This window comes from Carettochelys insculpta, chromosome 1 (genome assembly GCF_033958435.1).
Source record: "Carettochelys insculpta isolate YL-2023 chromosome 1, ASM3395843v1, whole genome shotgun sequence".
In the NCBI taxonomy this organism is placed as follows: domain Eukaryota; kingdom Metazoa; phylum Chordata; order Testudines; family Carettochelyidae; genus Carettochelys; species Carettochelys insculpta.
In genome coordinates, this window is record NC_134137.1 from 247,602,646 (window position 1) to 247,663,593 (window position 60,948).

The window sequence follows — 60,948 nt, forward strand, 5'->3', positions numbered from 1 at the left end:
TGGGATGAGTGTGACATTTTCTGTACAAGCAGACCCAACACAGATTAATCACACTCCTCCATAAGCAAACATTCCTGCTTAGAAACAGATCTGTTTACATGGATAAACCAGAGATGGGACTAGAATTTGGGTCTCCAGGTATTCAGGTAAGTTGTGCCTACAATGAGTTGAAGTAACAGCCGCAATAGGCCAGACAGCCAAGGCTCTATGGGGTGGGGACCATTTTTTGCTCAGTGTTTATACAGTGCCTAGCATCAGTGCTAGAAATAGGGATGCTGTGGGAGCTGCCCCCCCTTTCTACCATATACAAGGTTAACATGTTGGTCCATTGGCTCTCAGAAACTGCCTTATGAAAATTGTTCCAATACCTTTGCCCAGTGCAACTGGATTCTGGCCCTAGCCTGGGGTTCCTTGGCACAGCTACAACGAAAGTGATGAGACACTGGACCATGAACATCTGTCACAGCACCTTGTTTAGATTTTATTTCATTACTGTTCAGAGGTGGCAATGGGCTAGTACAAGCTGGTACCATACACCAGTAAGAAATGGCCACCAGTACCAGTACACAGCCCACACTAAAGCGCTGCCATGGAAATGCTTGAACATCACTGCCACTTTTGCCCCATCCCCATCAGCAGCCCTGTCGGTAGGGTCTGGCGCCCCTTGAGGATTCCAGCTGACAGAGGGCTTCTAACGTGGCTTGCTCACACCCGTACAGACGGGACAACACTGTGTTAGAGCTGCATTTGGGTTGGTGCTCTAGACCCTACCACTTCATCCAGAGCTGTCTTTAATGCTAAAGCCGGCCTTCCTAATGCACCTGGAGTCGCTGTTTTTAAACAGGGGTCTCAAAATAGCAAAGGGGGCGGTGGATAAGGTTGGAGTCTGTCGTGTTGGAGACCTGGGTTCTGCGATGGCAGGGAACTTGCATAAGATCTCTGCTAGCTTACCCTAAAAACAGGGGAGTCTTCAGCAGCTCTTTTCTAACCATCCTCTAGCTTCTGGGTCATGGCCTCAGTCAAAACTAAGGGCAGTGAATTGCATGGAAATTTAAATAACTATGAGAATAGTTAGTTGAGATGTGATGTCCTAGTCCTCTCTTTCCCAGCACATGGAATTTTCCCTCTAGGCAGAGAGGTGGGGGACTGGGCCAGTCACTCGGTTTTCTTTTCTGGTTGTGTTTGCACCACCACAGATTTGTCATCCAATTTCTTTAACTCTCACTCCCACTCCATCCGTTCCTTTTCTGATCAACTCACAATGAAAATTCAAGTCAGGCTCAATATTTGTATTCTGTGTTTTGGTTTTAGTCATTTTCACTGAGATTTTTACAAAATAAAGGTTTAAAATTCCTATTAATCTAAACATTTCTAACACAACCTCAACCTGGGAGTTATGTATATATTTACCTTGGATTAAAATGAAAACAATTTTAAAAATTTTTTGGCAAATTGAAGAGTCAGAAAAAGTCAAATTAAGTCTAAACAAAATATTTCATTTTGATTTCAGGCACCTGCAGAGACACAAAGGACACCTAGAGGAGGCAGCAGCCTTTCCTTGTAAGCTTTAACCCCATTGTTACCATGCTGGGAAACAAGGATTCAATTCCTCCCTTCTCCATGTGAGAAGGAATTTGAACATAAATCTCCTGGCACAGGACTATGCAGTTATTCCAGGGTGGGGATTTCTCAGTCTCCTCTGTCGAAGCTTTTCCACTTTTTATAAATATATAGTGATTGTGGGAGCTTGGACTTGGAGCATTCACCTAGGATTTGGGAGACCAATTACCAGGCTGACTCTCCTTGTCCAGTGCCTTCATAAGAGCCACTAAAACAAATAATGTGTCAGTAGATGGTGATTAAGAATATTTGCACGACTTCCTAGGTTATGTATGATCAATAAAAGTTGTTTCACACAGCAAATTACTTCTTGCTATAATAGCTTTTTCTAAGATTCTCTTAAAAAGGCACCATTACTTACAAGACTTAATTACACTTACCTGGTGAGGCCAGAAAGCTAGCTCAGAGAGAGAGAGAGGCAACACTGGCTCAGGAACAGAGGACTACCCCAGGGCAGTTAGGAACAGCTGAGCTGGGCAAGCAGCCAAGGAGGGGCTGTTACAAACCAATTAGTACAGTGGTTCCCAAACTTTTTGGCATCACGCCCCCTTTTTGATTTTTGAGACACCCTCACACCCGTCCTGCCTCTTCTTTATCATCAGCCAACCCCCCTTTTAACAAAAAATTCAATTTGTACCCCTACTTAGCAAAAGGAAAAGAAAATGCATTTTGTGGTGTGAAATATGAAAATTAATTTTTTTCCAGCAGTGGTCTCCAATCTTCTTACAGCGAGGATCACTTTTTAAATGTCAGGGCAAGCCCCAAGACCTCACCCTTTCTTGAGGCCCCATCCTCTCCGTTCCCCTCCTCTCCATCATTTGCTGTCTTACTCTCACTGGGCTGAGATAGGAGGTATGGGCTCTGGGGTGGGAATGAGGGTGAAAGGTGCAAGCTCTGGCAGGGAATTTAGGTGCAGAAAGAGGTGAAGGGGCTGTTGGCTCAGGGAGGGCCTCCAGGCTGGAGAGTGTTGTGGTCAGGTGGAATGCTGGGGTGCTGAGCAAACCGCAGGCTGGTGGAGGTGAGGACTCAGGAGTTCAGGTCGGGGTGCATGAGGGGCTCAGGACAGGGAGTTTGGGAGTATGATGGGCTCGGGACACAGATGTGCAGTATGTGTGGGTTGTGCAATAGTGTGGCGGCAGAAGACTGGGGATGTGAGAGGCTCAGGACAGGGGTTCTGGTGTATGATAGGCTCAGGATTGAGGTGTGGAGCGGGGCAGGGGTGTTATGATGCTGTGGCCAGACAGAGGTATGGCCCTGATTGAGGGCTTGTTGGCCAGGCTTCATTTTTAAATAAATTATGTCCAACACAGCATTGTCAGCATTGTCTTTATTTATGGGAGGGGCAGGGAACATGTGACCCACAGAAAAATAAGTCGGGGACCACACAAGTGAGATGCCAAAATAAAACCCTCCAAGCCCACCCCAAGCCCCACTGATGTGGCCCCAGCTGAGACACCTCCCTCCCCTGACATCCCAACCCCATGAAGGGAGGGTAGGTAGGACTGAGGTTCAAGGCCTTAGGCCAGATTAATTCTTCTGGGGTTCTAGGGTGAGAGGAATTTGTGGGCCCCTCTACACTCTGAGGTTGGGCCAAAAATGAGGGATCCAGTGTGCAGGACAGGGCTACCGGTGAGTGGGATAGGGATGGGGTGCAGAATCTGGGTGGAACATAGGGTACAGGAGCAAGCTGGAAGTAGGCATCTGGCCAGGAGGTAAGGGGCAGGAGCAGGGTGATGGTGGGACCCTGGGCAGGGGGGCAGGGGACAGGTGGGGCCCTGGATAGGGGGCAGGAGGGGCCCAGGCTAGGGGAGGCAGGAGACTCATGGGTGTCTGGGTGAGGGAAGGGGAGAGCTTGGCTGGCACCTGGGGGTCCAACAGCGGCATGCCAGGTCTGAGGTCTCAGGAAGTGCGTATGCTGTTTCCCCTCCCCGAACAGCTGGCATGTTTCCTGAAAAGCCAGGTCTGGTGCCTGGCAGAGACTTCCTTCTGCCTGCTGCCTTCCTGCATGGGGGGTGGGGGTAGGAGCCCAAGGTCCTTGCCAGCTCCAGCTGTCCAGACAGCATGCAGCTGCTGTGGGAGAGCAAGGAGCAGGGTGCACACTGCTTGAGCAGCTGGAGCAGCCCTGAAACTGCAACTCCCCCTCCGCCCTCCACGCAAGAAGCAGCACGAAGTCACCGGCAGGCAACAGACCCAGCTTTTCAGGGAAAGTGTTGGCTGTTTGGGGAAGGGAAGCCGCGAGTGTGCTTCCTGAGATGCTGGCTCTGGCATGCAGCTGTGGGACTTCTCCCTAACTACCGCAGCACGAATCTGGCGCAACCTCCATTTTTGTAGGTGGTGATGCCAGCATGGGCTCTTTCTTGGGACAGGGAGGATTGAAGGTGGGGCTTGTTTGTAGCACACCACCCCTGGAATTTCTTCACGCCCCACCCCACACCCCCAGTTTGGGAACCAATGAATCAGAGCCAGCTGAGCTCACTTGAGGCTGCCCTAGGACTGGTTAAAAGGCCTCCCCTGCTGGATAACTAGAGAGAGAAGGGATGAGGAGGTTGGAGTGGTGAGCGCACAGGAGGTGAGAGCAGGAGTGAGTTAGCGAACAGAGAAAGAGCTTCGGAAGTGCCTGAAACAGCCAGAGGAGGTGAAGAGTCCCTACCAGGAAAGACTGGGGCTTCCCTGCCCACCAGGCAATTGTAGGGCAGGGTCTTTTCCCCCATCCCCTTCAGCCTAGGGGCATGGGAGTCGATTGCAGCCCACACCTGTAGGACCCGAGTTGCTGACGGGGCCCTGAAAAGGGAGGGGGTCTCGAGCCCAGAGTTGGGCTGACTCTGCCACACTAGATGGCCCTCTAAGAATCAAAATCATCAGCGACAGAATTAATACACGTGACCTAACTTTTTATAGTCTTAAAAGCTCAGTTTTCTCATGCAATATTAGCAACAAATCATGGTTTTACAAACTGTTGTGAAATGTGACACTCTACCGGGAAGAGGTTTTCATTATACTTTTTTAAACAATCTGGAAAGTAAATTAATACCACACATGCAAAAATGCCTTTTATCTACCCACAATACTGCAAGTTTTCCGAAGGGGTGGGGGGTGTTCAGACACACACCAGTTGGCCAAATCATTTAACATGAATCAACTTCTATCTTTTAGGTTAAGGAGCTGTCAGTAAAGCCAACTACAAACATTTCACTGGCAGCCCACTTTTGCTGAAATGTAGAATAGCCTTAAGCAACATGCTGTGCTCTAGATCCAATTTCTTTTGCCATGAATGAACAAACATTTCTAGACAATCTGTTATTTTACCGGCTGCAGTCAGAAAAGCCTCTTGCACCATCTGCTCTGTAGAAAGTACAAGATATGTGTTTTACATGGATTCTAAATTAGAGATAAGCCAGAGTCAAAATTCCTGCTGTGGAAAGTTTCAAAAGCCATTGCTGGCTTTTTAGCTTCACAGCAAAGCATTCTACACAAAGCCCTTCCATAACAATGTTTTATATCCTTCAGAAAGCTTTGTCATGACGCATTTGGTTGATGATCTTTTCAGGACTGAGGGAGCGTCGAGACAGAACTGCCAGCCTTCTCATCCCTCTAGCTAGTCCTCAAGTATTCAGATGTTACTGGGGCTATTCACATAGGTAAGTAAATAGGTTGATTCGTCAAGGCTGGTTTAAGGAACATTAGGTTGCTGCAGCATCAAGGAGGGAGTTTATGCGACCCACACACCTATATGTGCTTTACTGTCCCATGCAGTGACGCGTAGACCACTTCACATAGAAAGAATAAGTGACTTCTACAGCCTAAGCTGACAGCCAGCTGGCTTCTATCTCAAACTGTAGAGGGGCCTGCATGAGCGTTCAGAGGCCCCAGGTTCCAGTCTGCCTGTGGGTGGTTACAGTTACACTGCAGATGTCTGAGCGGTAAGTGTTCTCATAGTAAACTGGAGGCTACAATCACCACCATTAATATAACATTGATCAGAGAAGCTGACAAATACAGACCAAATATGCTTGAAAGCAGAGGTGTTGATGTTATTGAATAATGAAGTAAAAACCAAAGAGAATCCAGTAATTTGCTCATGTGATCTACAGGTGACCATTTCCATTCCCACTGTATGTCACATGGAAGACATGACAGATTTGCCATGCTGCAAATGTGACTATGAGGGACAGGAGGAGGGCTGCCCTTTTCTGAACACACCAGAATTCAGTAACCAGGGGGTTAAAGAGGTGTTGGCAGGGAGCCAGGAGAGCCAAAGATGGGGATAGAAGGAGAAAGGTGCTGAGACTTGAAATGAAAGAAATACTGCTTGCAGCTGCTTTGTGTGAGTTTTCACCCGGAAGCTGTGAGAACAAGATGAATGGAACCAGGGACAACTGCCATGGCTACAAAGAACACAGGGCATGGAAATGGACTAGACCTTGAAGCATGGATTTGCGAGTAGATAGGGAATGTCCATTTAGAAACAATCAGGTTTTTTTCTTTTTGTTGTTTGGTGAAACAAAGTCAATGTGCTGCCCTCCCACTTTGTGCCCCCCCAACACCAAATACACTATACTTCAAGCTGTATCCCAGGATTGGAATTTCCACGTGTTTTTAAATTGTTCTTTTCTCAATTGCTTTAATGCACCTAGCAACCAAGCATGCTTTCTCAAGTGTATCTTTTTATGTTGTTAATAAAATCACCTTCTTAAGCAATGATTTGATTCTTTTATCCTGAAAGGTAATAGGAGGTCCGTGCATACATGCCTAAGACTGAGAGGGCAGTTCTCAGAGACTGCAGTTTTTCTCTCTCTTTTTAAGCTCTCTTGTGGTAAAAGTTCCCAAGTGCTTTCTCCCTGGGTTCAAGAAGAAAAGAGGTTTTCTCGCTTGGTTGGTGACAGCTATCTCCCAAGGTCATGGAACCCGTGATCTTGGGATGCTTTTAAGCAGAAGCTTATAAAGGCAGGGTATTTTAAAGTCTCTTCAGGCTCCCACCTTCTGTGCTCAGAGTGCCAGTGTGGGAAACAGCCCTGATAGTGACAGAGAAAATTTAGTCTTGATAACCTCGAAGTCCTCTAAAATATTTTCAAAGTTCTGTGGCCTGGTCTAGGGCATAATTGTTTGAGCAACAGTTGGGCAGTCATGTGAGATAGCCAAAACCAGAAATAAATTTGCATCCATCGGCGTGCATTGGCACATAAGTTATGGTGAAGACCCAGAACAGGACTTGTGTACATTTTCTATCAAAATATGGAATTTGGGTGGAAAATAAGGTTTCTAACTTATTAAAGTTTTCACAAAAAAGCAAGGAAAAAGTTTTTGTCTAAGAAATAAACACCCACAATCAGAAATATATTTTTCCCTGAAATGTCACTGCAGTGCCTCACAGATGTTGCAGTTCAGTTGCCTCATGCTCCCATTCTTCTCTATGGACCAGGCTCTCAGGCCAGACTTCATTTACCAGAATGGCCTGCAACTATTTGATTTTACATTATGTATCTCATCACGAAGAGGGAGATCATGCTGCATCTTGAGAATTGCAGTGTAACCAAGTATCTCAGTCTACAGAGCAGAATGGGACCATGAGGCACTATTTCAGAATCAAAATACTCTTTTAATTTTTCACCAAAAACTCCAAATTTTCCACTGAGGAAAAAAATCATTTTCTGGTGTACTTTATTCAATACTAATTTCATCATTTATTTATAATATTTCAGTGACTATACATCTTTTCCGCCGGAGTGGGTAAGATTCTGAGTGTTTAAATCTGAGAAACATGCGCTAGAAATATCTCTGGATGAAACCCTTAATGACCTTCCATTTTGCTTAGCTACTGAAGTAGTGGGGCTCAAGGCACCTTTGTTTCAATGGGGTGAGAGAAAACCCAAGTTTGGGAGACTGCAGTCACTGGGCTATGAAAAAAACCACAAATAAAGGAATCAACAAAACAGGTGCTCTGGTGTTTTTGAGAACAAAGTTCAAAGGGATTGGGGGGAAGGAAGATATTTATCTTCAGTTTCAGATTCAGCACCCTGCTGGCTGTGGAAGACTTCCCTGGGTTTTAACCTTCAGTGATACTCCTAAATTATTATTCACTCTAATCTCCAGTCTAGCCTCTACGTCTGCAGCCCCCTGCCAACAACCTGTGACTCCATGTGAAACCCACCAGCCTCTGCATTAGTAGAGGGAATGATGTAGCAAGGCCTTTCTTCTGTTTTATTTTCAGCAGCCTCCCCACTAATATCAGCTATTTCTAATTTGGAAATAAATGCCTTGAAAAATAAGGCACACGAAAACAGAATAGCCCTTAGTCTTCAGAAGTCTGACAGAAGAAAAAGCAAAGAAGTTGTATCTTCTGAATTCAGGGGCAGGGGAAACTTTAATTAATTGACTTTTTGGGTTTAAAACTTACCTGGCTAAGAGGTGGCAGTAGGTAACTATGAGGACAAACCATCCCTTTGAGCACTAAAAAAGGAAGGGAAAAAAACATACCCCCGGAAGGGAAAGAGGTGTTTATATTCAGCAGTCAAATATATACTGGCCATTTTAGGACGATAGCTACTTGTTGCTCCCAAACTTAAAAGGGCCCACTCCTTGGAAAGCATGCCAAGAGAGGTTCCTATTACAAAATAGACTGAGGAGTTCAAAAGTGATTAAAATCACATTGGAAGTAGCTCTTAGGGAAAAGGATTGTATTTCTGTCAGGAATACGGACTTCCTGAGTTCAACAGAGCCTACGGTATTTTATTATGTCTGTTTGTTTTTCTTTTAATTCTATAATAAACCTAGATGCTTTTGCACACTCCCTGCTTCCTGTGCTTCACGCTTACGATCAGTGCCTCACAGTAACTCTACCCTTCCATCAGCCCCTCTTTCCACAGGCCCCCTCCCAGCCTGCCGAGATCAAAGAATTTTGAGGCCCCATGAACAATCGAAATTGGGCCCGTGCACACTTGGCTTGTCCCTGCACTATGGGAACCAAAGTTCCTGCTCCCAAAGGCTGGGAGGCCCTCTCAGGCATTGGCGAGCGCGCCTGCCCTGCCGTCACCTGCAGACTGCTGTCCAGTGGCTCTGGTCTGGCTCCCTGCTCCTGCCTGTGGGCTCTTGCCATAGGAGGCAGGCGGGGCCCTTCTCCATCTCTCGCTCCTGGCGATGTTTCGCCCCTTCTCTGGCCCACAGGGCTCTGATGATAAGGTTTTGTGGGGCTCTCTGTGAGAGCAAGTTGGGGTCCCTCCCAGCTCCTTCACTCATGCCCCCACCCCTTTTGCCCCTGTCCTGTGGCCCTGCCCTTCCCACCCACAGTACACCACATTTCACCTACCCCACCGCGCAGCCCCGCAACCCCCTTTCTGTCCATGCCACTGTGGCCACAAATCTGCAGGAGCTCTGCCCCTACACTCACCATGGCCTTGGGGCCACAGCAGGAAGCTAGAGCTCCCCCAGCCCTGAGGCCACTTGATCTTCTCCAGTACCGGGGGTCACAGCTGGTGTCTGAGTACCAGGACGTCCTCCACCATTCAGTGCTTCTGCCAAGGAAGAGGGCCAAGGTGCAGGGACTTCTCCTGACCCACCCCAACCCGCCCAGCACTCCTGCCAGACAATGGGGTCACAATGCAGGGGCTTGCCACACCCCCTCTGCATGCCCAGTACTCCTGCAGCACAGCTGGGTCACGGCACAGGAGTGCCGGGCTGGCTGTGGCCCTTGGACACAGGCCCCATTGCTCCCGTGGCTAATCTGCTGCTGCCACAAGATGGGGCTGTTGGGTAAGTGCTCTGAGTGCACGTTCAGTACTTGTCAATGTTCCTGTCCTCAGAGAGTCTCCTCCCAGTTCTGCTCTTCTTCTCCACTCTCTGCCAGGCAGTGTGTCTGCCTGAGGGACAGTACAGTCTAAAGGAGTAAGTGAGGGGGTGCGACTGGGGATCAAGTTAGTGCTGCTCACCTCTTTGCTGGTGTGCTTTGCTCTTTGCTGCTCACCACGTAGTTACTCGCAAGTCGCTTCTCTGCCTCAGCAAACTCATCTTTAAAATGAGGGCAACAGAATAAGCAGATGACACCTTGCATGGGGTCAACTGTTGTTTAGTGTTCACCCCACCAACATCATCTTGGCTCACCTGTTGAATATTTCATAGAACAGGGTGATTTTTTTGGCATCTGACGAAGCGGGGCTTTGCCCACCAAAGCTTATGCTCCAAAATATCTGTTAGTCTATAAGGTGCCACAGGACTTGTAATTTTTTTCATCTTCTAAAAATATTTGACACGCTTAGAGGAATTGGCTCCAGAAATACCTACCAGTCTTCATCCCATTGTGTAACAAAAACAAAACAGACTGGATTTCAAGGAGCACACCCAATTCTCCCATCAGGAAAGCCTTAAATTCTAAGAGTTAAAACATTACAGGAGAGTTTCAGTTGTATATTTAATTATATGGTAAGGCAAATGAATACCCCAACATAGAGATGCTATGGCATACTTAAAATGTAATGAGGTATTTGCCAGTTAATACTGTACAGAACAAGCAGGCTTGTTTTCCTTTTATTGACTGATTACCAGAAAAAAAGGAATAAGTGTGTCACTGGTTGAGGCCAGGCATAAATAATGTCTTAGAATAATTAATAATTCTCCTTTCCCAAGTTCCATGCTGATAGAATATGTGTTCTAGCATTGTCACTTTATATTTACTAATCAGCCCATGACAAATCCATGCCTTTGTCCCGTATATGAGTAGTGTACTTGTACGTATTTCTATAGCGAGGCTGTCCGATGGATTACTAGGATTGTAGAGAATGCTTTACAAATCAGCACTAGGCTTTTTATAATAGGACACATGCTTATCAAAGTGTTCCAAAACACCAGGCACATTATCCATTAGCTCAAAGTGTGAAAGACACATCAGAGGTTTGAGCGTTGGCCTGCTAAACCCAGGTTGTGAGTTCAATCCTTGAGGAGGCCATTTAGGGACTGGAGCAAATAGACATCAGGGATGCTGCTTGGTCCTGCCAAGAGGGCAGGGCACTGGACTAGATGACCTCCCAAGGACCCTTCCAGTTCTAGGAGATATGTATGTAAAATATTCATTTTCAGCCTACATATTAAGGCTACTGATTCAACCACATTCCTTGTCATCCTTTGGAAAACATACAGCCAAAACAGAAATAAGAGGATTACTTTTCACAAAAGAGCACGTAAGAACTTGCGTTGGAATGGAGAGAACAGTCCACCCTCCTGTTCAGGAGCAGTAAGTGAGCCAGCATCATAGGTGCTGGAACTGAGTTGTTGGGGGAGGGGTGTGCAGTAGCACATCCTGACTCGGAGTGGTCTCTATTATATACACGTTTCAAGTTAGTGTCAGTGGCTCTCAGCACATCCACCATAACAATTGTTCCAGCACTAGTGTCCAGCATAGATCAATCCACTGACCTCTAAAGAGCTTTCTTTATTATTTACAACAGCTGACTGCAAATTTTAAATGCTACAGAATGGAATCTAAATGTTTGCCTTCCCTCCTCCCCCACCTCCCTTTCCATTACGTTAGTTATTAGAACTTTTCCTTTGTGGGGAAAAAAAATTGTAAAATGTTCCAAAATCAGGACCAGCTCTAATTTTCAAGACGGATGGCACCTTTCATCCTTTCATTCATTTCAGTTGTGCTTTCTGGAGTTTAGAGGGAAGGACTATGAGCCGGCGTAATCTTTGTGTGATATGGCCTAGTGCCTAGTCAGGAGCTGGACTGAGATCACCTGATAATAACTTCCAGTCACTGGTGACATGGGCTGGATTCTAACCAATGTCCTCCTGGCAAAAGGTTGTGCCTTCATCACGTACATGATATGCCTTTGTGGTAGGGTTATCATATTTGACCTTTCAAAAGAGAGGACGCCCCTGAAAGGGAGTGTATCTGTATCTGCCAACTCACCTTGTATTAAACTCACACATTACGAGGACTTCTTCCCTTCCTTTGATGCTCATAATTATCCCAGACAGGACAATTAACATCCCCCCACTTCTCACCCACTTCCTTCAGTCCTATTTGATTTGTCAGTTTTTACTGCTTTTTTTTTTTTTTTGGTCCTCTGTACTTATCAATGTCAGTCTTTATTGGAAATGAAATTGATCTGAACAAGTGGGTCTGTCCCACAAAAGCTCATCACCGAACAAATTATTTTGTTAACCTTCAAAGTGCTACATTTCTGTTCTTTCACCTTGTATTAATGTACTAGATATACTACAACACATTAATACAACCTGAGCTGGTTGATACTGATACACTTCCACTCAGGGGTGTCCTCTTTTTTTATATGGTAACCCTACAGACACTGTGATGAACATTCTATTTCGGTATCCTTAGTAATATGTTCTAAATGCCATGTAATGTCACAGGAAAAGTACCACAGGATAAAGCACACCAACTTTTCAGATCTTCCCCATCAGATGCTTGTGGCCCACCAGGAGACTATAAAAAAATGTGTAGAGAGATTCATACATGAAATAGCTAAAAGAATGTATGTCAGATTTAAATCTTTTGGAATGGCTGATTTATTTAATTTTTGTTGTTGCAGCAGTATGCTCTTTTTTGTAACTTGGCACCAGACTTTGGATTTTCCTTTGCAAAATGTAGCTCAGTAGTTATCAAGGCAAATGGTATTATTATGTTCATAGCAGTTTGTGGAGCTCTCTCCTTCAGTAGTTTTGCATAATTATAATTTTTCAAAGCCGGAACTGGAAGATTTATCAATAACGGCATCTAAAGATCTCTTTTAGACTACACAATCCAGAAGTAGACACAACAGTTCTTAAATGTCAGCACTCAGACTTGGAGTGCCTTGGTTTCCCATATTAATGCTCAGACTGGGAAATCTGATTGAGGATCAGATGTCAGAGTCTCTGACATGGGAAATTAAATTGGTTAAAAGGGACGCCAAAATAAAATCACAACTCACTTTTTCCCATATCAAAAGCTTTTACACATCACACAAATATACATGAAATACAAATATAAAATAACTTTACAGTCAAGAGAAGCTGAAAAAAGCCTCCAAGAGCCTAGGGCTTAAACACAAGGGTGGCAGTTGAAAGAGGTGTGTGTGGCTTTTGCAGCCGCAGCTATATGAGGATGGGTGTTGAGGTGGTGCACCGCCTTAGCGGCAGCTGGTGGAAATATAGGCTAGTGTAAGTTATGCCGCATATTCCCAACATATGTAGCTTGCATGCAGCACAGGAGGAAACTCAGAAATGGCAGCTACAAAAAGGTTTCAATATAAATTCCCCTCAGTCCAGTTATGGATGTAAGGAATGTGCCAGCAGGAGCTCAATACTGCTGAAGGATCTGGGGAATGTGTCCTTCAGAGATCACTTGCATGAAAATGCAAAGGTGTGCATATTTAATGCCTTGTAAACAAAGCCTGATGGGAGCAGATGAAGCAATGAAATTTTGTCTCTTGTAAACGTGTTGTTATAAAGTCACAGTTTATGCTATCATCCAGTGTAAGAATTGTGGAGTCTCACCAATGCTTAAAGTTTTGTGGGCGTACAGGGCTGTCATCATTACTATGTAAGATACAGATTGCAGAGGGCTCCCTCCCTCAAAGCATTTTGAGGAGACAAAGAGGGGAGGGATAGTGGTTGAACCAGCTAGCTGGAAGCTTTTTGGCTATACACCTGTAAGACTGATTTGACTAGTTCTCTCTCCCCCACCCCCCACTGTTCAAAGGTAGACCTAAGAATAAGTCTATAGTTTTCTGTGAGAATCTACATTGGTGGATACTGAGATGCTGTGGCTAGGCCCAGAGCTGAATGCGACTATGAGCTGAAATCACTGGTAGCTGAAGCTATGGAGAGCTAGAATCACAGGGTTTGGGTACAGCAAAACGCACAAGACAGCAGCAGATGGCCAGCAGGCACAACCGGCAGATGTCCGGTAAGAGAAGCAGCAGGCGGCCGGCAGGAGCGACTGGTGGATGGCCAGCGAGGCAGCTGGCAGGGGCAAGCGGAATGCCAGACAGGCACAAAGGTGGCATTGCCTTAGGTTCAATGAGGGAATGCATCAGGGTGATATGTCAGGGTCTGCATGGACTGGACAGAGCTGTAAGGGGGAATTTGAAGTGGGGTATGGAGAAAGTTTGGGTGTGTGGATTGGCTGTTTACAGTATTGGACTGGTGAGCCTGAGCGGCAAAGTACACTGCTCAATCCATTTGAACTGGGACAGTTACTTGAGGATTGACGATGAACTCTGGGTGTGGTATTTTCCCAAGCTAATGTCATGTGACTTTCTGCCTCTTTCATGAAAAGTTTCTTTTCTATACTCAGACTCTGTGCTTGCAACTGGGGAAGCATTGCTTCTCTGAGGCACCCAGGGGTGTGTGAATTTCCCAGGCTAGTGGGTGGGAGCTTGAGCCAGTTCTAAGTGAGAGGGATAAAAAGGAACCCCTGGATGTCGAATCCGGCCCTGCTTGCTGCTGACTTCTTCTGGCAGAAGGATTACACAAGGATAGAATGAGCAATACTGCTAACCCAACCCTGCCACGCAGCCTTTGTAAGGGGAAAGGTGGAGTCATACTACTCTCTCCCCTTGCACTTTGGTAGTACAGAAACTAGCATTCAGCCCAGCCATGTGTCGGCACACAAGTGTTGAAGGGAGAAAAGGGCTGCAGCAATCCACAATCTGGTGCTGCATTAAAGGGAAAATAAAGGGGCTCTTCTGCACTCTTGTAAAGCAATCTTTCCTTTTTGTAGGAGGTGTAGAGGCCTGGGGTTACTTTTGTAGGAGGCATAGAACAGCCTACATAAGCTTCGGTCTGTCCAATGAACATGTGTTTTAAGAGGCAAGCAAGCAAGCAGATTTTTTGAAACATGTCAAGCTTTGCCCCATTTCATCCAACTAGTCACTTTTTAAAGTTCATGTTCTCATCATCCTGCCTGAAAACATTGTACAGGACTTATTAGCCTAGGCACCTTGAGTTCCTCCAGGGGCTCCAATTCCATCCCAGTGCTGCAGCCACCTCAGAGCAGGTCCAGACGGGAAGATTGAAAAACATCCAGCTCCCTCTCTCATAAAAGGGATAAGGGTTGCAGCCAGGGGCTGGAATAAGTACATCAATTAGTCTTTGCAGCATTTGGAACCTTATAGGTGTCAGGCTGAGACACCCCGCTCATAAGCAGGAGTGGATGAACCTGAGACCTTAGGGGCTAAAGCCATGTGCTTTACCACAAGAGCTAAAAACCAACTGCCTCTCAGCCAAGGCTGTAGAGCAGAGACTCTAGATTGTCTTGTCAGTGGTCTCAGTGCTTCTAGGGTTACATAGAGATCAAAGGGTAGATTCTGCAGCAAAATTCATAGCCAGGGAACAGTGCAATACAGTGAACCCTGATCTCACACACACACACGCGCGTACACACACATATATACAAATTTGTATTATAGATAGCGCGCACACACACACATATACAAATTTGTATTATAGATAGCACAAGTTAAATAACTGCAGCTTTGCAGGCATATACACTTTTCAAAGCATATTAATGCAACAAGTATCACACACAGGTGAGTGCATGTGCAAAGTTGCAAAACATACAGCTAGGGATTAAAAACTAAACCCATAAAATCCTAGCAAGAAAATCTAGTTCTTGGGTCCACTCTTCACATTTCTCTGGTCTTGTATTTAGAATACAGGCAGTAGAGAACCTTCAGTGTTGTCTTCATATCTCTATTCACAATATCTGTGGATACACAGTAAGAAACAAGCCATCTGGGAAAGATTAGAAATCCTTCAGATAGAGAGACTGCAAATGTCAAAGCTGTGAAGGTAATCTTTCACTTTCCTCAAATTATGATCTAACTAAATCAAAAACCAAAACAGGAAATGAAAAGTTGTCAGATTTTGTTGATTTCTTAAATTAGTTCGGAGGAAACCACTTAACTACATTGGAATAAGGTTCAATAATATACAATAAGAAATAAGTCTTCACTGGCAGACAGCAGAGTAGATAATTTAATAAGGCTTAATAGCTGTATTTTTGTGATTCTACAATAATGTGCATAGTAGCAGGCACTGCCTTGATGCTTCATGTCCCTGCTTTGTAGTGTTTGCATTTTGTTCTGTGGTTGTACTTCCTGCTCTTTTGGAGGCTTCCATTTTCCACTGTTAACTTCCATATTCTGAATGTGCATGAGGTGCTGCTAAGCTGCCTCAATTTCTTTTCAACAAAGATCTTTGCTAGTTAATATCAATTTGTATTCAAACCACTACTTCTTCCAACCAGTGAGACCAGTAAAGGGCTTGATGCTCCTCTTCAGGTAATGTAAGTGTATGACTTTGTATTGAACATCGACCAGTGGTACACTAGGCCAGATCTTCAGCTGATATAACCAGTATAGTTCCATCAAATACCAACATTCATCAGCCAAGGATCTGTCCTATGTAGCTGTACATAAATGACACACTTATATCTCCCACATTCATCAACAGTAAATATTATTTAAGGCAGTCTTGCAGATTTGGAGAAATGGATGTCTAATGCATTTAACCCACTCATAGAAAAGGTCTACTCAGAGGCTTTAACAGTTTTGGCTTTCCCAGATTAACTAGAAAGGTTAGTTAAACTCCAAGGCTATGCCTACACTACAGCAACCTGTTGACAGAAGTTACTGTTGGAAGAGATCTTCTGGCAAAACTCCTGTTGACAGATCATGTCCACATGTAAAAGTGGGTTGAAAAAGTGATCCACTCCATTGAAAGAGAGTGGCCAGACTTCCTGGCTACTCTCTTGACAGAATGGCCAAGTGGAAGCTCTGCAAACAGGGCTGTTCAGTGAATCAAAAGCCCTGTCTATCAACAGAGGGGCCCCCAGATCATCTACATGGCTTTTTTGTTGACAGAAAGTGTTGAAAAAAAGGCATTATTCCTCACTGCAGAGAGGCAGAATGCTGTTGGCAGAAGTGCCAAGTTTTGTCAACAGATTGTTGATAAAATGCATTTTGTGTATAGATGCTCCACAAATTTTGTCAACAAAACTCTCTAGTGCAGACACAGCTCAAGTTCCATATGTAGAGCAAAAAGAATCCAATTTTACTTTGCTTCCTCACAAATCACTCACTCTGGCATTAATGACAGCAACCCACGAATAGAGCTGGTTGCAAAAACAAAAAAAAACAAACCAAAAAAAACCATCCAAAACAAAATGTTAATCAAAAAGATAACCAAACATTTTCATAATTCCCACAACTTCCATTTTTGATTGTCTCTACCCAACAACTTAGGTATAGATAGATGACCCTTCCATATGTTCATATGTACACAAATCCCCCCCAAAATTGTTCATGAGTGGGCTACCCACGTGGAAAAAGGGGCTTTTTTTAAAGAACTAGAACAGCTTTCTGTGGGACATGGTAAATTGCCCATGAGTTAACATCTTTATTTAAAACTTGAGGTCTCTCTAAAAGATACGTTCTAATTCAGCAACAGGTTGTTGATTCAGGAAAAGACTGGGTGAAATTATATGGTCTGTTATTCAGGAGCTTGGACTAAATGATCAAAATGAAGCCTTCTGGCTCTAAAGACGTACTAATCTATTCACCTTCCGATTTTGGCAAGCCAACACACTTATTTCTAAGTGGAAATTTCAACAACTACTGAAATATTTTAGATAGTTTTATTTTTGCTTTAAGCAGTATTAATTTATCAAATAGTGGGTATTATAAAAATAGAACATTTTTAAAGTGTAGACTAGATTGCTACAATATGGGATATATACAGGAGCCGCATAACAAAGGAAGTGTTATGTGATGTGTGGGTGTTTCGTTGGAAAAGATTCTCCAGCTCAGTGGTTTTTAAACTACGTTCCACGGAACCCAGGTGTTCTGTGAACAACTCACAGGTGTGCCCTGAGCATTTGGAAAAATAATTCAAAATACACTCATCCCTCATTAAACGAGTACTTTATTTACAAGTACTCGCTTAAAAGAGGGACACATTTACCTACCTTAGTACACTCTACAAGTGAACTCCCCCCACTAATATGAGCCTTACCCTCCTCCCCACAGCTCCAACCCCCCTAGTCTGACACCCCCTGCCAGCCCCGCAGCCCCAGCCTGCTGCAGCCTGACCTCCTGCTGGCCCTGTACCCTGACCACCACCCCCCGCAGTCCCAAACCACAGCAGCCTGATACCCCTGCCGGCCCTGCAGCCAGACCCCACCACCACTTGACCCCCCGCCAGCCCTAAACAGCAGCAGCCAGACCCCCTTCCTGGCCCCGCAACCTGAGCCCCCCGGACGGCCCTGCAGCCTGACACCGCTGCCAACTGTAACCCCTGCGGCCACACACGCCCCGCACCTGTACCTCCCACATCCCCACGGCCAGACCCCCCTCCCTCCACCTGCAACCCCTGCGGCCAGACGCCCCCGCGCCCCGCCACCTGTAACCCCCATGGCCCCATGGCCTGACCCCCACCGGCTCCGCGGCCCCCAAACTGTGGCAGCCAGACCCCCTTACCAGCCCACAGCCAGACCCCCCGCCATCTGACCCCCCCCCCCACGACCCTGCAGCCTGACCCCCACCGCCGGCTGCAAACTGCAGCAGCCTGAACCCCCACCCCCAACCCACCACCAGATTTTAACCCTCCCTCCTGCTCACAGCCCTAAACTACCCACAGCCTTTAAGCCTCCCCAACCCAAGGTTCACTCACCTTTCAAAAGCCGCACTACCTGCTGCCACTCCTTCCCTGAGTTAGGAGTCCTAGGAACTAATCAGAGGCTTTTACATGTAATTTAAAAGGAATTCTTACGAGTTTCTGCCTACGAGCAGAAAGTTGGGAACCAACTGTGCTGGTATAGCAAGGGATGAAAGTATATTAAAATCAGATACAATGTTATTTCTTCACTGCTATACCACCTAATTAAATTACTTCATTTTGTTTTTGCTGAAAATGTTGCTGTTTGGGTTTTTTGGCAGAAGGGTTGTGGTATTGGCTTTTTTGGTCTATTATATTACTGTTTGGTATTCTATGGTCTCAAAAGGTTTAAGAAACACCAGTCTGTCTGATTGTCTTAGCTTTTCATGAACCAGAGCAAATATCATTCTCTTCCAGAACAAACAGTATATTGTGACTCACCTTCAGCATTGACAGGAAAATCTAGAACACCTCCATCTGTCAGCAAAGCCACTGCAAGATTAACATTGTGAAGCTGTTGATCAGAAGAGGAGATCAGTGAAACAGAAAGTAAATGCTGGCCAAATACAGATAGTGCATGCTTTATTTCTTTGGTAGTTGACGTGGGAGTTAGCACTGCTGCACCAACATATTTTTCTTTAATCATTAATATCTTTAATTCTGGTGGAAAGCATATAATCACTTCTGCCAGTTACCAAACTAGAAAAATAGAAAGCAAATTTACTTTTAAAATTACATGAGGGACTCAGAAAGATCAATTGACTTAAAAGTTTTCTGAAAACCTTATATTGATGGGATCCCAAAAGCTAAAAGGTTGATAAAGACACAGGGAAATTTTTAACATCAAGTTACATTTATGGAAAGCATTCTATTTTTCCTTTAAAATCCCAAAAGATTTGCTATGTTCTAAACAGCTGTAACCATGAACGTTGGAATAGTGTTTCAACATACAAAGATTGACATACATACTTATTATTGATGATATGCTCATGGCTCTGGCACATGAGATACAAATACCAAGCAGTCCCATAGCGCCTTAAAGACTAATATATTTATCTTAGCTTTCATGGGTAAGTCCCACCTCCTCAGATAGGAATGAAGCATTTTTTCCCATCGGGAAAATAACATTGCAGATGCATGCATTCACCCCAAAATGACAACAGAAATGTTCTTTTATTATTATTATTTATTTAAAATCTACATCTCATTCCCCTCTTGATTTTAACAATCTAACGGCAGGTGGTATATTTAGATACTGTCAAGAGACTGTTCCTTCAATGACATATGAACAAAAACTAAACAAAAACGTAAATTGCTTCCTTGGCCATTCTACTTGCTACTGATCAGTTTATTCTTCAGGGGGTACCAGGTACATTGCAGCTGTATTTTATTTTGCGCTAAATTGATACTTTAATGTTCCACAGGGTTTTATAATTTACAGACAACAGTGGCTGAGTTTGAAACTAAGTTCAGATTCTTTTCCAAATCCATGGCAGAGGAGGAAAATGAAAGGATTGTAGAGAGCTACAAACTGTTTACCCAGGGATAGATAAAATGATTGTTTAATGAAGTCATCAAGTGAGAAGAGTCATATTTTCCTCTCAGCAAGTTTGTGAGACTTCCACATAAAAGTTGAATGCCGAGCTTTGATATAAATTTTAAAGACACAGTACTGGCATTTATGGCAGATAGGCAAACTGGTTTAGATAAAGGGAACACATTCATCTTTCTACACCTCCAGATAGAACCAAAAGCACTAGAATGCTGTTCAGCATTTCCAGCTTTATAGGAATAAGGAAATATGTGAAGTCTTGGATAAAAGTCTGTTGTAGTAGTTACAGACTCTTCAGTTCTTTTGCCCTGTGCCACTAGATTGTCTTTGTCCCATCTCTTCCTTCTCAACACCTGCCATATAGGCAGGCTGATTTCCTAGAGCAAAGACATGAGACAATGCTCAGACTGGATAGGCTTCTGAGGTCGACAAGCAAGGATACATTGGTGATAATGCCTATTGGAACCAGTGACACTGCATTGCAGGACATTTTGCAGATAACTTCAGGGAAGCTGGAAGTGTTAAAAAAAAAAAAAAAGGCAAAAAAAAAATCCTTCCTCTCCCACAAGTGAAAGAAGACAGAAGGCAGAAGACTGTGGGAGTAAATTTCTGGGTTGGTAAGTGACTCAGGATTTGGGTTTTGTCAAGCATCAATCCACTTTCTGTGGTGAGAGGTGTTATGAAGTTTACATGGCCTCAGAGACAGACTGGCCAGAGTAAGCAGGAGGGAGCTAAACTACTAAGGTAAAAAGAGAAAAGATATGAGAGCTCAGCACAAAACTGAGATGTTGAACACAAAATTAATTGAGGAACCAAAGGACATGAAGAGAAGAAATTACTGAATTGCCTACTATCAGAGGGGTAGTCTGTATCTTCAAAAACAATGAGAGTCCTGTGGCACCTTATAGACTAACAGATATTTTGGAGCATAAGCTTCGGTAGGCAAAGACCTGCTCCTTCAGATGCATGAGTGGGGGTTCCAGAGGAAGGTCTAAATTACAGGTTCATGAAAAGGAGGGATTCCCAGTCAAGAGTAGGGCCAGAGCTGACAAGGTAAATTCAGTAACCGAGGATGTGGTCCATCAGCAGCAGCTAATGTGGAGGTGTGAACATCAAGAGAGGAGAAACTGCTTTTGTAATTGGCCAGCTCCCAGTCTCTGTTCAATCCTTTATTGATGGTGTCAAATTTGCAAATTAATTGCAGCTCTGCAGTTTCTCTTTGGAGTCTGTTTTTGAAGTTTTTTGTTGCAGGATGGCTACTTTTAAATCTGTTACTGAGTGTCCAGGGAGACTGAAGTGTTCTCCTACAGGTTTTTGTATATTACCATTCCTGATGCCTGATTTGTGTCCATTTATTCTTTATGTAGAGATTGTCCAATTTGGCCAACATATATGGCAAACGTGCATTGCTGGCACATATTATATTAGTAGATGTGCAGGTGAATAAGCCCCTGATGGTGTGGTTGATGTGATTAGGTCCTGTGATGGTGTTGCTGGTGTAGATATGTGAACAGAGTTGCACCAAGGTTTGTTGCAGGGATTGTTTTCAGGTTTGCTGTGGTGTGGTCTATAGTTGCTGGTGAGACTTTGTTTCAGGTTGGCAGGCTGTCTGTAGCTGAGGTCTGTCCTGCCTTCCAAGGTCTATGAGAGTGAGGAGTCATTGTTCAGGGTGGATTGTAGATCACTGATGATGGGCTGGAGACGTTTTAACTGGGTGCTGTATGTGATAGTCAGTGGTGTTCTTTTGTTTTCCTTGTTGGGCCTATCTTGTAGCAGGTGGTTTCTGGGTACCCAACTGGCTCTGTCAATATGTTTCCTCACTTCCTTAGGTGGGTATTGTAGTTTTAGAAAAGCTTGGTAAAGGTCTTGTAGGTGTTTGTCTCTACCTGAGGGATTGGGGCAAATGCAATTGCATCTTAGTGCTTGGCTATATACAATGGGCCATGTGGTGTCCCCTGGGTGGAAGTTGCATGCATGTAGGTAAGAATAGTGGTCTGGGGGTTTCTGGTATAGGGTGGTGTTTATGTGACCATCACTTAGTGCTGTCCAGAAAGTGGATCTCTTGTGTGGACTGGTCTAGGCTGAGGTTGATGGTGGGGTGGAAACTGTTGAAATCACCATGTAACTCAAGTGCCTCCTTTCCATGGGTCCAGAAGATGACGATGTCATCAGCGTAGCACAAGTAGAGGAGGGATGCTAGGGAACAAGAGCTGAGGAACCCACAATCACGCATATGATGAAGCAGGTCTTTGCCCATGAAAGCTTATGCTCCAAAATATCTGTTAGTCTATAAGGTACCACAGGACTCTTGTTTCTGAATTGCCTAGACAACTCAGGAACCTGAGTAAGGGACAAAAGGAATTAGATTTGCTCTTTTTTTAGCATAATCTTGACCTAGTTAGTATTAATGAAACACAGTAAAATGATTCTCGTATTTGGAATGTTCAAATCAATGTCGTAATCTGTTTAGGATGGATCAAAAAGGGAAAAGGGGAGAGGGAATAGCACTTTATGTCAAAAATGGCATAGTTTGGGCTTTTTTTTTTCCAATTTATGACTTAGAAGAAAATGATCTGCTTATGGATCCATGTCCTAACTGATAAAACACAGATGGGGGACGAGCTGGTGTCTGCTACACAGCACCATATCACAGTCAGGAACAGGATAACCACCTCTTTTGCACCTATCTGTAATGTGTAAGAAAATAAGCTGCATGATCAAGAGGGACTTCAATCTGCATGACATATGCTGGAGATCTCATGCTGACAATGCTAAAACATCCCTGGAATTTCTAAACACTACAGATGACATTTTCCTAGCACAAAAAGTGTTGCAGCCTACACAGAAGAATTCTTTATTAGACTTTTTCCTAACAGATAAAGAGGAACTGATCACAGAACTAAAATTAATGGCAACTTAGGTACATATAGTCATGACTTGCAAGTATAATAAAGTTCAGGCTATTAATATATAAACCTGGTTCTTCAATGGGGCCAACTTTACAAAACTGAAAATAATTTTGAGCCAAATCAGCCAGAATGAAGAACGTAATCAGGATAATTGTGAATGATAATTAGGAATCATTTAAGAAAATCTTATTAGATGCCCCAAAACCCACAATCCCACAACCGAGGAACAAGCCTGTGTTGGTTAAAAAAATTAGCTGGTTTAGAAAGGAAGTATAGGCAGCAATAAAAAGTGTGTGTGTGTAAGTGTATGGGAATTGTAGAAAAATGATAAGAGAAGCAATGGGACACAGGAAAGTCTATAAGCAGCAGAGATAAAGACAATAAGAAGAAATTTTAAACATGTTAGAACCAAACGAATCCTGACAATGGTATTGGTCTATTGATAGATGGAATTGGTAGAATTATCAATAACAATGCAGAAAAGGCACAAGTGTCAATAACTATTTCTATAATGTCTTTGGGGAGTGACAGATGAAGTGGTTTCTTCATATGGTGAAGATAACACTCTTTCTAGTTTCAATGAAGGATGTTAAATATAAGCAACTAGCATCAGACCTTTTAAATTCAGAGATCTACATAACTTCCATCCAAAGATTTAAAAGAGATGGATGAATAGCTTTCTGGACCATTAATGTTGATTTTCAGTATGTCTTGGAGCACTGGGGAAGTTTTCAGAAACCTAGAAGAAAGTTAACCTTGTGCAAATTTTTAAAAAGGGTAAACAGAATGTCCTGGTAATAGGCCTGACGGCCACATCTCAGTCAATATAATGGAATGAGCAGCTTATACAGGTCCCAGTTAATAAAGAATTAAAGAGGGTAATGTAATGGGAAAGGATATTTATGGAAAATGCATTACATCAAACTAACCTAATATCTTTTTAGTTGAGTTTATGAGTTTAATTGTTAATGGCAATGGTGTTGACATAATACATGTAGACTTCTCTAAGGCATTGGACGTGGTACTATGTTACATTTTATTTAAAAAAAAACTTGAATGATCTAAAATTAGCATGGCACACTTCAAATGGATTTTAAAACTGACTAACCAATAGTTCTGAAAATGTTACTGTAAATGGGGAATCACTGATGTATGACATCAAAGGGAGAACGGTGAAGAGGGAGATCAGAGACTACACCATCCACTGATGCCATGGGATAACAACTCCATCAGCTGATGGCCTGCTGAGGAAAGCTCTGAAAGGCAAAGGCATTGAGCAAGTTTCTGCCACAACCACATTCGATGTGATTTGAGTTTGCAGACAATATTCTAAACTGCCTGATACAGGTTTTGCTATATTTTCCTGGGTTTTTCGCCCTCACTAGCATCCTCTCCAATTCTCTCTGCCCAAGGTACACAAACTGCATCTATTGGCTTTGAACTATGTTTTTAGCTGGAGTGAATGAAGATAGACAATAATGATCCTGAAGATACAGCTGATTTGCATCACTTTCATGACAAGAATTTCATGTTCTAAATCTCAGAATTGTGAAGGGAAGGTTACATTGTCATGTTCTATTGTACCAATTAATGTCTAAAATGTGGGGAAGTTAGAGAACACAAGGGATTTGGAGGAAGTGTTTTAAATTCAAGTAGTCTGTCTACTGTAGCTCAAAGACTTTTTCATATCACTTAGGCTATCAGACAGAAAAAAAAAGCTTAAGTAAACAATACGTTGACCAAAAAATCAGTAATATGTCCAGTACCTGAGATTAAACGCTGCTAAGATGAAAATTCTTGAGATACAGAATATCACAGCACAGTCCTTCATCCTCTCAGTGGATTCCTCTCTGAGGGTAGTGTCCAATGGATAGAGAGTAGGATGGAGAGGCTACGTCTATACTAGGAAGTTCTTTCGAAAGATTTCTGAAAAGAAGGGAGCTCTTTCGAAAGATCCCATAGGGCGTCTACACACCAAAAGCATTTTTTTGAAAGTAAATTGAAAGAATGCAGAGCTCTTTTCAAAAGTGCTCTTCCACTCCTGTTTCAGGGCACTCCACAGGGCCCTTCTTTTGAAAGAGCACTCCTCATCGCACCTGATTTTTTGATACTTGGCCCATTCTTTCAAAAGGGCAGGGGCTGTGTGGATGCTCTCTTTTGAAAGACCAGATCACTCTTTTGATCCACTTTTTAATGTGTGGACACAGTCTTTTGAAAGAAGTTCTTTCACAAGAGATATTCTGGAAGGGCTTCTTTTGAAAGATCTCTGTGGGGTAGACATAGCCAGAGCAGCCTTATTTCAAATTAAGCCATTCAGTGGAGACGTCTACATGTGAAGCCTACATCGAAGTAGCCTATTTCGATGTGGCGACATCGAAATAGGCTATTTCGATGAATAACGTCTACACGTCCTCCAGGGCTGGCAATGTCGATGTTCAACATCGACGTTGCGCAGCACCACATCGAAATAGGCGCAGCGAGGGAACATCTACACGCCACAGTAGCACACATCGAAATAAGGGTGCCAGGCACAGCTGCAGACAGGGTCACAGGGCGGACTCAACAGCAAGCCACTCCCTTAAAGGGCCCCTCCCAGACACACTTGCACTAAACAGCACAAGATCCACAGAGCCGACAACGAGTTGCAGACCCTGTGCATGCAGCATGAATCCCCCGCTGCAGCAGCAGCAGCCAGAAGCCCTGGGCTAAAGGCTGCTGCACACGGTGACCATAGAGCCCCGCACGGGCTGGAGAGACAGCGTCTGTCAACCCCCCAGCTGATGGCTGCCATGGAGGACCCCACAATTTCGACGTTGCGGGACGCGGATCGTCTACACGGTCCCTACTTCGACGTTGAACGTCGAAGTAGGGCGCTATTCCGATCCCCTCATGAGGTTAGCGACTTCGACGTCTCGCCGCCTAACGTCGAAGTTAACTTCGAAATAGCGCCCGACGCGTGTAGCCGCGACGGGTGCTATTTTGAAGTTAGTGCCGCTACTTCGAAGTAGCGTGCACGTGTAGACACAACCAGTAAGAGCTATTCCAGATTTTGAAATAACACTGCTACACACAAAATGTATTTCAAAATAGCACTTAGCTGTTTCAAAATACATTGTCTACACACATGGAGCCTATTTTAAAATAGAGCCATTGGACACACTATGGCTGACTTCGAAATAGGCTCTGTTCCCTGCCTTAACAGTACCTTTGTTGAAATAGGTGCTATTCCTCTTGGAATGAAGTTTACCAATTTCTACATAAGCAAGCCACTATTTCAAAATTATTTTGAAATAATGGTTGCATTGTGTAGACACTAGGATTATTTTAAAATACCTTTGCTCTGTAGACCTAGCCAGAGTCAGTAGTTCTAGATTCTACTTCCAACTCTGCCACTGTCTGCAATTTGCCTCTGGAAAATAGATATATCTACATTCCTAACAAGGAAGTAGTTTAGATATCAACTAATAGAGCTGGCCAACAGAATGGGAATCCTTTTCTACAAAACTTTTTGAACATAACAAAACCATCTTTGTTTTGTTCAAACTTCTTTAAGAGTTTTATTGATATTTTTTCTTCTGGAATGATTTGTAATTAAAAGGTTTTGTTTCCAATCTAATGGAATCAGAACAAAAAAACAGAGTGGGGGAAAGAAAGGTGATTGAAGATGAAGATGTTTCATTTTGATTCAGTTCAAGTTCATCTTTTCCCAAATCTAATGAGGAGAGTTTTAAAAGAGGGTCAGTATTTGACAGACTGTGTACAAGAAGGCTCTCAACTTCGCTCACAAAGGTTCAACTGACTTGATGTTAGCAATAGCAGGAAACTTTTAAAAATGTCACCTAGTCTACATGAGGCCTCAAAGATATATCCATCAGATTATGGTTGAGGTACAGTCATAGAACAATGTGCGGAGCCTCTGTGGTCCCTCTCACTGCTGTGTCCTCTGTGCGGCTAAATGGAAAAAGCTATTTCTACGGCTGTTGATTTAATGTTGCATTCACATTAACACCCACACAACAAACATGTTTATTTAAAGCACTTGGAATTCAGTGCATTTGTCTTGTTAATAAATGCAAATAATGACTGCTTTCATTCTGCAGGATCATGGTAGATTTCAATACAGCCTTTGGCACAGGAACCTGCTTTCTAAAAATACGATAATAACATGCTTAGAGCACTCTTGTGTATTGTCAGAAGCTGCTATCCTGCAAATGCATGTTCATATGATTAATTTTGCCCATTGTCAGTAGTCTCAGTAATTTCACTGGGGCTATTTATGTACATAAAGCACATGTAAGGTGTGTGCAGGATCAGGGCTTAAGTAAATAAAAATAACCTACCATTTCCATAGCAGAGCTTGGGTTCAGGAAGAACTCCCTTAAATTCAGGAAATACCCCTCAAGTTGTCCAATTAACAAAAGCAAGAAAACTCCATCTGCAAACTATAAGAAGAATCCCGTTAGTATTATTTATTAAACTGGCTTTTACCAAAGCTGTAAAAAAAAAGATACAGGGTTTTACTCAGAGAGATAAATGTTGTTTTATGAAAAAAGGGAGTTGAGAACATATATACACTATTAGTTATACAAGCTAGTGACTGATTTCCTTGACTTCAATTTATACACAGAATATCATTTCTTGCTATATAAATTGCTTGCTCATAAATTCTTATTAGGAAGGATAGTCTCGGGGGGTAGCTGCATTGGTCTGCAGCTTCACAAACAACAAGCAGTCCTGTAGCACCTTAAAGACTAACAAATTTATATTGCTGTATTGGCTAATAAATTTATATACACAGCATCCCCCTCCCTGCTATATAAACCTGGGATTCTAAGTGTGTGCTCCAATCCTCTGAAGAAGAGGGCCCCATCCATGAAAGTTCATGACCTAGTTAATGTTAGACTTTGAGGTGCTACAGGACTACTTGTTATTAGGAGGAATGTAACACAGTGGGGAGGATGGCAGTAAAATGACCTTTCTGAAATTTCCTCTCATGTTTGAAGAGATTTCAAACAAAAATAAATGTCTCTCTACATAAAAGGAAATTCTGTCTCGGGCTCCTAATAGGAATCCCTCCAGAAGCTCCATTCTCTGTGGTTGATACCGCAGTCTCCAGCCACAAAGTGCAAGCCACTGGAATTAGTATTCTGTGAAAGGTTTTTTAATGGTTGTAGTGAAGTTCTGGTTGTAGACTAGATTCCTCTCACTCTTGCCTGTGCAAGCCAAGAAGGAATCTAGCACAAGGAACTTCCCCACCCCCATCTGCTTCCACTAGTTCACCCTGCTCAGAGGCAGGGGAGAATTAAAATCCCTGAAATCTCACAAGCACAAGAAGAGTTTCCCTCTCACTCCTGTGCCCCAAAAGGTGCCAGTTGCGCTGAAGGGAGGTAGGAGGAGATAGAGCAGCAGTTCCACACTCCGGTGAGGAGGAGAGCAGGTCGCACCCTTCCTCATGGATGCTGCAGCATGAACTCTTCCCTTTGCATTGTGAGGGCTTGTGTCTGATGGGGCCCAAATACTCTTGGAATTTTCCCTGTGGTGATGGCTCCACATTGTTCCCTAAACAGGCCTATGCTTCCGGAACAACCATGCCCTGTAAATAAGGCTATTGTGCAGTCACACAGAGATTGCAGAAGTCCCAAAATCTATGATTTCCAAGAAGACCTCTATGACTTTGGCCTTAGGGGTCCTGCCACTTCCACGGCAGCAGGGAACTGTGGGGTACTGCCCTGAGGCAGCAGGCTCCCAAGCTCTGAACCACCCTGGCAAGGGGTACCTGCAGGTCCCAGCTGCTGCAAGCAGCAGGGGTCTCCCATGGCTCCTATCCTCTGTGTGCAATAGGGAGGCCCCCCACAGATCTGCAGCTGCTGTGGGAGACAAGGGATCCCCTCAGTTCAGCTGTCACAGTGGAGCTGGGAGGAGGCTCCCACAGCCCCTCACTGCTCCAAGAGGGTGATGTTCCCTGCAGTCTCTTGCTGCCCAAGCATGGCAGGGGGACCTCCGCAGCTCCCCACCACAGTGGCAGCAGAGGGATGCCCTCCACTCACAACCACTGGGGGAAGGGGACCCTGTAGGTCTAAGGTAGTGGGATCCCTGGAACACCCAGCCACCCACAGCTGCCCAGCTTGTTTCCACTCTATCAGGGATGTTTTTAGTAATAGTCACAGACAGGTCATTGGCTTCTGCACATTTTTTTTAAATTGCCTGCGATCTGTCTGTGACTTTTACTTAAAAAAAAAATCAATGATGAACTCTTACCCAGAAATTATGACCTAGATTTTCAAAGGCGCCCAGTGATTTTGGGGGCCTTCCTTCAGGTACTTCAAAAGGTGCTGATTATCAGAGGGCTGCTGGTCAGCACTTTGTGAAAACAGGGCCTCTTGGCCATGACCTAAGTTGGGCAGCCAAAAATCACTAGTCACTATGGACACTTCAGGCCTATACACATAATTTTCAAAGATAATGTGCACTTCCTTTTCCAGCCTAAGTCAATGGAAGATGTAGGGGTACAAGGACCTCTGAAAATCAGGACTTATACAGCCAGGGGACAGTGTTCCATACATAGCCCTTATCTTCAGTTACTTATCAGTTGGCATTAAAAATCCTCCCAACTTGACACGTTATCTTCCTGGACCCAGGCTAAGAATGCATTTGTGTATTTGTCATGTTGAAAGAAGAAAGGAAGGAATTTTGGAGGTGATCGTAACATAACCAACAGACACTTCAACACACAGCTCAAGTGTCCTACCTGAGACTCAGCATCTGTCACATTTAATCCTAATTTTCCAACATGCTTGTTGACAAATTGCAGAAGTGCCTAAAGAATGGAGGGGAAATGGAATTTGTAGAGACTTCATTAATTGTATGTTATAATGCAACTACCAATGCCTGTTTAAAAGTTACCTTTTTCACATCATCCAGTTTGTCTGGTGCATGAGTGAATAATTCATCAAAGGCATCTGTTTCTATGGGAAAATATTCAATATATGCTCATTAGGATTAGCTGGAGTAACTACCAGACCAGTCGTTAAAATCAATTGAAACAGCAGGGGGACCCTTCACTAGCTAAACCCAGGAAAAGTCAAGTTAAGGGAGATCTCTGCTCCCCAATATGCCCTCCCCTGCTTCAATTAAGAGAGAAGGTGGAATTGTTCTTTGCCTGACTTTAATGCCTGTGTCAGAAAAAATAATTTGTTTTTATCAGCTGCCTCAGTTTTCACAGGCCTGGGTCCTCACTGTTTGTGCTGTCACTAGCATGAGCCCTTAGCAAGCTGAAGTTCCATGGGTTTTATAATTCGTTTCTTTTCATTCGCATGCCATAACCCTGAACTGCTGCAAAAAATCAAATCAGCAGCAAATAAGGGGTACACATGATCATTCTTCAGTACCTGAAATTTCCATTGACATCAGTGGGAATGTTGCATAAAAACATACTGTGGGGAATGGTCCTAAATTCAATGATAGAAATATTTGCCCATAATTCTAAATCCATAGATTTTAAAGGTCAGAAGGCACCATTAGAATCATCTACTGTAATCTGACCTCAGCTGGGTCTACACTAGAGAGTTTGGCAACAGAAGGGGCCTCCTGTTGACATAACTCAGGAAGCATCTACACACGTAAAGCATTCTGTCGAAAGAGACCCGACAGAACTCTGCATTCGTCTCAACGGTGTTATCCCTAGAAAATTTGAGGAATAACGCTTCTGTTGACAGAGTTCTGTCTACAGAAGTGCAGTGTAGACACTTCTGTCAACAGGGAAGTTTTCCAGTTCACCGGGTAGCCCTGTTTACAGAGCTTCTGGTCACCTGCTCTCTGTTGACAGAGCAGATTGGTCTGTCGATCTGCTTTTGCACGTAGATGCACTCTGTTGACAAACATGACTGTTGACAGATGCTTCTATTGTAGACATCGCCCTCCTGTATAACACTGACCATAGAACCTCACCTAATAATTTCTAGTATAAGAACAAGGGCTTGAAAATTGGAATGCAATCTGGACCTTTGCAATGAAAAATGGAAATTAAATTTTTGTCAAGTCCCACCCCAGTTTTCTGATCAGCAGTAATGAGAGCTGCATATGTCTCCCCACATTGCCTCATGAACGAAACTGCTTTTGCCTAAGACGAACAGTGTTCTCCAATGCCACTAAAATCCAGGGTGTTATGTCAGTGTAACTAACAGGAGACTTTGACTACTATATGAAGTGGCACATGAATTCAGCTTTGTTTAGGAGAGAGAATACTCATCAAAATTAGCCGCTATCCTACAGAAAGTCCCCAGTGTTGAAAGAGCATCAGTAGGTGTCATCCTCCCTATTGTTGATTTGGTATTGTTAGGACACAAAGACCACATCAAATCAATAGCAGGATTGTGTGTATATCCTACACCACTGTCACATACCAGACAGCCTTCTTCTAGAGCTAAGCTGTGCATTTTTCTTCCTTTTCTTAAGCAAGATCTATTTTAAAAAATGAAGACTGGAGAGTGAATTAAGGTTTCTTCCTTTGATTAAACTGTGCTTTTTCTGCATTGCCTCAGTTTATAAATGAAGACCACTTAACAGAGTATTTGATTAAAAAATAAATGTGTTCAATTAAAATGCTTTGTCTTTGCACTCATAATAGGTCACATGAATTGCACATGAGCATTATAACAACCTCATTTATTCGTCAAGGATGAAATTTACTCCTTTGCAAATAGCCAGGCTCAAACAAGCCTTGGAAGTCCTCAAAATGGATCAGACATAGTATGCAGGTCCTTTGTTGGGCCTCCACACAGTAAATTTCCAATTAAATGTTTTGCTTCCCTCAATAGTTCTGATGGTACATTCTTCTTTGGATTCATGAGGCTGGTAAAGTTAGTCATCAAGTGATAAGATTTCAAAACATTATTTCGAAAATTAAAGAAAGGAGAATTGAATGCAACTGGCAGCAAGTCAGAAGCTTAGTTCTGCAGCTATTACAGACATGAATAGTTCTAGTGAAGTAAATGGGATTCATCTCACTTCACCGTTCCATCATTTTGCTTCCCTAGATTTTATTTCTCACTGTCATTGTGGATTTAGGTTCTCTTGTAGGGTCAGCAAGTGAAATTCTAATCTCTTTCCACTATTACACCATTCTACCCAATGTTCCCTCTAATCTTTTTCATCCATGTGTGTAATATTTTTCTATGTTTGCTGAGGATCATGTGAATGCATACCACAAGTAGAAACAAAAAAACCTAGTTACAGATGGTCTGCTGATAAGCTGAATGGCATTTGAATTTCCCCTAACTACTGCTTACAGAGAACTCTGATTGTAACTCCACTAGCTCTCTTGGGATTACCACAATTTACCATGTCACTGAGATCAGAATCGGATACATACAACTTCTGAAAACAGTATGCAGTAAAGAAACACTAAATTTGGCCTTCCAAGTACTTACGTGACTGGTCTTCTAAATTTTCTCTAAAGATGAAAAACAAGAGCAAAAGAAGAAAATTAGCAAAACCATGCAACAGAACTAATCCAATTTCTAAGCAAAGCATATCTATGCCATAAGGATTCCTACGAAGCCGGAGACAGAATACATAATGTCACTAATCATTAACCAGAGGTAGTGCTCCAACAGATAGCTTTACAGTTCACTGTATTTATGTGCTTTTGGAAGAATATAAAGTTTTAACTGGCACACAAACTAATACATATTTATTTTATAAGCACAGTCTGTAACACGCCCCTCCAACAAGCTGCTCATAATACTAACATTTAAAGTTGTATTAATATTTAAAATATAATAGGCAATGATTGAACCCTAGCAGGGAAGAACTACTGCCATTCATGGAACAACCTCCATGTTTTCATTGTGTCCCATGAAATAATTTTAGATAATCTCACAAACTGAGCAAGATCAGGTTGTTTTTTCTTTAGCACCAAACTAAGGAAAATATTGCTGAACCATGAAAATGAATTATACAATAGCTGTAAGTTAGTACATTAAACCCTTGGGATACATGTGTCTCATGTTGTGCGTGTCTCAGCTTAATGTGACTGCTACCCCGACAAGGAGTGGGAAACCACTCCTGTCAGGAGCAACAGCCTGACTCTTACCAGCCCTGGCAGGAGATGTTTCCTCATCCTTGGAGTGGCGGAAAGCTGGGAACCATGTGGCAACCTGGCTCCCAGCTCCCCTCCACTTGCAGAGCTGGGAAACTGACCAGGGCAGCAGCCCTGGTCAGTTTCCTGGCTCCAAAGAGTAGAGGGAAGCTGGGAGCCAGGCTGCCCCTGGTTCCTGGGTTCCCCCATAGAATCTAGAACAACAGAGCTGGAAGAGACCTAAAAAAGCCATTGAGTCCAGCCCCCTGCACTAGACAGGACCAAACCCATCAGATCAGCCCAGCCAGGGCTTTGTCAAGGTGAGACTTAAACACCTCCAGGGATGGAGACTCCACTACTTCCCTGGGTAGACCATTCCAATGCTTCACCACCCTCCTAGTGAAAAAGTTTTTCCTAATGTTCTACCTGGACCTTCCCAACTGCAACTTGAGACCATTGCTCCATGTTCTGCCATCCGTGACCACTGTGAACAGCCTCTCTCCAGCCTCTTTGCAACCTCCCTTCAGTAAGTTGAAGGCTGTTATCAGGTCCCCCCTCAGTCTTCTCTTCTGCAGACTAAACAGTCCCAGTTCCCTCAACCTTTCTTCATAGGTCATAAGCTCCAGCCCCTTAATTATTTTGGTTGCCCTCCGCTGGATCCTCTCCAGTGTATCCACATCCTTCCTATAACTGGGGGCCCAGAACTGGACACAGTACTCCAGATGCGGCCTCACCAAAGCTGAATAAAGAGGAATGATCACTTCTCTGGAAGTGCTGGCAATGCTCCTCTTGATGCAGCCTAATATGCCATTAGCCTTCTTGGCTACAACGGCACACTGTTGACTCACGTCCAGGTTCTCGTCCACCACAACTCCCAGGTCTTTTTCTGCAGAACTACTACCGAGCCAGTCAGACCCCAGCCTGTAACAATGCTTGGGATTCTTCTGGCCCAAGTGCAGAACTCTGCACTTGTCTTTATTGAACCTCATCAGATTTCCTGCAGCCCAGTCTTCCAATTTGTCTAAGTCACTCTGGACCCTATCCCTACCCTCCAGCGTACCTACCTCTCCCCCTAGCTTAGTGTCATCCACAAACTTCCTGAGGGTGCAATACAACCCCTCATCCAGGTCATTGATAAATATGTTGAACATAACAGGAACCAGAACCGAACCTTGGGGCACTCCACTAGAAACCGACCACCATCCCACCATCAAGCCATTGATCACTACTCGCTGGGCCCAACCTTCTAGCCAGCTTGCTATCCATCTTACCGTCCATTTATCCAATCCACATTCCTTTAACTTGCCGACAAGAATATTGTGGGAGACCGTATCAAAAGCTTTGCTAAAGTTAAGATAAATCACATCCATTGTTTTTCCCCTATCCACAGAGCCAGTTATCTCATTGTAGAAACTAATCAGATTGGTCAGGCATGACTTGCCCTTCATGAATCCGTGCTGACTATTCTTGATCACTCTCCCCTCCTCCAAGTGCCTCAAAATGACCTCCTTGAGGAGCCCTCCATGATTTTTCCAGGGACTGATGTAAGACTGACCAGCTTATAGTTCCCTGGATCATCCTTCTTCCCTTTTTTAAAGATGGGCACTACATTTGCCTTTTTTCAATCATCCGGGATCAATCCTGATCTCCATGACTTTTCAAAGATAATGGCCAAGGGCTCATCAACGACATACACCAACTCCCTCAGAACCCTCGGATGAATTAGGTCCAGGCCCATCGATTTATGTACGTTTAGCTTTTTTAGATAGCTCCTAACCTGTTCTTTCCCCACCAAAGGCTGTCCACCTTCATCCCACAGTGCATTCTAATATGCTTCTAGAAACTTCTCTTGTTATCCACATTCCTCACGAGTTACAATTCCAGTTTTGCTTCACCTTCCTGATAACTGCCCTACATTCTCGAGCTATACCTTTATATCCCTCCCTAGATATCTGGACAAGTTTCCACTTTTTGTAAGCTCCCTTTTTGTGCCTAAGTTTTCCACAGATTTCCCCAGTAAGCCAGTCTGGTCTCCTACCATATTTACTTCTCTTGCTGCGCATCAGGATGGTTTCTTTCTGTGTGTTCAATAGGGCTTCCTTAAAATACTGCCAGTTTTCCTGGACTCCTTTTCCCTTCATGGTAGCATGCCAGGGGATTCTGCCCATCAGGTTCCTGAAGGAGTCAAAGTCTGCTTTTCTGAAGTCCAAGGTGTGTAATTTACTGATCTCTTTCCTTCCTTTGGTCAGGATCCTGAAGTCTACCATCTCATGATCACTGCTTCCCAGGTTGTCATCCACCTCTACCTTCCCCATTAGTTCCTTCCTGTTTGTAAGCAGCAGGTTGAGCCGCGCACGACCTCTGGTTGGGTCCTTCAGCACTTGTACCAAGAAGTGATCCCCAACATTCTCCAGAAATTTCCTGGACCGCTTGTGTACCGCCATATTGGTCTCCCAACAGATGTCAGGGTAATTAAAGTCCCCCATGATAACAAGATCCCGCGATCCAGAAACTTCTCTCATTTGTCCAAAAAAAAGCCTCATCTACCTCATCATCCTGATTTGGCGGCCTGTAGCAGACACCCACCACCACATCTCCAGTGCTGCCTACACCACTAAGCTTGACGCATAGATTCTCAACAGGTTTTTCTCCCTCTATGTACTGGAGTTCCAAGCAATCATAGCGCTCTCTTACATACAGTGCAACTCCTCCTCCTTTTCTCCCTTGCCTGTTCTTCCTGAACAGTTTATACCCTTTCATGACAGCGCTGCCCTGGTCAGTTTCCTGGCTCTGCAAGGGGAGGGGAGCCTGGAATCAGGCTGCTGCCTGGTTTCTAGCTCCCTACTGCTTGTGGGACCCAGGAAACTGACCATCAGCACTGACCACACTGGGTCCTGCGAGCGGCTGGGAGATGGAAACCAGGGTGCCCTCTGGTTCCTAGATCCCTGCTGTTCTGGGAGACAGGAAACTGACCAGCGCTGGTGGGCTGGTCAGTTTCCCAGCTCCTGCAAGCCCTGGGGAGACAGAAACCCAGCTGCAGCGTGGCTCCCATCTCTTCTCAACTTCCACAAAAAATTTGAGTTACATTGGTGTTGCAGGAATGCAACCCGCACGTAACTCAAGGGCTTACTGTAAAAAGTAAACTGGTTTTGATTTAATACATTTGCATTTTTAACTGCAGGTTGTATAACCTAACATGCTTGGATTACTAACGATGTCATTAGTCAACCCTTGCTAAGACCAATGAAAACCCAACAAGGGCTCTGAAAGATGAATAAATACCTCTACTACATTAAACAATTCTGCATTAGTATGTTTACTAATCCCCACAAATATTTAACTTACTGAACAGATTGTAACTAGACCGCAACCAGATGATGTATAATTGTACTTTTTGGTCATAAAAAAATCAATATTTTTTTTGATCAGGTCAATTTGAACTGTCTATATGATTACCCCCTCATTGGTTCATTCACTGTAGGATGGTATGTTAAGTTTACATCTTCCTCTTATGCAAGAAGGTGGCACCGAAGGGGCTGACCCTCAGTAAGGACAAACAACACTTGAATAATCTTGTCCTAGCAAGTATCAGAGGGGTAGCCGTGTTAGTCTGGATCTTGTCCTAGCAAGACAGTGAAGACTACTGGCCAGAGATTAATGATTTACTAATGGCTTTTAGCCATGATATCAAATACAGAGGCTGTTGAAGACCACAGCTGGTTGATTGCTGATGTATTGAAATCAAAATGTTTTGATGAAAATTTTAACAGGCAGATTTCTAAGATCCACTATGGAATTTTATGTGTGAGACACACTAGTCCACCTCAGAATGGCTGATGGTTAAAGCACTTCCCTAGGCTTCTAGTGACCCAAGTTAAAATCCCCACTCCGAGCGTTATACACATGAGCTCCTCTAACCCCTGGATGACTGACTATTAATGGGGTGGTGCATCTTTTTTCTATTCTTCTTGTGTTCAAGCATAAAGTATTTTGAAAGGCTGCTCTTTTGATCCAATGCAGAACAAAAACAAAGTTTGAAACCAGCAAGTTTTTAAAAATAGAATAGAATGGTTGCTTCCCAACTACCCCTAGCTGCAGCCTATAGAGGTCTAGAGATTCGAATAACTCCAGGGGGAAGAACAGGAGGAGATAATGTGAGATAGTGCGAGAAATGGCCTTGAAAAGGAGGTTTACTTTAGCAAAGGAGGTCAGAACTAGACGACCAGAGGAAAGGCTGACAAGAAAGGACAAGACTGAAAGGAAGATAAAGGTGTTAGTGTATCCTGAACTCCCTGGAACACACTGAACAATACCCAAAGAGCTCTCAGGAAGCATGAGGAAATTGAGGGAAGGTTTTGGGTTCACATATTTGCTGTCTGAGATCTGAAGGTCTTTCATACTTTGTCAATGAGTAAAGAGCGTCTGGTTTAGAATTTCTTCTGCAGAATGTGTGTCCCCTTGTGTTAACTCTAAAAACGTCCCCAGAAAATGAAACCGTAAACCAGGATACCATCATAGGTGGGATTCTTGAAAGCATGTGTTTAAGTTAGTAGAAAAAACAAGCCAGAACCTTGGGAAGCTAGGCCATGGAATCCCACATCCCAGAAGGGGTACAAGATAAGGGGCCTGTACCGTAAGAGTGTGCCAGAAACAAAGGATGAAGGAATGAACCCAAGAGACTGGGAAGCATGTGTGAACCAAAGGTCACAAACAGGACAGCAGCCTGGTAGCTGACCACAAAGGAAACCTTAACCAGGATAGTAATATTTGATTGCTATGAATATGTTTTTAAATAGGCACAGCCACACTATTTTTTAAAAATCAATGAAGTGATTGTTTCAATCCTCCTTTGCTATACAATTTATAAAACAAAATGTTTCTTCTTTTACCTGCTTTCTGTGATACATTCCACTGCATTTTCTGACCTTAATCCTTTTGAGGTACGCTGTTAAACAAAAGGCAAATATAAAACAATGTTGTTTAACTGCAAGGGATACACATGGAAATCTGTAGTAGTACACACAACTTGTATTAAGAGTTTGCTGCTGTAACTTTTAAGTTTAAAATATTCAAAATGTTTAAGTGACTTAGGACACTAAACACAACATGCAAAAATGACTTTATGGACCTGGAAGCCAAAGTCCTATTGATTTTCATTGAGATTTGGGCTCCTAAATCACTTAGGCTTTTATGAAATGGTAACCCTACAATTCTGAATCCTACACTGACAGTTATATCTGAAGGTGACAAAGAAGAATCATTAAGGATTTAGTCATGTACGGCTCTGCACAATTTGGCCCTGATCCACCAAAGGTACAACTTATGCTTAAAAGTAACTCTGTGTAGTTCTGTTGACAACAGAGCAACATATGCATTGATGGATCTGGCCAGATTGCTCAGTTTCTTGAATGGTCAAGACCTGGCTCTGCCTGTCAGAGGTTAGATGTACAAAAAGGCTTTTAAAATCAACTCCTGGATTTACAGCAGATAGCAAGCCTGAGGCATATGCATCACTTCTAGTCCCATGTGGATCCCTCCAGAGATTTAAAGAGGATGTAGGCCTACTGTGGTGTCCTGTATGTGAGTGAAATTCACCCACAGTTAAAAATCTGATGCAGGGTTGCCAATTTTCACAATTATATCACAAGTTGTGGGATATGTGATGCTTTTTCTTAAAGCCCCAGATCTTAGACTCATGTACCTATGTGATAATCTCAGTTTCCATTTAATTAAATGAATGAAATTTTAAAAAGTAACTTCCTGCCTTCATGGCTGTTCATAGATTGAAAATGAGACCCATGTGCACCCTAAAGTCACCAAAAATCATAAAGTAAATAAAAGCCCCAAATTAAAAAAAAAAGAATATCTCATGAGCTTTAGGCCAATTTCACGATTTTGGAGAATGGACAAATACATTTTGAACCATTAGGGGGAATAATCAGTTATAATTTTCCATCCAACAAGAGCAACTCTCTGCTTTATCTAAATGCTTTTTATTTTGCATTAAGTGGAAACAGCAAAAGCCTATCAGAAAAGTCTCCATTAGAAAACATAGTATTTGTAGCCCCTGCAGACTGGCGTTTCTGATCTGAACACAAAATGGCTGCTTATTCCTGCAAACAACAGATTTCTAGAAATTCAAAGGAGGCATTACATGGAAAACAAAAGCATAACAATTACATAGTGATCTACAACACACTTTTCTTCCACCATATTTTTTTTAATATCTTGTGAGACATCACTGTGACCCACAGCAGCAAAGGGGGAAAAAAGCCAAAATTACCTCAATGATCACTACTTCCACATTAATATTTGAAGGAACAGGCAGGTCAGGTTGGAAGTGCTTTGCTATTGCAATCAGAAGATACAATGTGCTCAGTAAGTCCTTCTGGAAGATAGCTGTTTCATGTAAGGAAAGCAAATGATAAATAGTGCAAATTGATAACAGCCTAATAGTAATACTTTGTATTCTCATTGTGCCAGGGCTTTTCTCAGACCACCCATCTGGAGAGCATACACCCCACACCATGAATTCCTCAATGCTTTGTCCTCTCTCTCCTCCCCCCGCACCCAGTTGTCTACAAGTTACATCGCTGTGTTTGCCCACGTTATCCATTCTGGCGAGCACTGGGTTATAAAAATCACTTGAATGCCAGGATAATGAAATGTCATTATTCTTTTTGTACGAGTAAAGAGCAGTCGAACTTGTTCTTAGCCTGTTCTGATTGAGGACATCCCCTGCAATTGAAATGCATTGGCTAAGCAGGGGGTTCAGCTGCCAGATCCTGGTGGAGAGAGAGTGTGGGGACCAGTGTTTTGCTTGATGGTTTGCCAAAGAATCAGCCTTTATTTGACCTGCTCCTCTACATTGTTTAAAGACAGATCTGATCAGGCTCCACAGATAGATTTTTGTTCTGACCCCTAGAGCTGGACTCATGGATAGCCAAGTCTAAGCGCTTAGAGGCAGCTCAGCTTGCACCAGCAGCAAGGTCCCCTCACTAACAGCTGAAATCAATGTGAGTTGTAACCTCAAAAAGTGCAGCAGCAGGTGACAGCACAGGGCCACTGGCAACAAAGTGATGGAGTGAACAGTGGCATAACAAACAACAGTAGCCAGAGTGAGTGGTGAGTAGCTGGAAAAACACACAGGGTGCCTTCCTCACCTTGCCCTCTTCCAGAAAACGAATTCTTGTGAAAACACTTCTGAACTTTGAGTCTCCACTGACCAAGGACAACAGTGCATGGGGTGTTGTGGAGGGAAAAGATGGGGGCGTGTCAAAGGAAAATTTCTTTGTTGGAATGTGTTTTAGTGACTTTGCTCCAGAATCCTACATTTGTGATTGGGCAGCTTTATATAAATGCATTTTTTCCTAGCAGGGCCAAGGTTGGTAAAAGTCCTTACTTGCCAAGGTTGTTCTCTCACATTGTTATTACCTTGGGGAGTTTCTGTACTAAACATTTTTATTATAACTAATTTTCTCATAAGAACAGCCACACTGGGTCAGATCAATGGTCCAGCTAGCTCAACATCCTGTGTTCTAACAATGGCCAATACCCAGTGCCCCAGAGGGAAAGAGAATGAACAGGACAGGCAAGGATTAAGAGATCCATCTCCTGACATCCAGTCCCAGCTTCTGGCACATAGACACAAGGGACATTCAGAGTATGGTGTTGCGTTCCTGCCCCTACTGGCTAATAGCTATGGATGGACCTCTCCTCCAGGAATTGACCTAGTTCTTTTGTTAAAACCCACTTATAGTTTTGGCAGTCGCAGCATCCCCTGATAAAGAGTTTCACAGGCTGAGATTTGCTTTTGATTTTTTTAAATCTGCCTCTTATTAATTAGACTGGATGTTCCCTACTTCCTGGGATATGTGAAGGATTATACAACATTTCCTTATTCGTTTTCCTCATAGTGGTCAAAATTTTATAGCCATCTATCACATGCCTACTCAGCTGTCTCTTCTCCAAGCTGAAAAGTCATTTTCATCCGGCCTCTTGCTTTATTCCCCTAATCATTTTAGCGGCCCTTCTTTGTACCTTTTCCAATTCCAATAGATTTTGCAGGAGGATGAGATGACCAGACTGCGAACAATATTCTAGATATGAGCACACCATGACGCTACATAGCAACTTTACGATACTTTCCATGTCATCTATCCCTTTCCTAATGGTTCTTGACATCCTATTAGCTTTTTTTTTTGACCACCACTGCCCACTAAGTGATATTTAAAAAAAAAAAAAAAAATCGACACTGATTCCAATTTTTTTTTCTCGAGTGGCAACAGCTAATTTAGGCCCCAACATTTTCTACGTATAATTGAGATCATGTTTTCCAATGTGTACTACTCTGCATTTATCATACAGCCCACTTCACCTCATATTCTCAACCATCGTTGGTTCTACTCCCGCCCCCCGCTAAATTCAAATACTACCCCTCCTCTCAAATTTCAGTTCCCATGGAGGACACTGCATTGAGCCTTTCATCTGAGAACACTCCAGTGTTTCACAAACAGAAAATGGAATAGCCCTCCAAAAACACTCGGGAGGTAGGGTAGGTTACCCCCATTTTATAGCAGTAGGAATGAGGTAAGGAAAAATTAAGGTGACCTGTTCAGTGTCAAATAGGAAGTCTGTAGTTAGACATCTGAGAACTGGCTTCAGTTCCTGCCTATATTTCAGTGCTTTTTCCCCAAGATCATTCTTCCTTTAATAGCGTCCTTGCCCAGCAAAACCCCAGAACAATGTATTTTCATGAGATCATTTCCATGCATTTTACATCTGTACATACAGTCAACACTCCATTTCTGCAGCTTCTCTTCTAGCTGTAAATACTGGGCCACAGCTTCCAGAATAACACCAAGTTTATGTTTCTGTTTTTTTTCCGTCAATGCAATCTTCTCAACGTCCAGCTTGAGAGAGCCTAGTTTTTCTGAGAGGGAGAGGTGTTTAAACAAAGCAAGAGCCATGTGGTTTAACAGTGCTGCAGAAACAATGCACAACCATAGCAGAAATACAAAAAAGGCTTGAGGTAAGCATTCGGTATAATTTAATAAATTATAGAACACAGAGCCAAATCCTGCATCGGTATTTGTACAGGTACTCCCCTGGTTTCTGCAGAATCTCACAGACATCAGTCAAGCTCCATGCATGATTCGGATTGCAGGACTGGGAGCTGTGAGGGGGCATCGGCCCTGCACCGGCCTAGCAAGGGTTAAGCTGTGGAGACAGTGGAGCCAATTAGCTGACAGTTAGGGCCCAGCTGAGGACTGTATAAACGGGCTCTGAGACAGGAGAACTATATCTGCTCTAGCGAGTTTGCTCGAATAACCCGAGTTCTTTCAAAAAATCTCGCAGTGCATCTACGCACAAAATGTGCTCTTTCAATATCGTATCGGAAGAACGCGGCACTTCTTCCAGCAGCCCTCTTCCTCTCCCAGATGAGGAAGAGCACCTTTTCCTGAAAGATTCTTTCAGAGAAAAGCACGAGTAGGCACTCCACGGGGGCCCTTCCTTCGATAGAGCAGTCCTCAGGGCGCTGGATTTTTTTATTCCTGGCCCGTTCTGTCGAAAGATCAGGGGCTGGGTGGATGCTCTCTACCCAAAGAGCAGATCGATTTTTTCGATCTGCTTTTTTGTGTGTGGAAACGCTCTTTCAAAAGAAGCTTTTTCAGAAGAGCTCTTCCAGAAGAACTTCTTTGGAGGGATCGCTGTAGTGTAGGCATAGCCAAGGAGAGAAGACTCTTGCTTCAGCTGGGGAGCAGAAGGGACCTGGCGGCCAGGGAAGCTACAGGGGCTTCCCAACACAGAGCATGACTGGGGGAGATCTGGCCAGGGAAGCTCCAAGGCTGCAGGGCCTAAGACAAGGCCTGAGGGTGCTAGGGCTGCAGGGAAGCAGCTAGGGTAGGAGAAGGCAGCAGGTCGACAAATCCCGTACCAATATGGGTGGCCATTTCAGACTGCAGTTTACTCCTGAGGTAAGGGGCTAGATGATGACTGGCAGTGGGTCACTGAGGCAAAGTTGGGGTTCCCTAGGAGGGAAGGACCCGGGGGGGGGGGGGGGGAAGAGCAGTAGGGCAGTACCCTGAGGGAAGGGGACCGTGGTGTGGGAGGGATGTGGGTCCTGAAATAAGTAGGTGGAGAAGAGGACACTCTGGAGGCTGGAAGAGCTGAATCCTGAGTGACAAGCAGGAACCGCCACAGCAATGAGTCATGCCCCATTACAGGGCTGCAGACTGCAAATTGATTTTTAGCCACAAGCAGTCTATGCCCTGGGCTTCACCAGTGGGAACAGCGAGAATTGAGTGACTCTGCCCTGTAAACCGGTATGTGTGCTGAGCACCTAGGTGTTCGTAGAAAAAGAAAAATCTTTGTTTATAGTTGTGGTGTCACAGCCCCCAATTATAAAAGAAAAACCAGTCCTAACCCAGGGCCTGACAGCACTGCCGTGATGTACCAGGTTTGATCAGTCAGCAGTGGCAGACTAGGAGGGGAGGGGCAATCCAGTTGCAATCAAAGCAGAGTCGAGAAGAAGGTAAAGGCAGCAGTGATTAGAGAGCTGAAGGGCATGGTAGGCTATCATTTTAGGCTGGACATTGAGTCAAGAGGCCAAACCTGCAGCTAGTATAAAACTGATGTTGCTCTATAGAAATGAACATAGCTACATTGATTACAGCAGCTGAAATTCTGGCCCTTTGTCTCAGACTATGTTGAATAGTAACAGAGAGGGAGCCATGCTAGTCTATACACTATCAAAACAAAATGCAGTCAAGTAGCACTTTAAAGACTATTGAGTCTGTTCTGGTCTGGCTATGGTCTGAAGAAGTGGGTCTGTCCCACGAAAGCGCACCTAATAAATTATTTTGCTAGTCTTTAAAGTGCTACTTGACTGCTTTTTGTCTCAGACTATGGCTTTCTTTGAAAAGATCATATTTATACCTGCAGAGCTGACTCCAGCTGGTGTTTCCGGTAACACCATAAGCCACATCCATTGTCACGGTTTCCAATGCCCCTCTTGGTGGCATTATAACCTCAGGCTTCAAAGTTAACCTTTTAATTCTCTAGATAAACAATGGAATAAAAAGACTTTCCAAAGGGTGACCGGGGAAGGGTAGATCCAGCCCTGGTTCAAGATTGCGATTACTGCATGCAATGCATGGTGCAGTGATCATCTCTATTAGAGTTTGAGAGGCATTAATAAGTAGTATGATGTCAGCAAACAAAGCTGTTCTTACAGGTTAGTGTGTTTGTTTTGTCCATGAGATTCTGCACAGAAGAGAATGCAAGATGTGTTAGGGAACAGAGCTCAGAGACACAGCTTACCCAAGAGATGATGGAGTACCAGCCCATCAAACAGGTCTTCTTCCAGGCTTTTCACAACGACGTGCTCCTGTTTCAGGGTCGTGTTAATCCAATCCATCAAAAGCTGAAAGGAAAAAAAAATACCAGTCAACACAGATGTATCTTTTGTTGGAACAGAAATTGGGAAAATAAATGGTAATATTCTCCCATCACAAAGGTGTACCTTCATCTTTCCCTCCTGTTTTCATCCTCTATGGAGTCTCTACTCTCTTTTATTTTAGGCTGCTCACACAGATTCTCTCTCCATTTTCACTGACCCCCCTCACCCCATCCGCTTTTTTTCAATTCATCTCACTAAGTGGCACACACACACCACTTGTAAGGTAGCCCTTCTTTGTTTGGGAACAGGAGGTGCTCCAATTGTTTGTTTGTGTCCTGTCTGCTGTGGCTGACGCAATACTTTTCAGCACTTCAGACTATTAACTGAGTGAAGGGTACAATTCATTCTGAGCAGAAAGCCAGTGGAACCCTCTGGTGAATGTATGTCCCCTTCTGTGACCAACCCTCAGGGAAGGTAAGTCTGCCACAGCCAAGCTACAATGATTTGGCTTTTTTAGCTCATGCTTTTGGTTCTGGAGGACCCCAGTTCTGTGGTCTCTGCTCGTGATTCCCAACCTGGGGTCCACGAGGGTGTTGCAGGGGGACATGAAAAAATAAAAACAATCACAGAAAAAGAAGTGTTAAATAGATTGCAAAGTTACAATCAATTATTATTTTTAAACGAAATATCTTCCAGCAATATTATTAATTGCTGTCTGAAAACCTATGTTGTGGTTTCCTTCTTCATTTAATGACATGTACACAGCGGCTAGAATTGGCTTTGATGCGGGTCTGTGAATAGGTTGGGGTGGGTGATTGGGGGGTCTGCACTAGTGAAAAGGTTGGGAGCCACTGGTTTATGCTCTTGTCTGTTCTAATGAAGCCCTACTTGGAGGGTTTAATTGGTGTAGCAGCTTTGTGCTGCTTCTCTGCACAGGAGAGAACAAAATCCTGAATAAGCCCATTTTTCTCTCATTAGACTATTCTGCAGGATGAAACGTTCCAGTCTCTACTGTTACTCTGCAGCCATGGTTCTCAAAGAAAAATACATAAAATAAGAGTTAAAGCCCCATGACAGATTGGAAAATTCACAAGCAACTAAAAGACCTCGCAGCACTATTTTGACAAGTTCTCAAAATGTGTGTAATGCTCATTCAAAGCCAAGAAAAATCAGGATTTGACTCAGTGGCCTGAGGTTATTTTCTCCCTAATGCCTAGAATTGAAGTTCTGACAATGCATTGGATTAGCGTAGTTTGAACGGGCAAGCTAAGGGCAGTGGCATAAGCTTATGAGCTGCAAGGCTGAAAATAGAGCCATGAGCTTCCTTGTTCACCTGTTTTATCTTTTAACAGCTATCTCTCTAGCCTACAGCTCAGGCACCATTGCCTGACCTCTAGCTACCCTGGGCAGCAATATGAAGTGCATCTGAAAATACAGGAGCAAAGAACAGATAGGGAGAGGAAAAAAGAACAACTGGAGCAAAAGGTTGCTGCTCACTTCTTGCTCCAAGCACTTCACATTTTACCTCTCGTTCAATGTTCTAGACAATGGAGGTGGCCCATCTTGCAGCTTACATGTCTTTGTGCCCCTGCCCTGCAAATGCCACCTGGATGAGAACAGCCAATTGAACCAGGAAACTAAAGCAGCCCTTGAAGGTATCCCCGATGGCTCCCGTTTATAATCACCACCTTAGAGGCTGTGTCAGAGTAGTGAACTTGCCATACAAGGAGCACAATGCCTGCCACAGCTACTCCTTGATATGCCAGGAAGCATTGTTGACGGAGAGACTCACAAAGCATTCCGTCCTCCTCTGGGCAGTGAGGAAACAGGTGAGTCAGTGAAACCCATGTTAAATGCTTTGTAATCATAAACATGGCCAATGGCCAAGCTCACAGGAATCTTCTCAGTCGCAGGCGAAAGAAACGCTTTATTGTGGCAATTTGTGAAGAACGAATGCCATGACTTTAGGGCGCTGTATGAGTCCTCGCCAAGCCACCTCTCAAATTCTCTCTTTTATTAAAATGTGATAATGGTAAAAACCAACTGCCAAAATTCAATCCTTCATGAACTGATAGAGAGTGCATGAGTTTAGGAAACATACTATATAGAAACCCAAAAACATACATTTGGGGCTTTGTGAATAGAATCTGCCCATAGACACCAGCACTCAAAGGGAATTATTAAAATACCTGTCACCATTTTAACATCTCCATAACTGTGCTAGGTATGGGTGTGCTGTTTAAAAACTGAGTTAATTTTACTCTATTACATTAATTAGACCCTAATAGAATTTACTGTACAACTCTTTTGAAAGCTTTTGTTATGAATGTGAAAGGTGACTTGCATGACCTACGTCCTCTACACTCATCAACATTTCTCCCTTCCAGATGGCTTGTCCAACTTCCTTCAAAGCAGCTAGTGCAGCCCATTTGTAGAGAAAGGATACTAACCTATACAAACCACTGCTCTGAACCAGTGTGGCAATTGCCATATTCCCATCACATGCACAAGGCGGCAAGCCCTGTTGGCTTAAGCATTAGTCATTATTAGTAGCAAATGTTTGTATCTGAGTTGGGGCTTTTTTTTGTTAGAGCCCTTTTTGATATTGCCCTGTCATTTTCTTTACAATGAATTAACTTGTAGATGTTTTTGGCTCAGAAGTTACCCAGCTGGCTAGTGTAGATACGAACCAGAGGAAAACACCTTCTCAAACTCCAGAACTGTATTACCATCACATAACCCTGCAAAAGTCTTGTTGTGTCTGAGTTAAGCATCTGAGATGTGATTCTGCCAAGTGCTAAGCACTTGGGCACAGACCAGCAAAGCACCTGGACGCACATGCTTTACCTTTATGCCTATGCATAGCCCAGTTGATGTCAATGGGACTCTTTAACCTGCTGAAGTACTTTGCAGGATTGGTGCTAGTGTGCTCAGTATCTTACTTGATGCAGGGCTGACTACACAACATTTAAAAAACAAGGGTTTGCATAAAGAATGATTTAGTAGAAGAAATGATACCATTTGGAGTTCTTCCAACTTAGGGTTCTTGAGAGAGGTAGGGTTTATGAATTTCTTCTTTTCTCCTATAAATAGAAGTGAACAATATGCATTACAATTCTCTGATGTGACTAATGTGAGTTTTCTATAATGCCATCACTTCAATATTACCTCATTTTGCTAATTACAGCATGAAAAAGTGTGCTAACTTGTCACTTTGTAGACTCCCTACAAGGGAGAAAATGGCATACCAGAGCATTACAATTGCCTATTAGAAATTATCCTTCCAGGGAATTCAAACTCGTAAGATGTAAAGGACACTTTCTAAAAATAAAAACACAACCCGCTTTGGTTCTTTGGTGGGAAATGTAAGCCTCATTTACAGGTTCAGTCAGAACTCATATCAACTCTTCATAACCCACCTATGGAGAGCTGCAGACTGAATTCCATGCAAAAGAGTCACTTATTTGATTAAACCTGGGAATAAGGTTGTTAAAAAAATGAGATTAATTTCTGTTGAGAGACTTTCTTTTATTTTTACTGTATTATTATTATTTTGGTTCTTTAAGTCCCTTCTCACTCTTTCCTTGTTGCTGGCACATCACACACATACCTTGAGCAATGTCATTCTTATGTGGCACTTGAGTAAGTGTAGATGGCTGTGAAAAAGCAGCGAGAAAGTCTGGCTCCATTATTTTGTTTTTTGTACCTAGAAAATTGAAGAAAAAAAAGCTCAGACTGCACTAGAACCGAAATGGGCACTAATAAGGGAGTACGCACCAAATGAAATGATTTCGTTCAGCAAATTTTTGAAGTGTTTGTGGGTGACCTACTTTTAAACCTGAGCAACATACATTAAGCAACTTCAAAATGAAGTTGACCTCCCCCCACCGTGGAAATAAAGTATTACAGTATTTTTTAAAAAAATCTGAACTCCAGCCTCTTCTGTTTAATCTGAATTAGATCAGCAAAATCCTATTTCAGTTTAGATGATAAATGCTTCAGTAGGAAACAGAGTGCAATTTATAAAAAATGTTTGGGATTAATAAACTGAGAATAAAACAGATATAAAAGGCTTTATGTATTTTAAAAGGATGCTCAAAAAAGTGCAGGCTTTTACTTTATTTCTCTGCCCAATCACTGCTGTCCTCAAGGAAAAGGAGAACCACAACACACAAAGGAAAAGAGATCAAAGTTTCTTTTCAACATATAGAAAACTAATGAAAGAAATTTCCAAAACTAGACAGGAACAAGGTGAGAGCATAGCAGATGCCAAAGGGCTGCAGGAGGAGGGAATTGGTTATGAGCAAAAAGGGACAGGAAAAGGTTAAGGACACAAAAGCAAAAGGGTTCATAACCACTAGAGAACATTTGCCTATTCCCCATGAAATTGTATGTTTCAAAATTTTGAAAATATATCAGGGACAGCTGAATGAGTTTGCATACACAACGTTAATTCTGGAATTTCCTAATATAGGGCTTGTCTGCACTACCACCCTCCTTCGACGGAAGGATGGTAATTAGGGTGTTGGGAGTTTACTAATGAAGTGCAGCCGTGCATAGGCAGCACTTCATTAAGCGAATCCTCCCCTGTGGCAACTCCAAAGTTTTAAACGTCGAAGAACCGTCTTTTGAGGAATAAGGGAACTTCGAAGTTGCCCCGGCACTTCGAAGTACCGGTGAGTGAGCCGCGACTAGATGCGTGCTGGTACTTTGAAGTTTAAAACTTGGAAGTTGCTGTGGATAGGGAGGGGGAAATTTGTTTAATGAAGTGCTGCCTATAGAATCATAGAAGAGTAGGACTGGAAGGGACCTCGAGAGGCCATCAAGTCCAGCCCCCTGCCCTCATGGCAGGACCAAGCACTTTCTAGACCATCCCTGAAAGTCATCTATCTAACCTCTTCTTAAATATCTCCAGTGATGGAGATTCTACCACCTCCCTTGGCAATTTGTTCCAGTGTTTGATCACCCTGACAGTTAGGAACTTTTTCCTAATGTCCAACCTGAACCTCCCCTGCTGCAATTTAAGTCCATTGCCTCTTGTTCTATCCTCAGAGGCAAGGAAGAACAAGTTCCTTCCCTCTGCCTTACGACACCCTTTTAGATACCTGAAAACTGCTATCATGTCCCCCCTCAATCTTCTCTTTTCCAAACTAAACAAGCCCAGTTCTTTCAGCCTTTCTTCATAGGTCATGTTCTCTGGACCTTTGATCATTCTCGTTGCTCTCCTCTGGACCCTCTCCAATTTCTCCACATCCTTCCTGAACTGCGGTGCCCAGAACTGGACACAATACTCCAGCTGAGGCCTAACCAGCGCAGAGTAGAGCGGGAGAATGACTTCTCGTGTCTTGTTCACAACACACCTGTTAATGCATCCTAGAATCATGTTTGCTTTTTTTGCAACAGCATCACACTGTTGACTCATATTTAGCTTGTGGTCCACTATAACCCCCAGATCCCTTTCTGCTGTACTCATTCCTAGGCAGTCCTTTCCCATTCTATATGTGTGACACTGATTGTTCCTTCCTAAGTGGAGCACTTTGCATTTGTCCTTATTAAACTTCATCCTGTTTACCTCAGCCCATTTCTCCAGTTTATCCAGATCCTTTTGAATTATGACCCTATCCTCCAAAGAAGTTGCAACCCCTCCCAGCTTGGTATCATCTGCAAACTTAATAAGTGTACTTTCTATGTCAATATCTAAATCGTTAATGAAGATATTGAACAGAACCAGTCCTAAAACAGACCCCTGCGGAACCTCACTAGTTATACTTTTCCAGCAGGATTGAAAACCATTAATAACTACTCTCTGGGTACAGTTATCCAGCCAGTTGTTCACCCACCTTATAGTAGCCCCATCTAAGTTGTATTTGCATAGTTTATTGATAAGTATATTATGTGAGATCATGTCAAATGCTTTACTGAAGTCTAGGTATACCACATCCACCGCTTCTCCCTTATCCACAAGGCTCGTTATTCTATCAAAGAAAGCTATTAGATTGGTTTGACATGATCTGTTTTTAACAAAACCATGCTGGCTGTTCCCTATCACCTTACCACCTTCCAAATGCTTGCAGATGATTTCTTTAATTATCTGCTCCATTATCTTTCCTGGCACAGAAGTTAAGCTGACTGGCCTGTAGCTTCCCAGGTTATTCTTGTTCCCCTTTTTATAAATGGGTACTATATTTGCCCTTTTCCAGTCTTCTGGAATCTCTCCCGTCTCCCATGATTTTCCAAAAATGATTGCTAAAGGCTCAGATACCTCTTCTATCAGCTCCTTGAGGATTCTAGGATGCATTTCATCAGGCCTGGTGATTTGCAAATATCTAATTTTTCTAAGTAAATTTTAATTTGTTCTTTTCTTATTTCAACTTCTAAACCTACCCCTTTTTCACTAGCATTCTCTATGTCAGGCATTCCTTCAGATTTCTCAGTGAAGACCGAAACAAAGAAATCATTAAACAGCTCTGCCATTTCCAAATTCCCTGTTACTGTTTCTCCCTCCTCACTGACCAATGGCCCTACCCTCTCCTTGGTCTTCCTCTTGTTACCAATGTATTTGTAAAAAGCCTTCTTGTTTCCCTTTATGCTTGTAGCTAGTTTGAGCTCATTTTGTGCCTTAGCCTTTCTAATCTTGCTCCCGCATGCTTGTGTTGTTTGCCTATATTCGTCCTTTGTAATTTGTCCTAGTTTCCATTTCTTATACAATTCCTTTTTTATTTTGAGATCATGCAAGATCTCCTGGTTAAGCCAAGGCAGTCTTCTGCCATGTTTTCTATCTTTCCTATGCAGCGTGATAGCTTGCTTTTGGGCCCTTAATAATGTCCCTTTGAAAAACTGCCAACTCTCCTCAGCCGTTTTTCCCCTCAGTTTAGCTTCCCATGGGACCTTACCTACCAGCTGTCTGAGTTTACCAAAATCTGCCTTCCTGAAATCCATTATCTCTATTGTACTGTATTCCCTTCTACCCTTCCTTGGAATTGTGAACTCTATGATTTCATGATCACTTTCACCCAAGCATCCTTCCACTTTCAAATTCTCAATAATTTCCTCCCTATTTGTTAAAATTAAATCTACAACAGCTTCCCCCCGGTAGCTTTTTCAACCTTTTGGAATAAAAAGTTGTCTGCAATGCAATCCAAGAATTTATTGGACAGTCTGTCCCCTGCTGTATTAATTTCCCAACATATACCTGGATAGTTGAAGTCCCCCATCACCACCAAATTCTGGGCCCTGGATGATTTTGTTAGCTGTTTAAAGAAAGCCTCATCCACCTCTTCCACCTGGCTAGGGGGCCTGTCGTAGACTCCTAGTAGGACCTCATCCTTGTTTTTTACTCCTCTGAGTCTAACCCAGAGACTTTCAACCTGTCCATCTCCTACGTCCATCTCCACCTCTGTCCAAGTGTGTACATTTTTAATATACAAGGCAACACCTCCTCCCTTCTTTCCCTGTCTGTCCTTCCTAAGCAGGCTGTACCCTTCAATACCAACATTCCAATCATGAGTATTATCCCACCAAGTTTCTGTGATGCCAACGATATCATAGTTGTATTCATTTATTAGTACTTCCAATTCTTCTTGTTTATTTCCCATACTTCTTGCATTTGTATATAGGCATCTCAGACATTGATTTGGTCTTGCCTCCCGGTTTTGCCCTGGCCCTCTTTTTACTCTCCCAGTGTAGCCCATACTCCCTCCTATTTCAAGTTCATCTCCCAGGTATCCATGCTCTCCATTAACCTGCAGGCTTTGCTCCCCTGCCCCCGTCGAACCTAGTTTAAAGCCCTCCTCACTAGGTTAGCCAGCCTGTGTCCGAATATGGTCTTCCCCCTCCTCGAAAGGTGAACGCCATCTCTGCCTAGCAGTCCTTCCCGGAAAAGGATCCCGTGGTCAAAGATACCAAAGCCTTCCTGGCGACACCATCTACGTAACCAAGCATTCACCTCTAGGATACACCTGTCTCTGCCTGGGCCCCTACCTCCGACAGGCAGGATTGAAGAGAATACCACCTGCGCCCCAAACCCCCTGACCCGTGCCCCCAGAGCCCTGAAGTCACTCTTGACCTGCTCAGCGTCACACCTCGCAGTATCATTAGTGCCCACGTGGATGAGAAGCATGGGATAGTAGTCAGAGGGCCGGATAATCCTCGACAATGCCTGCGTAACGTCTCGGATACGGGCCCCCGGCAGGCAGCAGACTTCCCGAGATGAAATGTCAGGGCGACAGATGGGCGCCTCCGTCCCCCTCAGAAGAGACTCTCCAACCACCACTACTCTACGTTTCCTTCTTGCAGGGGTGGCAGGAGACTTCCCAGCCTTGGGGGTACGAGGCTTCTCCTCTTCTGTACGGGGTAATTCTTGGGCTCCTGTATCGAGTACAGCATAACGGTTTCCCAGCACCACGGTGGGAGGGTTCTGAGCAGGGGTGGGACACTGCCTGCTGCGAGAATTAACCAGCTGCCAGTGTCCACCCTGGTCCACCTCCTCCAGTGGTTTATCAGCCGTCCTGTGCACTGGGACAGTTACCTCCACAGTCTCCACCTGAATACTGTCCAGGAACTGCTCATGGACTCGGATACTCCTCAACCTGGCCACCTCCTCCTGTAGCTCCCCCACCTGTCGCCTGAGAGATTCCACCAGCAGGCACCTTCCACACTGAATATTCCCCTCAGCCTGGGTATCAGTGAGTGGGAAGGGCAAGCCACAGTCCTTGCAGAGCCACACCAGGATCTGGGTAGAAACATCCGTGGTCAGGCAGCCTGTCTGGCTACAGGCACAAGTGGAGGAGACAGCAGTAGTGCTGGCACAGGTGTTGCGGGTCTTCCTAACCATTACAGTCCTCTCTGTCACACTCCCTCTCAAACTCCCCTGTCTGCAGCTCCTTGTCCGCTTCGCTCGCCTGGTCGCTCCTGCCTCTGGCTTTTAAGCCTGCTGGCCTCTCTCAGGCCCTCCCCCTATGAGTCACACAGGGGAAGGCTGATCAAGGGAGCAAAAGGTCAGGCAGTCAGTCCCAGCTGCCACTGAAACTGAAACTGAAACTCCCCCACCTGGAATCAAGATGGCCCCCCGGTACTCCAATACACTGGAATCAAAATGGCAGTTCAAATGCCAGCAGTTAAAGCACACGCTCACTCACCCAGAGATCAGCACTCTCACCTGGTAGCTTCTTCAGGGCAGGCTCACTTGCTCTCCTGCCTCTTGAACTCCTCTGTCTGCAGCTCCCTGTCCACTTCGCTCCCCTGGTCACTCCTGCCTCTGGCTTTTAAGCCTATGCACAGCAGCAATTCATTAGTAAATTCCCAACGCCCTAATTACCATCGTTCCTTCAAAGGAAGGTGGTAGTGTAGACAAGTTCATAGAGTGCTTGACCTGGCCACCTCAACATTCTTTTAACATAGGATAGTTTATATATATATAAAATAAAAAGACTAAGAAAGTTAGGCTTGCTTAGTCAGGAATGATAAAGAATTAAAGGAGGCTAAGATTTTGAAGAGCATAGTTAAAAACTGAGCAGCCCCTCTTTACTTTGTCCTATATTGTAAGGATAAGAGGTTACCTTATCACACTAATAGTAAGTAAATTTAAATTCATTACAGCAGGAATTCATGTCACATATTTTCGCTGGATTTTAAGATGCTGGATAATAACATTTGTAATGAGAGTGTGCAAGCTAAAAATAAGGATATTAAAATCTTATGCTCCAGTTAGGGATCCTGATTAACTGCAGTTAACTCACATGATTAGCTCAAAAAAAAATCCTAATCACAATTTTAAAACTCAATCGCAATCACAGTTTTAAATATGCTGTTAAGCAATAAAATATGAATTGAAATGCATTAAATATTTTGGGTATTTTTCTACATTTTCAAATCTAAAGATTTCAATTACAACAGAGAATATAAAGTGCGCAGCGCTCGCTATATTATTAGTAAAAGTACTTGCACTGTAAAAATTATAAAAAGTATTTTTTCATTCACATCATACAAATACTGTAATGCTATGTAACATGAAAATACAATTTACAAATGCAGATATTTGTTACATAACTGCACTCAAAAACAAAACAAAGTAAAACTTTAGACCTTACAAGTCCCCTCATTCCTCCTTTTTTTAAGCTCATAGCTCAGTAGTTTGAGCAGTAGTTGGCTGAACCCAAGATTGTGAGTTCAATCCTTCAGATGGCCATCTAGGGCAAAAGGGAGGGAGGGATGGTGCTCGGTCCTGCCAAGAGGGCAGGGTACTGGACTTGATGACCTCTAGAGGTCCCTTCCACATCTATGAGATGTGTATCTCCATATATTCTACTAAATCATTTAATTTACATTTATGGGAGATAATGTGCCTAGTTCTTATTTACAGTATCAGCCAAAAGCAAGGTATTTATATGCCAGATGTGCTAAACATTCATCTGCTTCTTCATACTTTGTCCACCATTTCAGAGAACGTGCTGATGATACTGGTTTAAAAAAATAAAGATTAGTTAAATTTGCAACTGAACTCGAGGGAGAATTGTATGTTTCCTGCTCTGTTTTACCTGACTTTTGCCACAGATGTCATGGTGTAGCAATATTGCATGATGACGCAGCCTATGTTCATTTTAAGAACACTTTCACTGCAGATTTCACAAAACACAAAGGGTATCAATAAGAGAATTCTAAAGATAGCTACTCCACTTAACCCAAGACGTAAGAATCTGAAGTGCCTTCAAAAATCTGAAAGTGAACAGGTATAGTGGATGCTGTCAGAAGTCTCAAAAGAACACCACACTGATGCGGGAAATACAGAACACTAACCACTACCTTAAAAAAATTAACCTTCTGATGGTGCTCTGTGTCTCATGATAAAAATCAACATGTGCCAGTCCACACTGCTTTGGATCGCTATTGTCCTCAACATGGATACATGTTGTCTGGAATGGTGCTTGAAGCATGAATGGGCATACTTCAGATAACAATGTAAATAAGAAGCGGGCAGCATTTTTTCCTGCAAATGTAAACAAAGCTTGTTGTCTGTGCAATTGTCTGAACTAGAAGAAGGACTGAGTGGACTGGTAGGCTTCAAAGTTTCAAATTGTTTTATTTTTGAATGCAGTTGTTTCTGTACATAATTCTAAATAATGTGTAAATTCAGATTCCTGAAAGAGATTACACTGCACTACTTGGATTAGGTGTATTGAAAAATACCATTTGTTTTGGTTTTTACAGTGGAAATACTTGTAATTAGAAATGAAGTGATCCATGTACACTTTGTATTCTGTGATGTAATTTAAATCCACATATATTTTAAAATGTAGAAAACATCCAGAAATATTTGAACAAATGGTATTCTATTATTGTTTAACAGTTATTGGTTGCATTATTAATCATAATTAATTTTTTTAAATCATTTGAGAGACCCAGCTCCAATGTTCAAAATGATCATCTGCAGGGTTGACCAGAATTACAACTTGCATCACCGCCAGACATATATAATCAATATTGCCCATTTTTGTACAGGTTGAACCTCTGTATTCCAGCACCCTTAGCTTGTGGTCCACTATGACCCCTAGATCCCTTCCTGCAGTAATCATTCCTGACAGTCACTTCCTATTTTGTATGTGTGAAACTGATTGTTCCTCCTTAAGTGGTGTATTTTGCATTTATTCTTATTTAACTTCATTCTGCTTACCTCAGACCATTTCTCCTGTTTGTCCAGATATCTCCCCTGGCTCCACACAGACCCTGGAAGGGGCACCATGTCCCTGCAGCCCCTAGCTGCAAGAGCAACCAGGGGGGTCTCAGCACGTTGCCCTCACCCTGAGCACTAAGTCCACAGCTCCCACTGGCTGGGATCTATGGCCAATAGGAGTTGGGTGTGGGCACATTGCAGGGGCAGTGTGCAGTACCACCTGGTCTTCCCAAGCCTAGGAGCTGCAGGAACATGATGCCACTTCCAGCCACCACCCAAGGTTAGGGCCACTCAGCCAAAGCTTGCACCCTCCCTTGCACCCCTGCCCTCTGCCCCATCCCTGAACCCCCTTTTGCACTCAGATTCCTTCCCAGAGCCTTCAATCGGCACCCCTGCTGCAACCATGAGCCCCTTCCCACACCGAAACTCAACCAAGAACCTGCATACCAAACCTACTGCACCCAAGCCCTGCACGTCACTAGTACGCCTGCTCCCTGCCCCAGCCTGGAGTCCCCTTCCACAGGCTGAACCCCTCAACTCCAGCCAGCTTCCCCTCCCACTTCAACCCCCCTGCTCAAGCCCACTGAGAGTGAGTGAGGTTGGGGGACAGTGAGTGAGTGACAGAGGGAGGGAGGCTGGGGTTGGGACATAGCCTCTGGGAAAGGGTGGGACAGGAGCAGAACAAGGGTGTTTGGGTTTGCACAGTGAGACAATTGGCAGTCCTAGTTCCAAAGGCTGGGGGGCCTAGCTCCTGGCAACCTTGACAACTCTGATTTATAGGGGCTGCTCTGACACACTGAAAAACTTTGGGGATCTCAACACAAATGTATGACAAACTGGCAAGATGCTTAGCACCTGCTGCTACAGGAGTTGAAGATCTCAATGTGTCACAGGAAGTTCTCAAAATCGTGCAAGAACAGGCCTTAAATTACAAATTGGTGGCAGGATACATGAATATACCCTTCAGGCTCAACCCAATGACCTGCTCAGCAGCTGAGGACTGAGGGCCTCCGCACTGCATAGGATCATTAGTTATTATTGTTACATTAGATTCTGGATCAGGCACTAAGATACTCTCCAGTGAAGGGGTGACCAAACGGCCCCTTGTGAGCCCCATAGCTCTTTTATAGTCAAAGGGGAGCTTGGGAACCCCACCCCTCACCCCATTTGGCTTCTGCCCTGCAATGGGATGGTGAGGCTCAGGGTTTCTGCCCAACAGAGAGAATGGTCTCAGGGCTTCGGCCCTGTGGGAGACACCTGCCCTGGGGCAGAATTCACCACCCTCCTGCCCCATTCCTGAAGATTCTTGTCTGCAGCTCAGCATGTGAGTAAATTGGACCACCCCCTCCACCAGAGAAAAGCTGAAAAATTTGATACTGTAAGTTCTGGTTCCAAACAACACCCCAAGCTGTCTGTACACATCCCAGACAACTGCCTGCCAGTGGCTGACACATTACACTAACATCCTGGGGGAACACGAATGTGTTTGGAATCCTTTTTTCCTATTTCATTTCCTTAATTGTGCTGGAGAGGTATTAAGTGCTGCAGTCTGTCATGCAGGCCTGCTGCATTGGGGCTCTGCAGACAATCTTCTTATTTTTGTTTGGCTATCATTCTACTTTGGCCTTGAATCCATGCATGCATTATTTACTGGTGCATAGTAAACACCACTTGGTACAAAGCAATTGCTAGAATAGTGATTGCAACAATATTGGGTACTGGAGTTTTTAAATCATATTGGCCTTACTCTTGACTCTTCCAGCAAAATGGCACCATTTGGTTCTCTGTTCTCTGTTACAGAGACAATATCATAAATTCAAATTTTGAGAAAGGCAGACACTAGGGGTAGTCAATGAGTAAGTTTTTAGCTAGGTCAAGAATTGCTAGAATACTACAGGTTGCAATGCAACAATTCTTTAATGATTGAAAATAGCAGATCGGATGTTTCTGGTATCAAAATAATTAATTCTATTAGTAATTCAATTTACCTAACTTCCACTACTGCTTTAGTTCCCCAAATTTCATTGAGCTATCGCAAATGTTTTACTGCCCACAATTATAGTCTACCATAGAATATACATGCAACACTTACTTTTGCAGATGAGGACACCAAGAAGCTTGAATTGATTTATTTCTTGTTCGAAAAAATCCAAAAGCAGAACTCCAAACAAGCTCAAAATTAGTGCCAAAGGAAAGGTTTCCTAGTGTGAACAAAATAAAACTTGCGTGTGTCAGGATTCAATCAATCCACCAAAGTTTATGCTGCTGCCATTAGAACACCCTGATGAGACAAGTAGGCAGGAAACAAAAAGAAAGGCTAGTCCTTTGCACTCAGTTTAGAACAGTCCCTTACTTCCTCATTTTGCACTGTGGTTTTCAAGAGAAGGCTTTCTTGTTAGCAACAGGAAAGAGATGACATTATGCAGTTTAGTGGCTATAATCAATGTGTACGTGAACATTTTACATAAAAGAACTGACACCCTGTTGCCTTTAATAATTCTTTAAGTGTCACTCGATGGGGTCTATTCAAAGCAAGGTAACAGGAAAGGAGTATGAAACCATTGGATGCTAAAGTTTTGGGCAGCTTTGTGTTGAAACTGCTGCCTTCTCTTCAAAGCAGCTTGAAGATTTTCAAGAGGCAACGTACACACAGTTCCTGTTATATTTCTAAAATGAAACCACAGTTCTGCTTGGAACTCTAATGCCAGCCAGTATGCTCTCTACTCGTGTCTAATAACTGCAGTAAATGCGCATCTAAACGCTATAGGTGCTCCATGTTCTGCTTTTCACAATTCTCCCCTCCCTCAGCCTGAAATATCCAGAGATCCAAAGTATTAGGTCATGGTTGCTCTTCTCCTGTGCTGCAGTACTACATGATACCTGCAAACTCACAGAATGAAAGAGCAAGCAGGTGCTGTTCTTAACAACATTACAACAGATTGACTTCATTAGTAATGGAATATTATAACCAAGTCAAAGTGGAACAGGGTTCCTTAGTCAATGAACTATTAAATATTGACAGCTCAGCATGGAATACTTATCTTTGGGCCACAGGAGCAAACTTGGGTTGTCCCCCTCACAGATGCTCTGTGTGCAGGGAGAAACTCAAATCAGACACTCAAATAAGGGTACACTACCTCCCTACCAATCCAGGAGCAAGTCCCAGGGCCCAGACACTAGCTTGGATGGAGGTAAACAAATTAAGCAAGCAAATAAGAAGCAAGCAAGAGGGAGGCCATCTGGAGATGCTGTGGACATCTTCAGATAAACTCTTTCTGACATCAGTGGTCGTGATGAGGGTTGGACAAGAAATGTGTCTAAAATCAGTAGGTTTTAAACTGCCAACATGGATTGGGATCTGATTTTTAGCCGTGTTCAGATAGCTAAAGATACAGGTGAGTGCCAAATATATCCGGGTGTTTTTTTTGGCACATAGGCCTTTTGAAAGGCTCACTGTCCATCTATCTGCATTGATAGTTACCTATCTTGAAAAGCCTGGCCTGGCCCATGAGTGTTGAAGTCATTGATACATAAAGATATACATATCATATCATACACACATATCACTGAGCTACATCCCCTACTTTGAAAATAAACAATGAGTTGGTGCCTTTAGTAACTTGTGAAAATAGGACTTAGGTGCTTTTATAAAAAATATGGTCAGTGTCTGAAGAAAAAAGTTATATTAAATACTGGTATTTTACTGATCCTGCATCGAATATTGAATTTCTCTCATAAGACTTATATAGTGATGCCTACAATTTACATGATTAAGCATTTTTCTTGTGAAGAGACAAAAGGCAAAATTGGTCTCTCCCCTCTAGTTTAATTAACATTTAAAAATACCATAATTGTCTTACCAATGGGGAAAGCCTGTTGGGTCATATCCATCCACTTACCAGTGCATGATGATTTCCTGATGTAAATTTTAGTTGTAAGCATTATAACCAGTACGATTTCCACCACTTCTGTTGGGAGATTATTTCACAGTCTCATGGGTTCACTCATATACAATATCTAGGCTGAATTTTCCTTTTTAAAAAATTCTACATTTTTATTCCAACATATCGCCCCCAAGCACTACTCAAGTCCTGCTGAAAGTCCAGTTGGCGAGGCTGACAGGCTCCCTACTTGTATCTGCACAGCTCCCTGGAAGTGGCAAGATGTCCCTCCACTCCTAGGTGGAGTTGTAGCCAGGGGGCTCCATACATCAAACCCACACCACTGCTGCAAGCATCACCTCCACAGCTCCCACTGGCCAAGAACCTCAGTCAGTGGGACCCACAGGAACAGGTAGTGCCCAGACCTGCCTGGCTGCACCTCTAACTATGGGCAAAAGGACATGTTGAGGCATGCAAAGAGACACCCAAGGTGAGTACCCCTCTGATCCAACACACCAAGACCACTTCTGTGTCCCACTCCCTGCATCCCTCACCCCTTCCACACTCCAGACCCCTTGGCCTTAGCCCCACCCCACAGCTTGCACTTCTCAGGCCAGGGCCAATACACCTCACACACCCCATCCCACTGCTCCAGCCCAGAGCCTCCTCCAAACTTTTCATCCCTGGCCTCACTGCAGAGCCCACACCCCTAGCCCAGAGCCTTCACCTCTCCTATACCTCAAAGCCCTGGCTTAATATGGAGCCCCCTTCCACACACCAAAGCTCTCATCTCCAGCTCCAGCCTGGAGCCCACATCCCCAACCCACTGCCCCACCCTCACCCAGTGCTTCAGCCCAGCATGAGTGGTGCAGGTGGGAGCTGCAAAAAGGGGTGGGGCAGGAGGGGTTGGTTTTGTGCAATTAGCAGGTTAGCAACTCTGGACTCTTACGAGAGGCCTAAGGAGGTGAAATGGCCACACGGAGTGGAGGAAACCCTGGGGGGAAAACCTAAAGATAGAGGTCAAATAGGAAGGAGCCCACATCACAGGGTCCTTGGGCTGGAACCAGGAGAAGCAGGCAGACATGGGCTCCCCTACCAGCCACTGGCAAGTGATACAAAGCTGGAGTTGGAATGGAAGACTGCCTGAGAGAGCATATGGACAGCTTGTCCGGAAGGATGTCATTGCCCT

General features: G+C 43.6%; 1 protein-coding gene across 5 annotated transcripts; it reads right to left on the reverse strand.

Annotated features, from left to right (window-relative positions):
• Positions 1–12,430: 12,430 nt before the first annotated feature.
• LOC142018177 (gamma-parvin-like) lies at positions 12,431–58,945 on the reverse strand. 5 transcript variants are annotated; one of them, XM_075003733.1, is made up of 14 exons: positions 57,971–58,945; positions 53,368–53,479; positions 47,821–47,916; positions 47,229–47,293; positions 44,132–44,234; positions 41,601–41,741; positions 39,093–39,157; positions 37,699–37,754; positions 32,160–32,182; positions 29,635–29,696; positions 29,480–29,548; positions 27,072–27,173; positions 18,712–18,784; positions 12,431–15,319 (listed from the first exon to the last, which is right to left on the reverse strand). In XM_075003733.1, the coding sequence occupies exons 3-14, from the start codon at positions 47,897–47,899 to the stop codon at positions 15,240–15,242; spliced, it is 918 nt and encodes a 305-aa protein (XP_074859834.1). In that variant the 5' UTR covers positions 47,900–47,916; positions 53,368–53,479; positions 57,971–58,945; the 3' UTR covers positions 12,431–15,239. The 5 variants fall into 5 exon arrangements, with proteins under 5 accessions (XP_074859834.1, XP_074859808.1, XP_074859825.1 ...); XM_075003707.1 differs by having other exon boundaries at positions 39,093–39,208; XM_075003724.1 differs by lacking the exon at positions 53,368–53,479 and having other exon boundaries at positions 39,093–39,208.
• Between the last annotated feature and the right edge of the window lie 2,003 nt (positions 58,946–60,948).

Excerpts from the sequence above, each read along its gene's own strand:
- LOC142018177 (XM_075003697.1), bottom strand. The coding sequence starts at position 39,746 with ATGAGTCCAGCTCTAGGGGTCAGAACAAAAATCTATCTGTGGAGCCTG. Across the intron at positions 32,183-37,698 it reads GAATGTATCACAGAAAGCAG|AGAAAATTTAGAAGACCAGT; the intron begins GTAAAAGAAGAA and ends TTTCATCTTTAG. Across the intron at positions 15,320-18,711 it reads TTTTCCTGTCAATGCTGAAG|ATATTGTGAATAGAGATATG; the intron begins GTGAGTCACAAT and ends GTGTATCCACAG.